Source organism: Nicotiana sylvestris, chromosome 6, assembly GCF_000393655.2.
Source record: "Nicotiana sylvestris chromosome 6, ASM39365v2, whole genome shotgun sequence".
NCBI classification, from domain to species: Eukaryota; Viridiplantae; Streptophyta; class Magnoliopsida; order Solanales; family Solanaceae; genus Nicotiana; species Nicotiana sylvestris.
The window spans coordinates 82,596,830-82,668,918 of NC_091062.1; the positions used below are offsets into that span (position 1 = coordinate 82,596,830).

General features: G+C 37.9%; 2 protein-coding genes and 1 long non-coding RNA gene across 5 annotated transcripts in view; all 3 read left to right on the plus strand.

Annotated features, from left to right (window-relative positions):
• LOC104241736 (uncharacterized) overlaps positions 1 to 6,632 on the plus strand; it is an 18,926-nt gene extending 12,294 nt beyond the window's left edge. The window contains exons 5-8 of one of the 2 annotated variants that reach the window (XM_070150300.1): positions 4,898 to 4,962; positions 5,069 to 5,158; positions 5,401 to 5,493; positions 5,590 to 6,632. In XM_070150300.1, the coding sequence (XP_070006401.1) occupies positions 4,898 to 4,962; positions 5,069 to 5,158; positions 5,401 to 5,493; positions 5,590 to 5,991 (650 nt within the window). In that variant the 3' untranslated portion in view covers positions 5,992 to 6,632. The remainder of the gene's footprint in view (positions 1 to 4,897; positions 4,963 to 5,068; positions 5,159 to 5,400; positions 5,494 to 5,589) is intronic. The other variant, XM_070150301.1, reaches the window with a different exon arrangement.
• An 8,997-nt stretch (positions 6,633 to 15,629) lies between these two features.
• Positions 15,630 to 24,245, plus strand: LOC104239308 (type IV inositol polyphosphate 5-phosphatase 9-like). 2 transcript variants are annotated; one of them, XM_009793917.2, is made up of 7 exons: positions 15,630 to 16,094; positions 16,177 to 16,284; positions 16,517 to 16,811; positions 17,047 to 17,231; positions 17,792 to 17,900; positions 18,022 to 18,173; positions 18,256 to 18,482. In XM_009793917.2, the coding sequence occupies exons 1-7, from the start codon at positions 16,039 to 16,041 to the stop codon at positions 18,389 to 18,391; spliced, it is 1,041 nt and encodes a 346-aa protein (XP_009792219.1). In that variant the 5' UTR covers positions 15,630 to 16,038; the 3' UTR covers positions 18,392 to 18,482. The 2 variants fall into 2 exon arrangements, with proteins under 2 accessions (XP_009792219.1, XP_070006400.1); XM_070150299.1 differs by lacking the exons at positions 15,630 to 16,094; positions 16,177 to 16,284; positions 17,792 to 17,900; positions 18,022 to 18,173; positions 18,256 to 18,482 and adding an exon at positions 21,840 to 24,245 and having other exon boundaries at positions 16,726 to 16,811; positions 17,103 to 17,231.
• A 16,795-nt stretch (positions 24,246 to 41,040) lies between these two features.
• On the plus strand, positions 41,041 to 50,639 carry LOC104241833 (uncharacterized). The gene is made up of 3 exons (XR_714826.2): positions 41,041 to 43,050; positions 48,773 to 50,299; positions 50,410 to 50,639. It is a non-coding gene; the product is annotated as an uncharacterized lncRNA (long non-coding RNA).
• Positions 50,640 to 72,089: the final 21,450 nt, after the last annotated feature.

The window sequence follows — 72,089 nt, forward strand, 5'->3', positions numbered from 1 at the left end:
TCTCCACCTTGGCAAAATTCCACATTTTCAATTCTCTCTCAATAACAAATTTTGGTTGTGTCTTCATCTTCAATCTTCAGTGTTCAACAATGTTGATCAAATCCAAACAATGTTGAAACTTGACCGCAGTCACCACCTTTGTCAGCATATCAGCAGGATTCTCTGTAGTATGAATTTTCTTCACCGTGACTCCACCTTCTTCTATGATTTCTCGTACGAAATGATACCGAACATCAATGTGCTTCGTCCTTGCATGATAAACTTGGTTCTTCGCTAATTGAATAGCACTTTGACTATCACAAAAAATTGTGATACCTTTTTGTTCAACACCAAGCTCCTTTAGCAATCCTTGAAGCCAAATTGCCTCTTTCACAGCATCTGTAATAGCCATGTACTCTGCCTCTGTTGTAGACAAAGCAACTGTTGACTGCAAAGTAGACTTCCAACTAACTGGTGCCTTTGCAAAAGTAAACACATAACCAGTAGTTGATCTTCGTTTGTCCATATCACCCGCAAAATCTGAGTCACAATATCCAACTACAAACTGATTGTCTTCCTGCTCAAAAACTAACCCGACATCTACAGTATTATGAATATACCGTAGAATCCACTTCACAGCTTGCCAATGCTCCTTCCCTGGATTGTGCATATATCTGCTAATAACTCCAACAGCTTGTGAAATGTCAGGCCTTGTGCAAACCATTGCATACATCAAGCTACCAACAGCATTTGCGTATGGTACCTTTGACATATACTCTCGTTCAGCTTCATCCATTGGCGACATAGTAGTACTTAGCTTAAAATGGGAAGCAAGTGGAGTACTAACTGGCTTAGTCTTGTCATCTATGCCAAAACGTTGAAGTACTCTCTTCAAATATTCCTTTTGAGATAAACAGAGTTTCTTTGAACGTCTATCTCTAATTATCTCCATGCCAAGAATTTTCTTTGCCTCACCCAAATCCTTCATCTCGAACTCCTTCTTCAGTTGAATCTTCAACTTATCAATTTCTTCCGAATTCTTGGAAGCTATCAACATATCATCAACATATAGGAGAAGATATACAAAGGAACCATCTTTAAGCTTGTGCAAATACACACAATGATCGTATTTGCTTCTCTTGTACCCTTGCCGCAACATAAACTCGTCAAATCGCTTGTACCATTGTCTAGAAGATTGTTTCAATCCGTACAATGATTTTTCAAGTTTGCACACCATATTTTCTTTTCCAGCAACTTTGAATCCTTCTGGCTGAGTCATGTAGATTTCCTCCTCCAAGTTTCCATGTAAAAACGCAGTTTTTACATCCATCTGAACTAGTTCCAAATCCAATTGTGCTACCAAAGCCAACATAATTCTAATGGAGGAATGTTTTACAACTGGAGAAAACACTTCATTGTAATCAATTCCCTCCTTTTGAGCATATCCTTTGGCCACCAATCTTGCTTTGTAGCGAACATCTACTTGGTTAGGAAATCCTTCCTTCTTTGCAAATACCCATTTGCACCCAATTGCTTTCTTTCCCTTCGGGAGATTGGCCAATCTCCATGTATGATTCTGATGAAGGGACTGTATCTCATCATTCATGGCAATCCTCCACTTATCTTCTTCTGAACTTTGAACAGCGTCTTTATAAGTAGTAGGAACATCATCAGCTACAATTGAGGTTGCACAAGCAACCGTCTCTATGAGACGAACAGGTTTCGTTATTGTTCTTTTTGGCCTGCTGGTTGCTATTGATTCAAGTTGTTGTTGAGATTCCTGAGTTGGAATCTCCTCTACTGGCTCTCCTTCCAGAGGGTAATCTTCATTTGTTTCCTCCTCTGCTTCTTGTGTAGGAAAAATAAATTTTCCCTCAAACTCCACCTGCTTAGAAGCACCTTCATTTTGTTTGGTATCTTCTGTTACCTTATTTACCATAGCAAATTCATCAAAGGTAACATCTCTGCTGAATATTACTTTCTTTGTCATAGGACACCATAAGCGATATCCTTTGACTCCAGAAGTAATTCCCATAAAAATAGCCTTCTTTGCCCTTGGATCCAATTTTGACTCCGTCACATGATAATATGCAGTTGAGCCAAACACGTGCAAAGAGTTATAATCTACAGCAGGTTTTCCGTACCATTTTTCAAATGGTGTTTTGCCATCAATAGCAGCAGATGGTAGACGATTAATGAGGTGGCATGCATATGTAATTGCCTCAGCCCAAAATTCTTTGCCCAAGCCAGCATTGGACAACATACACCGTACCTTCTCCAGCAAGGTCCGGTTCATACGTTCTGCCACTCCATTCTGTTGTGGTGTATGTCTAACAGTGAAGTGTCGGACGATGCCATCATTTTCACAGACCTTATTGAAATGATCATTTTTGTATTCACCTCCATTGTCTGTGCGAATACACTTGATTCTCCTGCCTGTCTGATTCTCCACCATCGTCTTCCATTTGAGAAAAATTCCCAACACTTCATCTTTGCTCTTCATTGTATACACCCATACTCTTCGGGAAAAATCATCAACAAAGGTTACAAAATAGTGCTTCCCACCCAATGAAGGTGTTTTGGAAGGACCCCAAACATCAGAGTGTACATAATCCAAAATGCCTTTAGTATTATGGATCGCTGTACCAAATTTAACCCTTGTCTGTTTCCCTTTAACACAATGCTCACAAAACTCCAAGTTGCAAGCCTTTACTCCTTTTAACAATCCTTGATCTGATAGAGTTTTCAAGGATTTTCCTCCAGCATGTCCCAAGCGCATGTGCCATAGCTTGGTTGCTTCTGCCTCTTTGTCGTCACTGGATGTTACTGTCGCTGTCCCAATAATTGTACTGCCACGATAGCGGTACATATTATTATTCTTCCGATTAGCCTTCATTACCACTAGTGCACCGGAGCATACTCTCATCACTCCATTTTCTGCAATGATTTTGAACCCTTTTGATTCTAGGGCTCCCACAGAGATGAGATTCTTCTTCAAATCCGGTACATATCGAACATCTATCAATGTTCTGATCATTCCATCATGGTTCCTTAATCGTATTGAACCAATGCCATATGAGGTAAGAGGGCTGTTATCCGCTGTGTGGATGACTCCATATTCTCCTTCTTGAAATTCCACGAACCAGTCCCTGTTGGGACACATATGATAGCTACAAGCCGAGTCCATCAACCATATGTCTGATGATGTTGATGACTCTGTTGTAACTAATGAGAAGTCTGAATCATCACAATCAGCTACATTTGAATCCATAATAGCCTTTCCATTGTTATGTTTGGCCTTATTCTTCAACTTCGGACAGTCTTTCTTCCAGTGCCCTTTTTCTCGACAAAAGGCACATTCATCTTTGCTGGGTCTGGATCTTGACTTGGATCTTCCCTTCTTTGTCCTCGTTTGATTTTGAGGACGACCCCTCACAAACAGTGCTTCTCCTTCTCCGCCCTTCTGTTTTTCTCGCTTTCTTTGTTCATAGCTGTACAAAGCTGAACAAACTTCTCTGAGAGAAATTTCGTCATTTCCATGGAGTAGAGTAGTTTCAAGGTGCTCGTACTCATCAGGAAGTGACGCCAACAACATTAAGGCCAAGTCACCATCATCATAAGTTGTATCCATATTTTGCAAATCTGTGACCAACTTATTGAAACTGGTGATATGTTCATTCATCGTGGTACCAGGAACATAGGTGAAGTGAAACAGTCTCTTCTTCATGTACAATTTATTTTGACTGTTTTTCTTCAAAAATTTATCCTCCAGTGCTTTCCATAATTTACTTGCAGAAGTTTCCTTTGTGTATGGATATTTCTGCTCTCTAACAAGGTAGGATCGAATGGTACCGCAAGCAACACGGTTGATAATTCTCCAATCTTCTTCTCCAATAACATCTGGTTTCTTTTCTTCAATGGCCAGATCTAGCCCTTGTTGAAAAAGGACATCTAGAACCTCGCCTTGCCACATCCCAAAATGTCCGGACCCGTCAAATATTTCGACCGCAAATTTCGCATTTGACACAATTCTTGTCATAAGCGAAGATGCCAATGATGACGTATTGTTGACACTTGATGTAGATTCTTCTTGTTTATTGTCTCCCATCTTTGACACAAATATTATTTAATAGCTGACGACACAAATCAAGATTATTTCCTTTCTGGTGTGGAAGATCAGACTAAGCTGCAACCACAGAGCATACTCAGACAGAACCTTGACTCAGTTACCAAGATAAATCTTTTCTGATGTGGAAGATCAGACTATGCTGCAACCACAGAGCATACTTAGACAGTACCTTGGCTCTGATACCAATTGTTGCGGAAGCCAAATGTATATAGTGTGAATAAGTCACAACTACTATACCAAAATTATGACAGCCACCAAATAATAAATAAGACAATAAAGCAACAATAAAGGGAACACCAGAATTTACGAGGTTCGGCTAATTTTGCCTACTCCTCGGACACAACCAATATTTTATTTCACTCCAAAATACAAGTGAAATAATACTAAAGAGAGAAGATACAAATGCCTTAAACAGATGAGAAGGCAAATGAGAGATGTGTTTCAATCCTAAACATTAGGCCTTCTTTTATAGGGGAAAAATCCCCCCAAACTTAACTCCCAACCAATGTGGGACTTTGGCATTTTGCCAAACTTCAACATCGTGTTCTTATACAGTCACTCATTAGCTAGAGGACTATATATGAACTCTTGCCATGGCTTGGTTTGTTCTTTGCTGCAACTTATAGTTGCTTTAGTTGAACCTTGGCTTTCTTACTCTTGTTTTCATGAGTAGTTAGTTTCCCATTTATTGACACATTTTGGTGGTAGTGACTAATATTCTCTACCTACTTGGATAGTTGTGAATCATTTGAAGCCTTTCCTTTCAAATTAAGCTTCTTCTTTGAGCAGGACATGGAGGAAGTGATGGATTGCATGCATTTGTTCCTTCTTTGGATTATGCTGTAAATGACATGGTATATAATTTTACTTTTGCATAGATAAAGACATTAAAGAAGCTGCAACAGTTACTACTAACTTTTAAGTGTTATGTATTCACCAAATTTATTCCATTTGTCGTAGAAAAACTTTCTCTCAAAGGTTTTAGATGAAAATCCAGGACTTCCGTGCTTTTGCTTTGGACATTCAACTGGTGCAGCAATTGTCCTTAAGGTAATTTTTAAATCACAATGATAATTAGCTATTCTTGAGTCGAGGATCTATCGGAAACAGCCTCTCTACCCCCTCGGGGTAGGGGTAAGGTCTGCGTACACACTACCCTCCCCAGACCCTACTAGTGGGATTTCACTGGGTCGTTGTTGTTGTTGTTGTAATGGTAATTAGCTACTATATTACTCCATCTTCTAACATGCTATTGAAGATTCTTTTTGACCTATTATTGATACTACTTGTAGGCAGCACTTGACGTGAAGGTGAGAGCTAATATAGCTGGTATTATATTGACTTCTCCTGCTATAGGAATTCAACCAACTCATCCAATTATCACAGTAAATGTCATCTTATATCAATTTTCTTTGTCATTAAACTCTATTTCCACTAAGCAGAAAAAGATTTTAAAAGACCTGTTTTTTTCTTATTTTTAGGTTCTGGCTCCAGTGGTCTCTTTCCTGATGCCAAGATTCCAATTGAGCGCGGCAAATCAAACAGGTATAACAGTATCTAGGGATCCATCAGCATTATTAGCCAAGTATTCAGATCCACTAGTATTCACTGGATCCATTAGAGCAAGAACTGGTTACGAGATCCTTCGAATCACTGCCTACTTGCAACAGAATATGAGCAAGTTGACAGTACCATTCCTAGTTCTTCATGGCACCGATGATGCAGTAACTGATCCAGAAGGCTCTAAGAAACTCTATCAAGAGGCTTCTTCAACTGACAAAAGTATCAAGCTATGTGAAGGATTGCTGCATGACTTGCTATTCGAACCTGAAAAAGAAGAAGTTGTGAAGGATATAATTGAATGGTTGAACCAAAGATTGTGAAGATGTTGAAGACTCAAAGGAATAGCTTGATCAAACGAGGTAGAGGGACAACTTGAGTTCGAGGAGATTGGCTGCGCCAAGTTTGAGATTTCCCTCAATGAGAGCCTATATATTAAGTGAGGGAAGAGAATTGAACTTGCTAAATAAGTTCGAGCACATTGAACATGGAGAAGCTTAATTGCACTGTTAATTAATGTAATGTCATCTAATCAGTGGCGACATTGCTCAAGATGTTGCTTATGGTAGTTTAATATTTTGACAACCACTCAAATTGCACAACCAAATAGGACTTTCGTAAGAATGGTTATAACATCATCCATTAAAAGGTGTTTTTGGTAATACCTTAGTAAGTTTTGGTTGAATAACCAAAGTAACGTCTACCTAGGCAACTTTTAACATTGTATATATCTTTTCTGCTAATGATAAATTAAAAAATTTCATGGAAAGATTATCTCTTGGTTAATATATTTATTTCTTACAATGTCTTCACCGAGATAGGCTTTCTGTGCAGTATGCATCAATTGATTGATGAGATAAAAAGATGCATGTATCTTCATACACGATTTTCATACAATCATCTATAGTGTTTGATAGTGTGTATTTCTGGAGATGCCAGAAATGTCAATCAGACATTTGGTTTGAAGGTTGGGCTCAAACCTGTACTGGGGAAATGGATTGGCGCATGACTTCTGATCAGTATCTCTCAGCATGGTGCAGTTGCAGATTGAGGAAGGCATTAGGCGGAGCTCACATTTTGCACAGACATCCGATGGCCAATAGGTTATGGCCTCAGTTAAGATAAATTTTTTGACAAGTACGTTCAAGGAACTGTGAATGCATTCACTGCTAAATGATGTTTTGATACATACATTATAGTCCCTCTGTTCCAATTTATGTGAACTGTTTGACTGGACACGGAGTTTAAGAAAAAATGAAGATTTTTGTAATTTGTGGTGCTAAACAAGTCAAAAAGCGGCCCAGAGTATTTATGTGGTTATAAAAGCTTCTCATTAAGGGTAGAATTGAAAGTTTAAGTTAAATTATTTTCAAATTTAGAAAGGGATCATTCTTTTTGGAAGGACCAAAAGAAAATAGGTTCACGTAAACTGAAATAGATGGGTTATGATTTTTTGAACAAGTATGAATATAGTACATAGCTTATTATCATGTGTTTTGACAGACTGCACGTTTTAAACGTATAGCTTGTCAATATTTTTCAACTTTTTTTCGGAGAAGATTGAAGAGAAGTTTCTAGGAGCAGATAATGAAGGAATCGACATGAGACCCATATTTTTACACCAACCATAAATTAGTGTCATCATAATGCTTGTAACTTAGTGATATCGGCAAAAGTGTCTCACATAATAAGCGTAAATTCAATTCAATGTCTTTCATTTGAAACCATTTCCCAATGACCTTATGTATTTAATTTTATTTAAAAAAAAAAAAAAAGAAACATAGGTGAGGATCCTGGAGATGTACATATTTTATTGGGCGTCTGGACATAAGAATTATAAAATTACAAAAAAAAAAAAATTAACAAAAATTTCAAGTGAAAATAGTATTTGAAAATTAGAGTTGTGTTTGCACAAAACATAATTTTAGGTTGTTTTTGAAGTTTTGCGAGTGATCTGAGTGAACAAATTTTGAAAAATAATTTTTTAGAGTTTTTCAAATTTTCGAAAAATTTCAAAATGCATCTTGAAGTGAAAATTAAAAATTTTATGATCAAACAGTAATTTTGGAAAAAGTGAAAAAAAAATCGGAAAAAAATAAAAAATTTCTTGTGTCCAAACGGGCTCTAATATCGGTACAATTTGGAAAACTACTTTTAATGTTTAGTTATAGTTGCCACTTGCAAGCAACCAAGTAAACAAAAAAGTTGAGTCATGGGGAATGGGGGGCTTGCTAGTGCCGAGTCGTATGCACGCAAGCGTATCTGTGCAACTTGCAGTGCAAAATCTCATACGCACACTGCCAGCTACAAGTTGTGTTAATAATTGCATTTCTTTATTTTTATCTCTTTTCTTTTCTTATTCTATTTTTGAAGTGACAAAGGCACTAATCATTCGTTTTTTAGGACACTTAAAAGAAATAGACAAGAGAGATGATATGCCTGCACTGCCAGAGGACAGCGTATAGATTTCCCCACTTGGGATGTCAACCAATTAAATTAACTCCAATTTCCAAAGAGCTCTGCTCACATCACGCCTCTTAATTACCCAACTTTTCTCTCTAATGTGTTTGCATTGCTTGTTATCCTCACTTAGAATTTACGTCAAATAAAATAAAATTAACTTATTATGGTTAAGAGATCAAATAATGTGCAAATGTATGCTAGTCAACCATTTGTTATGTTATAAAAATTTATTCATAAATACATATCATACATCTAATAATTAAATCAGAAAAACTCCATGTGTGAGTACGTTTTTAATTACCTTGTCGACACCGTGCATTTACTCGTATATCAAGCCTTCACTTCCCCTCGTCTTCTTCCTTTTCTTTTGTGCTTCTTTTTAATGAAGGGAATTGTCATAAACTAGAACAACTTCTTTCCCCTATAAATCACGAGTTCACAATCCACGCCAAAAGTTCTTATCAAACGCCCATCCTGCTAAAGACTTTTGTTTATATTTTCGTTTATTTTTAAAATGTTTTGTTTGGGGCCCATCACTAAATAGGATATATATGATATCCTAGCAAATATTAGTAGTAAAATACCAGTACCGTTGTTGTCTATCAAATCGTAATTCTTTATTTGAATACCCACTAGCCAAGAGGTGCACAAATTATGCCACCCCAGGACGATGTGGATTCTTTGAGTCGATTAAACCCATAGTCTTTAAATAGAATAAAATAAAATAAAAAGAAAGTTGAAGACAATGTTGTAAATATAAAAAAACACTTTCACAATCAAGTCATATTGTAGGCCTGCATTGAACTTCTACTTAATTAATGATTATGACAAAAATAAAATCTCTCGAATGTCTTCTGCTAACTAATCCAAAAGGCATCTACTTAACAGCATCATTGGTGGAACTTTGTATGCCAACTATCAAATTAATCTATGTTGTCAGGTTAGTACTGTTTTTATGTGGACAGAGATTAAGGAAACAACATATGTTGTCCTTTTAATAATGTATTTCTATGATCAAACTATGTCCTGTTGAAGTTTGGCAAAATGCCAAAGTCCCACATTGGTTGGGAGTTAAGTTTGGAGGGGATTTTTCCCCTATAAAAGAAGGCCTAATGTTTAGGATTGAGACACACCTCTCATTTGCCTTCTCATCTGTTTAAGGCATTTGTATCTTCTCTCTTTAGTATTATTTCACTTGTATTTTTGGAGTGAAATAAAATATTGGTTGTGTCCGAGGAGTAGGCAAAATTAGCCGAACCTCGTAAATTCTGGTGTTCCCTTTATTGTTGCTTTATTGTCTTATTTATTATTTGGTGGCTGTCATAATTTTTGGTATAGTAGTTGTGACTTATTCACACTATATACATTTGGCTTCCGCAACAATTGGTATCAGAGCCAAGGTACTGTCTTAGTATGCTCTCTGTGGTTGCAGCATAGTCTGATCTTCCACATCAGAAAAGATTTATCTTGGTAACTGAGTCAAGGTTCTGTCTGAGTATGCTCTGTAGTTGCAGCTTAGTCTGATCTTCTACATCAGAAAGGAAATAATCTTGATTTGTGTCGTCAGCTATTAAATAATATTTGTGTCAAATATGGGGGACAATAAACAAGAAGAATCTACATCAAGTGTCAACAATACGCCATCATTGGCATCTTCGCTTATGACAAGAATTGTGTCAAATGCGAAATTTGCGGTCGAAATATTTGACGGGTCCGGACATTTTGGGATGTGGCAAGGCGAGGTTCTAGATGTCCTTTTTCAACAAGGGCTAGATCTGGCCATTGAAGAAAAGAAACCAGATGTTATTGGAGAAGAAGATTGGAGAATTATCAACCGTGTTGCTTGCGGTACCATTCGATCCTACCTTGTTAGAGAGCAGAAATATCCATACACAAAGGAAACTTCTGCAAGTAAATTATGGAAAGCACTGGAGGATAAATTTTTGAAGAAAAACAGTCAAAATAAATTGTACATGAAGAAGAGACTGTTTCACTTCACCTATGTTCCTGGTACCACGATGAATGAACATATCACCAGTTTCAATAAGTTGGTCACAGATTTGCAAAATATGGATACAACTTATGATGATGGTGACTTGGCCTTAATGTTGTTGGCGTCACTTCCTGATGAGTACGAGCACCTTGAAACTACTCTACTCCATGGAAATGACGAAATTTCTCTCAGAGAAGTTTGTTCAGCTTTGTACAGCTATGAACAAAGAAAGCGAGAAAAACAGAAGGGCGGAGAAGGAGAAACACTGTTTGTGAGGGGTCGTCCTCAAAATCAAACGAGGACAAAGAAGGGAAGATCCAAGTCAAGATCCAGACCCAGCAAAGATGAATGTGCCTTTTGTCGAGAAAAAGGGCACTGGAAGAAAGACTGTCCGAAGTTGAAGAATAAGGCCAAACATAACAATGGAAAGGCTATTATGGATTCAAATGTAGCTGATTGTGATGATTCAGACTTCTCATTAGTTACAACAGAGTCATCAACATCATCAGACATATGGTTGATGGACTCGGCTTGTAGCTATCATATGTGTCCCAACAGGGACTGGTTCGTGGAATTTCAAGAAGGAGAATATGGAGTCATCCACACAGCGGATAACAGCCCTCTTACCTCATATGGCATTGGTTCAATACGATTAAGGAACCATGATGGAATGATCAGAACATTGATAGATGTTCGATATGTACCGGATTTGAAGAAGAATCTCATCTCTGTGGGAGCCCTAGAATCAAAAGGGTTCAAAATCATTGCAGAAAATGGAGTGATGAGAGTATGCTCCGGTGCACTAGTGGTAATGAAGGCTAATCGGAAGAATAATAATATGTACCGCTATCGTGGCAGTACAGTTATTGGGACAGCGACAGTAACATCCAGTGACGACAAAGAGGCAGAAGCAACCAAGCTATGGCACATGCGCTTGGGACATGCTGGAGGAAAATCCTTGAAAACTCTATCAGATCAAGGATTGTTAAAAGGAGTAAAGGCTTGCAACTTGGAGTTTTGTGAGCATTGTGTTAAAGGGAAACAGACAAGGGTTAAATTTGGTACAGCGATCCATAATACTAAAGGCATTTTGGATTATGTACACTCTGATGTTTGGGGTCCTTCCAAAACACCTTCATTGGGTGGGAAGCACTATTTTGTAACCTTTGTTGATGATTTTTCCCGAAGAGTATGGGTGTATACAATGAAGAGCAAAGATGAAGTGTTGGGAATTTTTCTCAAATGGAAGATGATGGTGGAGAATCAGACAGGCAGGAGAATCAAGTGTATTCGCACAGACAATGGAGGTGAATACAAAAATGATCATTTCAATAAGGTCTGTGAAAATGATGGCATCATCCGACACTTCACTGTTAGACATACACCACAACAGAATGGAGTGGCAGAACGTATGAACCGGACCTTGCTGGAGAAGGTACGGTGTATGTTGTCCAATGCTGGCTTGGGCAAAGAATTTTGGGCTGAGGCAATTACATATGCATGCCACCTCATTAATCGTCTACCATCTGCTGCTATTGATGGCAAAACACCATTTGAAAAATGGTACGGAAAACCTGCTGTAGATTATAACTCTTTGCACGTGTTTGGCTCAACTGCATATTATCATGTGACGGAGTCAAAATTGGATCCAAGGGCAAAGAAGGCTATTTTTATGGGAATTACTTCTGGAGTCAAAGGATATCGCTTATGGTGTCCTATGACAAAGAAAGTAATGTTCAGCAGAGATGTTACCTTTGATGAATTTGCTATGGTAAATAAGGTAACAAAAGATACCAAACAAAATGAAGGTGCTTCTAAGCAGGTGGAGTTTGAGGGAAAATTTATTTTTCCTACACAAGAAGCAGAGGAGGAAACAAATGAAGATTACCCTCTGGAAGGAGAGCCAGTAGAGGAGATTCCAACTCAGGAATCTCAACAACAACTTGAATCAATAGCAACCAGCAGGCCAAAAAGAACAATAACGAAACCTGTTCGTCTCATAGAGACGGTTGCTTGTGCAACCTCAATTGTAGCTGATGATGTTCCTACTACTTACAAAGACGCTGTCCAAAGTTCAGAAGAAGATAAGTGGAGGATTGCCATGAATGATGAAATACAGTCCCTTCATCAGAATCATACATGGAGATTGGCCAATCTCCCGAAGGGAAAGAAAGCAATTGGGTGCAAATGGGTATTTGCAAAGAAAGAAGGATTTCCTAACCAATTAGATGTTCGCTACAAAGCAAGATTGGTGGCCAAAGGATATGCTCAAAAGGAGGGAATTGATTACAATGAAGTGTTTTCTCCAGTTGTAAAACATTCCTCCATTAGAATTATGTTGGCTTTGGTAGCACAATTGGATTTGGAACTAGTTCAAATGGATGTAAAAACTGCGTTTTTACATGGAAACTTGGAGGAGGAAATCTACATGACTCAGCCAGAAGGATTCAAAGTTGCTGGAAAAGAAAATATGGTGTGCAAACTTGAAAAATCGTTGTACGGATTGAAACAATCTTCTAGACAATGGTACAAGCGATTTGACGAGTTTATGTTGCGGCAAGGGTACAAGAGAAGCAAATACGATCATTGTGTGTATTTGCACAAGCTTAAAGATGGTTCCTTTGTATATCTTCTCCTATATGTTGATGATATGTTGATAGCTTCCAAGAATTTGGAAGAAATTGATAAGTTGAAGATTCAACTGAAGAAGGAGTTCGAGATGAAGGATTTGGGTGAGGCAAAGAAAATTCTTGGCATGGAGATAATTAGAGATAGACGTTCAAAGAAACTCTGTTTATCTCAAAAGGAATATTTGAAGAGAGTACTTCAACGTTTTGGCATAGATGACAAGACTAAGCCAGTTAGTACTCCACTTGCTTCCCATTTTAAGCTAAGTACTACTATGTCGCCAATGGATGAAGCTGAACGAGAGTATATGTCAAAGGTACCATACACAAATGTTGTTGGTAGCTTGATGTATGCAATGGTTTGCACAAGGCCTGACATTTCACAAGCTGTTGGAGTTATTAGCAGATATATGCACAATCCAGGGAAGGAGCATTGGCAAGCTGTGAAGTGGATTCTACGGTATATTCATAATACTGTAGATGTCGGGTTAGTTTTTGAGCAGGAAGACAATCAGTCTGTAGTTGGATATTGTGACTCAGATTTTGCGGGTGATATGGACAAACGAAGATCAACTACTGGTTATGTGTTTACTTTTGCAAAGGCACCAGTTAGTTGGAAGTCTACTTTGCAGTCAACAGTTGCTTTGTCTACAACAGAGGCAGAGTACATGGCTATTACAGATGCTGTGAAAGAGGCAATTTGGCTTCAAGGATTGCTAAAGGAGCTTGGTGTTGAACAAAAAGGTATCACAATTTTTTGTGATAGTCAAAGTGCTATTCAATTAGCGAAGAACCAAGTTTATCATGCAAGGACGAAGCACATTGATGTTCGGTATCATTTCGTACGAGAAGTCATAGAAAAAGGTGGAGTCACGGTGAAGAAAATTCATACTACAGAGAATCCTGCTGATATGCTGACAAAGGTGGTGACTGCGGTCAAGTTTCAACATTGTTTGGATTTGATCAACATTGTTGAACACTGAAGATTGAAGATGAAGACACAACCAAAATTTGTTATTGAGAGAGAATTGAAAATGTGGAATTTTGCCAAGGTGGAGATTTGTTGAAGTTTGGCAAAATGCCAAAGTCCCACATTGGTTGGGAGTTAAGTTTGGAGGGGATTTTTCCCCTATAAAAGAAGGCCTAATGTTTAGGATTGAGACACACCTCTCATTTGCCTTCTCATCTGTTTAAGGCATTTGTATCTTCTCTCTTTAGTATTATTTCACTTGTATTTTTGGAGTGAAATAAAATATTGGTTGTGTCCGAGGAGTAGGCAAAATTAGCTGAACCTCGTAAATTCTGGTGTTCCCTTTATTGTTGCTTTATTGTCTTATTTATTATTTGGTGGCTGTCATAATTTTTGGTATAGTAGTTGTGACTTATTCACACTATATACATTTGGCTTCCGCAACATGTCCTGTATTCATGGTAGTCGTAGATACCAGTGAGTTTTTCTTCCTTAATTACTACAACAAAGGAAATAGGATTAAAAAATGTGTCCTCCAAGATCATAGTTACTAATCGTGATTGGCTAAGAATAAATGCAATTATTATTATTATCATTACTACTACTACTATTATTATTATTATTATTATTATTATTTTCTTTGGTTAAGCAATAACCGGTGGCCTTCTTTGCTCAGAAAAGAACGGTTTACTGTTATTTCATCATTGTTGAGGGTGATAATGGATGTTTGGTGTAGCCAAAGCCAATCAGAATAAAACGACCTGATTAATTTTTGTTTGTGTTATATTATTAATAAAATAAGTGAAAGGGCACCACTTGGTTGACTGAATTATGCATTAGTTCAATCTCTTAGTACGTCTATGGAACTGACCAATTGGACACTCAGTTTTCTCCGTCCATCCAATCACATGCATGGACTAAATGACCCTACATGAAGAAAATGACATTTTGGTCTCAAGAAACAATTCAGTAGTCAAAAGATTGTAATTCGAATGATAATGTTACGAGGTGAAATATCTGTCTCATAACAGTCATTGTTGTCTTGTCTAATTGTCTCCTCTACTCCCACATTAACCCAAAAGAGAAAAAAGGAAAGAAAAAAAAACATTAGTGTTAAGTGTTCTATTGTGCACTAATTTCAAATGTCATGCATACCAAATGATTAACGGCTAGTTAGTCGGAACTTGTGTCTCTACTGAGATCAGTTTGATTTCATGGAAAACTTTTAACCATGAGATAATTCAATACATAGATGACAATACTTCCTCATGCAGATCAACAACTTTGTGATGGATAAACATCACGAAGATTGGAAGAAATCACCTAGTGTTTTTTGTTTCTATTGAGATTTAAACCATCCACTTTATTGACCACTAGACCACACCTTAGAGTGCATGTCTGTTTCCTATTTCAATAACCCAAGCAAGAAAAGAGCTTCTTACTAAACAATTCGATTCTTCATTAAAGTATACGTTTCGCAAAGATTAGACAACAGAAATACAAGAGACAGAGTATTTAATTGCGGAAAAACTTACTTTGTTTATGGTAAATGCAAAAGCTATTTTCAAACATAAAAAATCACAATAAATTTTCTAATTTCTCGAAATTGTTGTATCTTTCCCCAGAAAAAGGTCCAAAATGACTCATATAAGCTATCATCATCTTACTGAAGACAAATTCTTTAGTTATAAGATAACAAAAAATGTTTTTCAACTCAACTAAGAAACCAAGTCCTTATAACCAAAGGTGGCAACCTTGCCAGCCATCCTTGAATGTTACAAATTAAAGTCGTTATGTGATCAAATAAAAGAGAGTATCTCATTGGTTTTCCATAAGAAATATTAGTTTAAAGTTAAACAGAACATCCTAATCCAACTTGCATCATCACTCACATCACCTCCCTTATTATCTTGGCCTTCCAATTATGGATTAATCAAATACTTTTTTATTTTCTGTTTCATTTTAACTGTTGTTTTAACAATTCCTTTCTTTTTATTGGCATCTGAGACCCACTCATAGCATCATTTACCCTCTCAACATTCCAAAGAAGACCTAACAACTCTTCATCTTCCTCCTTTGCAAATCAAATCCTCAGCCTCCTTTCCCTTTATATGGATATACTTTCCTTTAACTTATTAGCTTCCATTACCACTGCTCTCTCTCTCTCCCTCTCTCTCTTCTCTCTCCCCATGCACTCTGCCTACATGATGAAGTAAATTCTGGTTTTCTTTAGTCTATTGTTATGTCCTCTGTTCAAGGTCATGCAGCTAAGTTTGCAGCAAACACCATCCTATAGAGCAGATCGGACGATGAGATCATGCTAGCTGACTCTGATACAACATCGGACCTCTCGGCCGACATACAAAATTTTTCGTACGTCTATTTAACAATTAACATTTAAATTCGTCTTCAAATTCCAGTATCTCATATTTATTGTTTTTTCCTTCTCAATAAGATTATTTATTAGCTCATGGAATGTTGGAGGCATTGCACCACCCAACGACTTAAATATGGAGGGCTTGCTTGATACTCGAAACAACTTGGCTGATATTTATGTTCTCGGGTAACCATTACTTTCACTATACAGCATTCTACTAATAGGTAATTGAACCAAACCACCTAATGACTGCATTTTGCATTTGCGGCTGCCCTTGAGAGTATGCAGCAGCATGCAAATGCATTGCCATCTGATATCAGGTTGGCTTGGTCAAGGTAGTACTTTGATATTTGTAGTAGCTAATGGTCAAAATTCTAGTTCGAGAATGTACATGCCATGAGCAAATAACTTTTATCAGGTTTCAAGAAATTGTACCTCTGAATGCTGGAAGTGTTATAGTGCCAGAGAACACAATTTTATGCATGCAATGGAATTCTCTTATTAGAACAGCTCTGAACAAGATAGAGGAAGAAGAAAATCAAAAGGTTTACCCACTAAACAAAGAGAGTTCCTCACATTTTGAATGCATAATTAGCAAGCAAATGGTGGGAGTTTTTATTACCATATGGGCGAGGTCTCCACTCCTTCCATATATCAGGCATACAAGTGTCTCCTCTGTAGGCTGTGGTATATTTGGCTACCTCGGAAACAAGGTAAAGAATTGATGTAAATTTCTATTTCTTGATCATATACAAAATATAATAATTACTGATAAATTATAAGAAGCAAGATATAAAATTTGAGTTATTTGCACACGCTGCGCCCCCGCCACCAGGGTGTAACTCCATAATCAGAGAATATATGGAGTATAAATGTACCAAACAGGATAGAAACACAATCATATGCATCTAGCTTTCAATTTACTAATTTCCAGTAATTGATATACAGGGTTCAGTGTCGGTTAGATTTTGCTTGCATGAAACAAGCTTCTGCTTTGTGTGTAGTCACTTAGCTTCCGGAGGAAAAGAAGGAGATGAGAGACAGAGAAATGCAGATGCCTCCCAAATACTATCACGCACAAGATTTCCTTGTGACTCATTTCAGCATTTGCCAAGAAAAATTCTACAGCACGAGTACGTTTACCTTTTCATAATATTATTAACAGTCGCATTTTTTTTTCTTTGGATTCTCATGGCCTCAGCATTTTCCTTTAGAGTTACAGTACCTTGAATCTTGATATAGCATCAGCAGCTAGTGTGCTGATAACACAGTTAAACGTTTGATTATGCTTCGTAGAGGCAAGAAGCAGACGCTATTATCCTGCCCAAGACCCATAGACAGTTGATTAGGTGAGAAAAAGAACATAAAAGATAAGGGGGAAAGAGATTGTGTTAAATGCACATGTCAGCATTTGCGCAAATAGTTTTACACTTGTCTTTCTTAGCACAATAAAGAAGACTTCACTTCGTATAAACTGATTATTACTCCTATATATCAACTTGTGAATATCTTGCAAAGTCTTCTAACAACCATAAGCTGGTTAACATCATACTGTAGATGATTTGGCTAGCTGACGTGTTATAGGTACAACAAAGAAGACTTCACTTTGGACATATTGATTACTATTATATACCAACTTGTGAATATATTGAAATTATCTTCTAACAACCATAAGCTGGTTAATCTCATACAGTAGGGTGATTTGGCTAGGAGACCTGAATTATAGGATTTACTTGCCTGAAGCCATAACAAGATCTTTAGTCAACGACAGGCAGTGGAGCATCTTATTACAAAAGGATCAGGTACTGTAAGCAAAAAAATAACAATTATAAAGTTCCAGAAAGCATTCAAATATACAGTAAGTTTGTACTCCTAGTATCACCATTATTTGGAAGTTCACATTGAAAACTTGGAAATATGAAGCTGAAGGCCGAGCTAAGAGAAGGCTGTATTTTCAAAGGTTGGCAAGAGGAAGAAATTGAGTTTGCACCAACATACAAATATTATCCAGATTCCGATGATTATTATGGCTGCAGTCAGAACGGGAAAAGGGGAAAGAGTCGAGCCCCAGCTTGGTAAGTTGCCTAAGAACATAAGAATTATTTGACCTAAAAGCAAATGGAACAAGCATATTTAATAAAGAAAAATATTCTATAGGTGTGACAGGATTATATGGTTTGGCAAGGGACTGAAGCAAAGCCAGTATAATAGAGGTGAGTTTAGATTGTCAGACCACAGACCAGTACGGGCAACTTTCACGGCAGAGGTCAAGGTTCTATCACCATTATATTAGAGGACTTAGAAGGCCTTGCCAAACAGTTTTGAAAACTTTTTGAAGCAGTTCTAAATTTCTAATAATGGCAATAGTGACAGATTACTGTGTATGGCATATATCCCATAACACCAGCAGCATTCAAACAAAAACACCAGAAGAACACAGTAATGGGGAAAAGGAACGGTGAGAAAAGAAATTAAGAGCCTAGAATTTGGGTCCTAAATAATGAGGTAAAATTTGGACACCTACTAACGTTTTGTTCGATAAAATGCACCAATCAAACAAAGAAACTATAAGATGCATGTAAATTGTACCTTAACAAAAAGAAAAGTACAAATGTTTTCACTTGGACACAGAGTTGGCATATTCCACTTTCGGTGCACAATAGCAGATGGAAAGAACAAACTACTGGTAGTTGTTCTGTTGTTGTAAACAACAGAGAAGCTCATCAATTCACCCGACCCTTACCCAACTAGCACGCTGTAAGCAGTAGCGGAGCGAGGATTTGTCAAAATTTAAAGAAGTAAATACACAAATAGGTCAAGGGAATTCAATACATAATATATATACATACAAAAATTTACTTATCTAAACAGTGTATTTTTTCGTGAAGCCACCCCTTGGAGCTATGTAGCTCCGCCACTGGCTGAAAGGTAGTCATATAGAACGACAGCCAACATTTAGATTAGTCAAAGTACAGGTCATTGTATAAAGCAAAATGTTAGCACAAAAGTAAATGCAAAGAAAATAACACCCAAGTAGCATCTGTTGAACTGAACAAACTTGCATTTAGTTCTTGTGCTCAAATAACTCTTTTGCCCTTTAGTTTAGATTATTATAGTCACTTGTCAGTACTAGCAGATAATATCAGCTCAAGGCATAGTACGAACTCATTTTAATTTGAGTATAAAGGCAGTGGAGATCCAATGCTATGCATATTCTGTCAGTAGGTATTTACAGTAAAGTTTACTGTTTATTAACAGTTGATATTCTTTTGACCATCCAATTGCCTACCAATACAAATATAGCCAACAATCAGTCAATCAGTATACAACATCCCAGAAAGAAACAAACAAAATTTAACTGTTGAAGATACTGAAAAAACTATTTGAGATCACAACGAACACCTAGAAAAGAACCAACGAAAGACAGCAGAGCTTATCGAAGATGAGGAAGTAACTCGTTAACCATTAGGTGCCTTTGATGTTGAACATTGACGAGTAGTGCTTTTAAAGAACTTGGAGAATCAAAGTCATGAACACAGTCAGATTAGGTAACTTTTTTTTCTTTTTGATAACCATATTGTCCGGGCCAGTTTGCGCGCACCTCGACTAATTTTTCGAGGTATCTGCCACCTCCCACGACTAATTCCACGGGGTACCTGCCACCTCCCACCACCAACACAAGTACCTGATAACTCTATCCACCAAGGCTTGGATAGATGAGAAGTTTCACCCACTTTATTGATCACTAGGCCACAGCCTTAATAACTTATCTTCACAGAGTATCTTGGATATACCAAAATTTCACTTTCTTGCATTTCTATAACCCTCATAAGAACACCTACAATTTACAGAGACCTTATTACTCTATGTATAATTAAGGACCTTACATCACCAAGCCACCTTAAAGTATAGCAAATATAACACTAAAAAGTATTTAAAGAAAAAGCCTCAATAGTTTAAGCATGCATGGACCATACATTTGGTGTCCTTTAAACTTGCAATTAAACAAAACATAAAAAAGTCCTCACTTCTTTTACTCTTGGCAAGAATAAACCCTGACAATATGTAATAAGAATAGAAGTGAAAGTGTGAACCAAGACATCCTACATCAAAAACAAGTTCAATAGTAAAGTATGCCAGAGTGGAATCACGAGCATACTTGGTGTATAACCTTCATAGCATCTTTCCATTATACTTTGCTAGACACCGAACACTTTAAAAGTAGGTGAGAAACTAGCTAATTCTGTCATCAGAACACTTACAAAACTCATGATTTACAATGATATCTATCCCATATTGTCCGTCTTCAGGGCCCTTTTAAACGAGGCTCCTCGAAAATGCACCTAATCATCCTGAATCCCATATCAATGGCTCCTACTTCTTCCTATCATTAGCCTCTTTCTACATAAAGCAACAATATGCATTAAATCAGGCCGATAAGGTCCATTATATATGTAATCCGTTCAACATTCATTAACACGCTGATTAACTAGAGTTACCAAATTAGTATTTTGCTTCTCGTATTTCTCCATCATAAGGAGATAAAAGCGAATTGCATTGATTTCTTTCACCAAACCTTTATCATGAATCAACAACTGTTAATATCCTCGACAATTTTCTTAATTAGCCCTAACATTGTCTTTACCAATAATAGTGGCACTATTATATCCAAGCAACTTCCCACATAAGTATTTGAAACATTTGAAGAATAATCAGATGTCAATCCATAGTTGTAGAGAGAGAGAGAGAGAAATTATGACATCCAAATCTGTTTGTTTCAAATTTCTGATTAAAATGTCAAAGAATTGCAGACTTAAAAGTACACGTTCGTTAATATCAAAATTCAAAACAAATAGAACATATCACGAACCTGATGTGTGATCGTCTTCATTTAACTCTTTTTTCTTCTTCTGCATCCGCCTTCGTAGTTCGCACTGTGCCAGAAGAAATGAGCTAGCCTTTTCCCTCTCCAGTTTCGCCTTTCAAACCATGATTCTAGTAGTAGTACATCAACATTTTAGAGTGTACTACTGTTATGCTAAACTAGAGCGACACAGAAAGAAATTCTAAATTCAAAAGTTAGGAATGGCAGGCGGTAAACCCGCCCCGCCCAGCATACCATTTAAACCCGCATTCACCCACCCCGCACCCGCAAATTTTTTATTTATTTATAACAGTGGCACAGTAGTCATTCGGACGATTCTAACAATTAGCATCCCATTCTCGTGGGGTTTCAAGTTTCAATTTTAGACCATAAATATGAAAGATCTTTGTTTCTAATTTGAAGAAATAAGAAAATTCCACTTTAGCAAGCACGTTGCAAAAAAATTTTTGGTCAAATATTGTAAGATTTTTTCAATAGTAAGACAATAACTACTCACACTTGCACAATAAAAATATCAACATACAACTTGGATGTATACTCACACTTAGATAAGAATTAAGTCTGAAATATCAGTATTTAACACCTCTCTATTCACTTGACAAATATGTTGTAACGAATGGAAATGAAGAAAATAGGCCCTAGTTTAGAATAATTACACTTGAGTCCCAAAAATAGTTATTGTGTTGATGTTTTACCCCAAAGTTAGCTTTTTGCACTTTTTCCCCTGTTCTTTAAATACCTGTTATGATTATTTTCAAAGACATGTTGAATGAAAATTGAGTCTTTTCCTTTCTCTGCATTTCATTTCCTTTCTTTTTAGTTCTTGTTTTCCATTTTCATGACGATTCCAACATAGGAATCGTTACAATTGGTATCAGAGCCTACGATTCTCGGCTGTTCACCTATGTTAATGGAAGATAGACAGAAAACTATGAATTTTGGCGGAGCTCAAAATCAATTAGAGCAACAGATCCAAGCTTTTATGGATAGATCGAAGAAAAAAATTCAGCATTTAGAAGAACGATATCATCATCTATCCAGGACCTTCCATAGTTCATCAAATCAGCATGAGGTTCAAAGTCCGGAGAGTGAGCAGCGGGTTTCCGATGACCCGTACGCAAATCATCAGTATTCCGATACAAAATACAGATTGTTATCGAGAATCCTCTAGGGTTGAGCATTACTATGAAAATCCTTTTGCATACACTTATTCTCATCCGTATTACAGTCCAGACCTGAGTTCCAATCCCCATGGCATTGAGTATTACCATGGTGACTCGTGCCCGTACTCTCCTCAGGTTCCATATGCTTATCAGGTTGACATTACAAATCCGGGTTTCTATTATGTTCAGTTTGGGATGGTTCGGTGGTGTCCATGACTGCCGCTGGGCTACAGAACTTGCTCAAGTCTGGTTATGGGTATTTGAGAACAAAATACAGGAAATTGATTACCCATGTGTTGAGACTCCATTTATTTTGAATGAATTTGAAGCTGGAAACATTGAGGACGAAGGAGCCGTTTTGTCGGGGATTCAATCCGATTCAAGTATGGGGAACTGGGTCGAAAACCTGACCATGGGAATCGAAGGTGAAAATGCAGACGAGGTGTTTGACAACTGTACTCAAATAGCTAGGCAGCTTTTTCAAGAGATTTTAATTCCTGAAGGTGAGGTAGATGTGTTCGATGGAAGTCCTAGGAGAAATGATATTAACTTGACTACTGAATTTGCCAATAAGGAGTCGATTCTACTTTCGTTTTGTTGCGAAGACCATCTAGAGCCTTCTGAGATAGGGAAATTTAAGAGAAATGATGAACTCCTTGAAGATACCTTTTTAGGAGATAATTTTGGAGTTGTTCCACCAGATTCTAATGAAGGGTCCACTGTTTTTTATGGAATTGACGATTACCTTGTAGATGACAATGATTTTGCTTTTGAAGATAATGAGGTTGTAGTAAAAGACGATGAATGTCCTCAACATGGGGAAGCTGGATTAAATTGGCTTCAATTAGTAAGTAATATTGGTGGCCCTGTAAGTTTGCTTATGGCTGTTTTGGAACCAAATCGCTATGAGGAACTCACCAGTGGACTTGGTCTGGATTTGGAATCGAAGCCTATTGTGGATAGCAACAAAGGGTTGGCATACATTGGTGTTATTGACCGGGGTGTTATTGAGAGGTTTGAGAAAGAAGCTACTGAGATGAACAAGAGGCCATTCTGGTATGCCTTGGTGCTTAACAAGCTCAAGGCAGAGCGAGAACGTGGTATTACTACTGATATTGCTCTGTGGACAATCGAGACCACTAAATACTACTGTACTGTGATTGATACCCCTCAAGACAGGAACTTGATCAAGAACATAATTGTTGGTACCTCCGGAGCCGACTGTGTCGTCCTTATCATTGACTCCACCAATGGTGGTTTTGAGGGTGGTATTTCCAAGGATGGTCATACATGTGAGCGTACATTGCTTGCTTTTACACTTGGTGTCAAGGAAAGTATCTGCTGCTGCTGCAACAAGATAGATGCTACCACCCCTAACTACTTGAAGCCTAAAGGTATTTACAGGGTGCAGGGTGAACTTGGAAAAATTGTTCATTATCTTGGTGTCCAGCTTCCAAATGGAGTTTTATTTGTTGTTTTTCATAAAACTAGAGCTCCAAAAGTGACAGACCATTTTGAAGAGATGAGGAACATAAAGGCAACTCAGGGTATTGACCAATACATCAAGTGGATTCATCATAACTTTGGCATAAATGCTTGGATTTTGCTGGATACTGGGCAGGGAACGAATGTGAAGAAAATGTCATCTGATTTTCTTGGCATGGTGGTGCAAAGTCTTCTTTGGAAACCTGAAAATGAAGGCATTACAAACCTTCTATCCCCAGGAGGATCAATTGAAATTCTACATGTTTTAGATGCTCTAAAACTTGGTCTTCCTTTTATGTATTCAAAATACTTGATCGTGACCTTGCAGCAGGTCCGTAGTTGAGGGGTCATGTGACCCCGTTAGCCTCGGCAAAAATTTTGTATATACATATTATATATATATGTGTACTTATATACCCCCTTAAATATTTTAATGGTGCCCCCAAAGTGATGGATGGAAGAAGTGGTTGCTTTGGGCACTTAAATTCTCTCCTATGCTGTGGTGACGCAGGTTCGAAACCCCCCAAAGCTTTCCTCAGTCTTTTCTCCTTTTTTTATTTTAGTTCTTTGAATACAATGTAAATTTTATTTAATAGCAAATTACTTTATTTTTACTTTAATCTTCTTTTTTTAATATTCAATTATAATTTAGTACTAATACAAAATAGTCAAACTTAATTAATTTTATTCTTTTTTGTAAATTCCTTCCTTAGAATTGAAAGTCTCAAATTGCAACTTATCGCTCCACAAATAGAAAAATACAAATCTTCTGCCACAATCTTCTTTAACAATCACTTTGAATTGGCAATAGAAACTAAGAGTTTGAGACTCTTCTTCAATTCTTTTAGTAATAACATACTCTTAATCTTAATTTCTCTAGTAAGTCTTTTATAATTTTACGTTTGAATGCCCTATTGCGAAGAATTCTCTCTCTCCCCCCGTTTAGTGCTTTCTTTTTCTTTAGAACTTCTTTTTGTTAATACTTGGATGATAAGTCATCATAATCATTAAGTTTCAAAGAGTTGCACGCCGAATTTTATTGCTGGCGATTAGCATATACAGTGGTGCCCCCGTCATGCTCGAATCCTGGGTCCGCCTCTGCCTTGCAGTACTTAATATCTCACTTGGAATTTCATCAACCTCTCGTTAATAGAAGCATTATTAGTGTCTTCTATGCCCTTGACATTCAATCACAGTCTCGTGAAGATATTTCGCTCGCTTATGACAAAATGGAGGTTTCTTCTGCAACAGTTACTTTGGTTGAGATAGAGGAGAAAGATTTATTCCACACACACAATGTTGCATGTATTAAGTTGAATTGGTGCAAAAATCTGATGGAAAGTCGGAATTTGTTGGCTAATGTTTTGAGTTCACGGTTATGGAAAAGAAACATACTTGTAGTAAGTCTTGCACTAGAACGGCTTGTTGTTTCTGGTGTGGAAGTGTGTCAGCTCGAAGTCCACCAGCAGGAGCAGTATGTTGCTGTTGTTCGTGATGGATTGAAGGCGTGGGAGATGTTAGAATATACTATAAGCCATGCGTATTGTTATAGTATTCTTTATGAACAATTATTTATTTACTTGTTTAAATTCAATAAAGTTTCATTTTAAATAGATCATGTGTTGGTTTGTGCGTCCATTGCTTACATAGTAGATGATTTAGTGTATAGAGTTTAGCTTATACACGGAAGATTAAATCATCGGTTCTTGTAAGACATAAAAGTTAATGTTCACAATCTAATGATGGAATTGGACAAATCATCGGAATGATTGTAGCACAAGATTAAATATAATTTATCTTAATTATGGGAATGGTTTAATTCCAACTTCTTGTGCTAGTACATTTTGTATGTATTGAACGGATCAAGTAGAGATGAGTATTTTATACTGACTTTATAAAATAATTTCTCTAGTCCATTTAATGTACTTATACTCTTAATCCTGATATAATTATTATTAGTTGTGTATGTCACTTGTTGTTTTGATTTATTAAAAGGCGAGATTCTTTCGCGAGTCAATAAGCCTGGTAAATTGGATAACAATGATATACATTGGCGAAGTAATAATTAGTTGATGGAATCCATGTCTCAATTTTGAGATTGATGATACTCCTTTATGAAAGCTTATAAGTTTTCATGTGTAAACCCGGCCGGTGGATTTTGTATCCGACACATGAAATAAGTTAAGTGTAAGTCTAAAGGAAGTAATCAATAAATTAAATAGTCAGTAATTTAATTTGATTGATTAGTATCTGAATCTTAACATGGGGAGTTAAATAAGGTTTTATGGAAGAATTTCGAAATTGAACTAAGGAGTGCAATTACGAATTTTTAGTGGAATAATTCGTAATTTATTATGATGGAAATTAGTTTCAGAATTTCGAAATTAACATCATAATAGGAAGCCTTGTTAATTAAATTCGGTGGTCCCTACTGTGCCTAAATAATAGAAAATAGTGGAAACTGTTACTTAGTGGGAAAGAAAACGTGGAAACCGTCCCTTAGTGGGAGAAGGAAACCTAACAGGTTTTGAAAACCGTCCCTTAGTGGAGAAGGAAACCTAACAGGTTTTGAAAACGGTTTTGACCTAAAAAACGCAGCTATATATATGGATATAAGGGCTGGACGTTTTTTACATGATTCTGACTGAGGTTTCTACTAGAATTTTGACCACACAAAATTCTTTTTTTCGGTTATTGTTTGGGTAACACAGTAGAAGACTGTGGAAATCTGCTAGTGTGTTTTCAACTGAGGAACTGGAAAACGACCTAGATTTGTTGTGTTTACGCTTCAAGAGGTAATCCTAAAATCTCCATACATGCTAGTTGTTTAGATTACACGTGAATAAGATTCTGTTATTGCTTCCGCTGTGGTATATATTCCATCAATTGGTATCAGAGCTTACTCACGTCTAATTAAATAATTAGGATAAACCATAAGGATTAATATCATGTTCTATATGCAAGTTTTGAATTACATGCAAAGTTTGTTTTTCTGAAAACCTGCACTGTTTTTTTGGTGTGATTATCTGTTATGGGTTGTGTTGATTATTCTGGAAACTTGATGTATCCTTTTAATATTGGTGATGTTGAGCTAGAATAATCTGAAAATTGAATTTTATCATGTAAAACGGAAAAACACGTTCTGCTGAATTAGGGCAGAAAATCGGAGGTCAAAAAGTTGACGGACTCCGATTGACCTGAAACTTGGCAGGTCCATGCGAAACGGCCCAGTGAGCAATACTGAAGTCGTTTTTTGGGCGTTCGGGGTCATTTAGATGGTGTTTTTGCTGTTTTTCTAAAATTCTGAAATTTTTTTTAGTTGTTTTTAATTCCAGAAATTGTGGGGATGAATTCCCTTGGTCCCCGGGCTTAAAAAAATCAGTGATATAATGTTTTTACACGTTGATGTAGGTCTTCTTCCATATCGGATAAAAATATTATGAATAATCACTATGTTATACTAGTCATTGATTATTTGTATTTACTCTCCATCTGAGTATGCATGTTGGTTCAATGGGACTAATATATGTTGAATGTTGATATTCACTTGGCTTAAATTAACAGTTTACTCTCCATCTGAGTATGACATGTTTAAGTTTATGGAGTGAAAATCTGTCATTATATATGTATATTGCAAGAATAGCTTCTTTCCCATCGAAATTTGTTGTTCAAGGTGCATAGATTGTATATATATAATGTGTTTTGAATTTTAATGTTCATAATACAAACTGATTTGATCTATTTAAATATTTAATGTCTCCCAGATTAACAATGACTGCTTTTAATCCCCTTACTGCCATTCTTACCCAAAACAAACTTGAGGGTCCAAATTATGTTGATTGGAAACGAAATTTGGATATTGTTCTAATTGCTGAAGAGTACAAATTTGTGCTCGATGAGGTGTGTCCAGAAAAACCTGGAGATGATGCCACAGATGATGAACAGAAGGCTTACCAGAAATGGATTAAGGCTGATGAGATGGCGCGGTGTTACATTTTGGCATCCATGTCGAATGTTCTGCAACATCAGCATCAGTCGATGGAGTCTGCTTATGACATTCTGGAAAATCTCAAAGAAATGTTCGGAGATCAGAATCGTGCGGCTAAGCAGACTGCCATGAAAGCCCTTCTGAATACCAAAATGGTTGAAGGTTCATCGGTCAGGGACCATGTTCTGAAGATGATGAGTCTTCTGAATGAACTGGAGGTCCTTGGAGCTAACATTGATAAGGACACGCAGGTTGAAATGATCCTGCAGACTTTGCCTGACAGTTTTCAGCAATTTCGCCTGAATTATAACATGAACAAAATGGATTTGTCCCTTGCGAAATTGTTGAATGAGCTGCAGTCGGCAGAGACTATTATCAAGTCCCAAGCTCCTCCCGTGGCATTGAATTTTGAGGCAGGTTCTTCTTCTAAGCCGAGAGGCGGGCAGAAAAAGAAAAAGGCTCAAAAACCCTCTGTTGGTGGCGCGACTGCTGGTGTGAAAAAGGCTAAGGGCAAGTGTTATCACTGCAAGCAGCCCGGGCATCATAAGAAGCAGTGTCCAACTTATCTGGCCAAGCTGAAAAATAAACCAGGTGATTTACATCTACTTGTCGTTGAAACATTTTTAGCGGCTGTTTCTACCATGTCATGGTGTGTAGATTCGGGAGCCACTAATCATATCTGCACTTATTTGCAGGGGTTTCAGGTAACGCGGCGGCTAAGTAAAGGAGAAATCAATGTTTATCAAGCAGACGGTTCAGCAGCCCCAGCTTTAGCATTAGGAAATATTAGTATTTCGTTTGGTAGTGGTAGAGTTTTAGCTTTAAAAGACACATTATATGTACCTTCCGTTAGAAGGAATTTAATTTCGGTTTCTAGCGCTATGAGAGATGGTTATGATTTTAATTGTCATGACGTTGATAAATGTGTTATTACTCATAATAAGCGTTATCTCTCTTCGGCTACATTGATTAATGGTCTTTTTGTTGTTGACTCTATTCCTAAACCGTTACCACCTAAAGAACTGAATAATGTTGATTTACCAAGCAAGAGAAAACGTTCTTCTGAATTGAGTGAAACATATTTATGGCACTTGCGTTTGGGTCATATAAATCTGAACAGAATTTCCAGGTTGGTCAAGGATGGACCTTTAAGTTCATTGAAAGTGGAGGCACTACCAACTTGTGAATCTTGTTTAGAAGGGAAAATGACAAAACGAAATTTCCCCTCAAAAGGAAATCGGGCAAGTGATAAATTAGAATTAATTCATTCTGATTTGTGTGGTCCAATGAATGTCCAAGCAAGAGGTGGTTTTGAGTATTTTGTGACTTTCACAGATGATTACTCAAAATATGGATATATTTATTTGTTGCGTCGAAAGTCTGAATGTTTTGAAAAGTTCAAAGAATTCAAGACTGAGACTGAAAAGCGACATAATAAACATATCAAGACACTACGATCTGATCGTGGTGGGGAGTACCTCTCTACAGACTTTATTGGTTATTTATCAGAATGTGGAATTACATCTCAATTATCTGCACCTGGAACTCCACAACAAAATGGTGTAGCTGAAAGAAGAAATAGGACTCTTATGGAAATGGTTAGATCAATGATGAGTTATTCCGATTTGCCTTCGTCTTTTTGGGGACATGCCTTAGAAACGGCGAATTATGTTCTGAACTTAGTTCCTTCAAAGTCAGTACCCTTGACCCCTACAGAATTGTGGACTGGGCGCAAGCCTAGTCTGCGGCATATTCGAGTTTGGGGTTGTCCGGCACATGTGCTAAAGGGGAAAACGGATAAATTGGAGGCAAGAACGGATGTATGCGTGTTTATAGGTTATCCAAAAGGGACGAAAGGTGGTTTATTCTATTGTCCTAAAGAGAAAAAGGTAATTGTTAGCACAAATGCCAAGTTTCTAGAAGAGGACTATTTGATGAACCATGTTCCTAGAAGTAAACTCGTTTTACAGGAACTCAACAAAGGAATGGAAACTCAGTCATCTGAAAATCAAAACGACCATATCCAAACCCCGGAAGTCGATTTTGACATACCATTGCACTTTAGTAGTGGGAGAAATGTCAATAGACTTAATGTACCACAAGAACAAGTGCCCGCAGTCATACTACCACAAAGTAGTGGGAGTCATGTTGAGCAGACTGCACAACAGGAAGAAGTCGTTGATATCCCTGTGGATAGCATGGAGACTCAGGTTCCTGATGATGTTGTGGTTCAACCACAAAATCAACGTGATGTAGTTGCAACTGATGTAGTGCGTAGTTGTAGTGGGAGAGAAATAAGACAGCCAGTTCGTTACACGCTCTTGGGAGAATCATATGATAGGATCCCTGAGGAGCCTACCTCCGAACCTGTCAATTACGACCAAGCACTACATGATAAGGATGCCGATAAGTGGGTTGCTGCTATGAAATCAGAGATGGAGTCTATGTACTCTAATCAGGTTTGGGATCTTGTAGAACCAACTGATGGGGTTAAACCCATTGGATGCAAATGGATCTATAAGAAAAAGAGAGGTGTAGACGGAAAAGTACAAACTTTTAAAGCAAGGCTTGTAGCGAAAGGGTTTACTCAGAAAGAAGGGATTGACTATGAGGAAACCTTCTCGCCGGTAGCCATGCTTAAGTCTATAAGGATTCTCTTATCCATTGCTGCTCATTATGATTATGAGATTTGGCAAATGGATGTCAAGACAGCTTTCCTTAATGGAAGTCTTGATGAGTGCATCTATATGATGCAACCAGACGGTTTTATGGAAAGTGGCAAAGAGCACATGTTGTGTAAGCTTAAAAGGTCCATTTATGGACTAAAACAGGCATCTAGGGCATGGAACACTTGTTTTGATAAGGCGATTAAAACTTTTGGTTTTGATCAGTGTCTTAACGAATCTTGTGTATACAAAAAGTGGGATGGGGACAAAGTGGCATTTTTGATCTTATATGTAGATGACATACTGCTCATAGGAAATAATGTGGGCATGTTGAATTCAGTTAAGCAGTGGTTGTCCACACATTTTGATATGAAAGATTTGGGAGAAGCGGCTCATATCCTTGGGATCAAACTCTTGCGAGATCGCAAGAAAAGGATATTAGGCTTGTCCCAAGGTCTTTATATTGATACAATACTCTCCAGGTTTAGCATGCATGATTCCAAGAAAGGATTCCTTCCTTTCAGACATGGAATTTCTCTATCTAAAGATCAGTCTCCTAAGACTGATGAAGAGATAGAAAAGATGAAGGCGGTCCCTTATGCATCAGCTGTGGGGAGCCTCATGTATGCTATGTTATGCACTAGGCCTGATATCTGCTTTGCCGTTGGCGTTGTTAGCAGATTTCAGTCTAATCCTGGGAAAGAGCATTGGACGGCGGTTAAACATATAATCAAGTACCTGAAAAGGACTAGGGATTACATGTTGATCTACCAATCGGATGACCTGGTACCTATTGGGTATACTGATTCGGATTTCCAATCAGACAGAGATTCTAGAAAGTCTACCTCAGGTAATGTGTTTACTCTTGGAGGTGGAGCCATAAGTTGGAGGAGTATCAAGCAAACTTGTGTTGCTGATTCCACCATGGAAGCCGAATATGTGGCAGCCTCTGAGGCAGCCAAAGAGGCAGTTTGGCTCGGTAACTTCCTGAGAGCGTTGGGTGTGGTTCATTCGATTCAAGCACCAATTACGCTTTACTGTGATAATAGTGGTGCGGTTGCAAATTCAAAGGAGCCACGAAGCCATAAGAGGGCAAAGCACATTGAGCGTAAATATCATTTAATTCGTGATATAGTGCAGAGAGGGGATGTAGTGGTCACCAAGATTGCGTCAGAGAACAACTTGGCAGATCCGTTTACTAAGAGCTTACCACAGAAGACTTTTGATAAGCATGTAGAAGGAATGGGTGTCAAAATTGTAGACGCATGGTTATTAGTCTAAGTGGGAGATTGTTAGAATATACTATAAGCCATGCGTATTGTTATAGTATTCTTTATGAACAATTATTTATTTACTTGTTTAAATTCAATAAAGTTTCATTTTAAATAGATCATGTGTTGGTTTGTGCGTCCATTGCTTACATAGTAGATGATTTAGTGTATAGAGTTTAGCTTATACACGGAAGATTAAATCATCGGTTCTTGTAAGACATAAAAGTTAATGTTCACAATCTAATGATGGAATTGGACAAATCATCGGAATGATTGTAGCACAAGATTAAATATAATTTATCTTAATTATGGGAATGGTTTAATTCCAACTTCTTGTGCTAGTACATTTTGTATGTATTGAACGGATCAAGTAGAGATGAGTATTTTATACTGACTTTATAAAATAATTTCTCTAGTCCATTTAATGTACTTATACTCTTAATCCTGATATAATTATTATTAGCTGTGTATGTCACTTGTTGTTTTGATTTATTAAAAGGCGAGATTCTTTCGCGAGTCAATAAGCCTGGTAAATTGGATAACAATGATATACATTGGCGAAGTAATAATTAGTTGATGGAATCCATGTCTCAATTTTGAGATTGATGATACTCCTTTATGAAAGCTTATAAGTTTTCATGTGTAAACCCGGCCGGTGGATTTTGTATCCGACACATGAAATAAGTTAAGTGTAAGTCTAAAGGAAGTAATCAATAAATTAAATAGTCAGTAATTTAATTTGATTGATTAGTATCTGAATCTTAACATGGGGAGTTAAATAAGGTTTTATGGAAGAATTTCGAAATTGAACTAAGGAGTGCAATTACGAATTTTTAGTGGAATAATTCGTAATTTATTATGATGGAAATTAGTTTCAGAATTTCGAAATTAACATCATAATAGGAAGCCTTGTTAATTAAATTCTGTGGTCCCTACTGTGCCTAAATAATAGAAAATAGTGGAAACTGTTACTTAGTGGGAAAGAAAACGTGGAAACCGTCCCTTAGTGGGAGAAGGAAACCTAACAGGTTTTGAAAACCGTCCCTTAGTGGGAGAAGGAAACCTAACAGGTTTTGAAAACGGTTTTGACCTAAAAACGCAGCTATATATATGGATATAAGGGCTGGACGTTTTTTACATGATTCTGACTGAGGTTTCTACTAGAATTTTGACCACACAAAATTCTTTTTTTCGGTTATTGTTTGGGTAACACAGTAGAAGACTGTGGAAATCTGCTAGTGTGTTTTCAACTGAGGAACTGGAAAACGACCTAGATTTGTTGTGTTTACGCTTCAAGAGGTAATCCTAAAATCTCCATACATGCTAGTTGTTTAGATTACACGTGAATAAGATTCTGTTATTGCTTCCGCTGTGGTATATATTCCATCAGGAGATACTGAAGGAAATGCCTCATCAGATAAACCTTGTGTTGACTGTGACCGAGCTACCATTATTATTCAAATTTGGACTTACTTGTGGATCATAGCATTTTGGAGGTGTCTATTGGGATATGTACAACAAAGAAGGATCTACTTTGGAAGTACTACCGGTTAACTTCAAGTTTTGTGAAGTCATTGAAGGCTCATAAACCTGCCAAGTTGGAATGCATCAAAGACCTTTATGGAGTGATTTCCTTTTATTATGCTTTCAGGGTCCTATCAGATAAGTTATTTGCCTATTTGAGCCTTTTCAAAGCAACTGGGAGACTGATGAATTAAATGAGTTAAGTAGTACTCAATTAGCTTATGCATCCACAACTAGAAGAAACACTTTGTGTAGTAGTATTATTCCCAACCTTGAGGATAATGTACTTTTTCAGTGAAAGTTGATCTTCCTCGCGAAGAAGGCATCATAATCCAAATGTGTTTGGTTTTACAAGCAATTCATGAAGTTGGTCTGTATATTGTTGGAGACATTTTCAGGATGCTTATGCCTCAAGAGCCAGGAAGTTACTACAAAGCCAAGAGAGGCAACTAGCCAGTGCAGGGACAAAGGTTTTTATAGGGGGATGGAATGTAACGAATGGAAATGAAGAAAATAGGCCCTAGTTTAGAATAATTACACTTGAGTCCCAAAAATAGTTGTTGCGTTGATGTTTTACCCCAAAGTTAGCTTTTTGCACTTTTTCCCCTGTTCTTTAAATACATGTTATGATTATTTTCAAAGACAAAATTGAGTCTTTTCCTTTCTCTGCATTTCATTTCCTTCTTTTTTAGTCGTTACGTATGTATACCAAGATTCATTGGACCAGGTTTCTAAAATTTGATGCAACTGTTTAGCCAAATTACGAAGGAAGATCTTTCCGCTATCACGTGTTCTTCTTATTTTATTATATTTCTATTCCCACTACTTGTAAGTAGTATTATTATTAAAATAAATAAATAGGAGCAGCACATATATTCATTTAATACTTGTGTGAACATTAATACACTAAGTCAAGAATCAAAAATATAATTTGAAAGAAAAAACTATCGATAAAAAGAAGTGAAACCACGAAATCAGGAAAAAGTAAAGCATCAACTAGGCTGAACATTAAGCAAAACTAAATCCCCACCCGCACCCGCCCCGCAACCATAAAATCTCAAACCCGCACCGCCCTGCTAACGTTCAAACCCGCCCCGCCCCGCCCCATTGTCATCCCAATTCAAAACAATATCTAAACTAATGCGACACCAAAAGAAATCCTAAATTCAAAAACTAACTTGAAATTAATAAATTAAGTGCCAGTTTGGATATAAAATTTGATGGAAGATTTTTCCAAAAAAAATTCACTTTTTTCGAAATCAGCATTTCGTAAAACTTTCAATTTTCACTTGAAGATTCATTTTGGAAATTTTCAAAAATTTGAAAAACTGCAAAAAACTGTTTTTCAAAATTTTCACTCAAATCACAAAACTTCAAAAACAACCCAAACTAAAATTTATGTCCAAACACAACTCTAAATTTCAAATGTCATTTTCACTTGAAAAAATATTTCACCATTTTTTCGAATTTTACAATTCTTATGTCCAAACGCCTACTAAAGAATGCAAAGAAAAAAAACTTAAGGAAAATGAAGCATAAATGTCGTGATGCCGCCCAAAGATACCATTATGCAAGCTAACGGTAAACCTCGTGTTGGTATTATTTTAAATTTTATAATGCAAAGTCAAAGATTTCTTTGTAGTACCTTTTTCTTCTTTTACTTCTTTGTCTTCTGTTAAAGACAAAGTGTCCCTCATTGGTTGTGAAAAGTCTTTATCTTCACTTTAAAATGAATTACTCTTTGTTGAACTTGTAAAGAGCTAGTAAAAAGGAGTGGTCTCGCGCACATGAGAAGTTGGTATTGAAGCAAAACGGGTCGATTTCCCCGTGCGCGCGAGATATATGTGAGGCCTAATACAAATCTAGTTTTGCTAAAATTATTTCTTCAATTTTTGAGCTTAGCAGAAAAATGTCCAAATACATGCTTACCAGAATATGTCCAAATTCTTTCTCTTTGAATTGGATTTTGTAACGTTCAATTTATTATTTTGTAACAGCCATGATTTAATTCTTGTAACAACCATGATTTAATTCTTGTAACAGTTGTAGTTAATTGCGCAATAGCTCCATTTAGTTTCTGTAACAGCTACAGATTAATTTCTTCATTTGTAACTGTTTAACAGCTTTGCCTATAAAAGGTAGTCTTCTTTGTGAATAATCTGACATAGAAAAAACATCTTCATACTTTTATCTACTTCATCCGAATTCTGAGCAATAGTTTTGTGCAAATTCTAAACTTCCAGCCACGAGTGCACGTGTTTGGAGGTACTGTGGACCTTGGAGAGTGATCGGTCTTAACGATTTGCACCCAGTCGGGCCGAAATTGCTTCCAAGGCGACACAGTATTTTTGATAAGTTGTTCTTGTTTCCTTCTTGTTCTTAGTCAATATTATCTACTCATTTTTCTTACAAGTTGAAAGCGATTTTACATACAATATTGATTAATGGCTATCACTTTGAATAAAACACTTCTTGATCTGTCAAAGCTTGAGCCTTTAGATGACAACAATTATAAGAGTTGGTCCCAGAAATTTTTAATTTTCTTTGAACAATTAGAAGTTGATTACGTTTTGTTTAATGATCCTCCTGCTGATATTGTTGCTGATAGTTCTAATTTTGTTAATATTTGTTGTTGCTGATGATGCTGCTAAGAAGAAATTTGAAAAGGATAATAAAACTGTTCGAGGGCATCTTCTTAACCATATGACTAACCCTCTCTTTGATTTGTTTATAAACTATAAATTTGCCAAAGTCATATGGGACAGTTTGGACAAGAAATACGGTGCAGATGATGCCGAGAAAAAGATGTTACTGGAAAGTGGATCAAGTTTCAGATGGTTGACGATAAGACAATCATGGAGTAGGTTCACGAGTATAAGAACTTGACTGCTGATGTTTTGAACGAGGGCATGGAGATGTGTGAGATTCTTTAGGCTAATGTTCTGCTTGAAAAGTTTCCACCTTCCTAGAGTGATTACAGGAATCAACTGAAACACAAGAAGAAAAACTTAACTCTTCATAAACTGATCAGTCACATGAGGACTGAGGAAGAAAATCGTCTTAAAGATGAGGAGTCTGAACGGCGTGAAGATAAGATGTAATCTCTCTCTCTCTCTCTCTCTCTCTCTCTCTCTCTCTCTTAATTCTTCTAAAGCTAACCTTGTGGAATCTTCTAGTACTTTTGTGAAAGACAGGTTTAAAGGAAAATAGAAGAAAGGCCAGAAGAAAGGACGTGTGAAGAAGCAAAATTACTTCAATAAGCCATAGGGCCATATTCAAAAGTCGAAAGAACCTTGCTATGTCTGCGGCAAAATTGGTCACAAGGCTTTTTAGTGCAACCAGAGACAAGGACAAAGCTCAAAGAATGGAGAAAAAGCTCCAGTCCAAGCTAACCTTACTAAGGGTGGTGATGTTATTGCTGTTGTGGTTGTTGAGGCGAACATGGTGGCTAACAAGACTGACTGGATATTAGACGCAGGCGCTTCAAGGCATCTTTGCACCAACAAGGAGTTGTTTCACGACTTTGAGGAATCTGTTGATGGCGAGTGTGTCTACATGGGTAACTCCACTATAACTGGAGTTATGGGTAAAGGAAAAATTCTCCTTAAGTTAACTTCTGGAAAAACCTTAGCCTTGAACAATATTCTGTATGTACCTTCCCTTCGTAGAAACTTAGTTTCTGGTGTGTTTCTCAACAAAGCAGGTCTTAAACATGTTTTTGAATCTGATAAAGTTGTTATTTCTCGTCGGGGAGACTTTGTTAGGAAGGGTTACTTAGTGGGGGTTTGTTTGTATTTAACATCGCTCAAGAGATTAATAATGATGCTAGTACTTTAAATTCTGCTTATATTGCTGAGTCTATTGATTTGTGGCACGGTAGACTAGGTCATGTTAATATTGCTTCTATTAAATGACTTAGAAAAATGAAATTAATTCCTGCAGTTAATGTTGATAATTTTTCTAAGTGTCCTATTTGTGTAGAAGCAAAACATACCAAAATGCCTTTTAAGAATGTAACTAGTATAAAGACAGAATTGCTTGAACTAGTGTATTCAGACTTAGCAGATTTCAAGAACACTGTTAGTAAGGGTGGAAAGAAATACTACATCACCTTTTTAGATAACTTCTCTAAATACACTAAGATATATCTTCTTAAGTCAAAAAATGAGGTTGAAAGCATGTTTTTGAAATACAGGGCAGAAGTAGATAATCAATTAGATAGAAAAATCAAGAGACTTAGGTCTGACAGGGGTAGTGAATATAGTACTAATACTCTAGAAGCCTTTTGTGAGAAAAATAGTATTATACATGAGGTTAGTGCTCCCTATACTCCCCGAATGAAAAAATAGAACCCTTAAGGAAATGATGAATTTTATGCTTTTGAGTTTGGATTTATCTAATAATATGTGGGGGGGGGAGGGGGGAGGAAGCTGTTTTATCTGCATGTTATGTTCTTAATAAGGTCCCTCATAAGAAGTTAGATAAAACTCCATATGAGTTATGGAAAGGGTTTGCCCCTAACTTGAAAATTCTGAAGGTGTGGGGGTGTTTGGCTAAGGTTGGTTTACCTAATTTTAAATAAGTAACTGTTGGACCCAAAACTTTTGATGCTATTTTTATTGGTTATGCTCAAAATAGTGATGCGTATAGATTTATGTCTTTGAATGATAATTCTATTTGTGAATCAAGAGATGCAAAATTTTTTGAGCATGTTTTTCTATTGAAAAATAATGTGCCTAGTGATGTGCCTAATAATGCTTCTACATCTACGTCTGTTAATTCTCATATTGTGCCTTCTTCTAGTGTTACTACTAATGAGCATGAAAATGAACTTAGAAGAAGTAAGAGGCGAGAATTGAAGCTAGCTTTGGTCCTGACTTTATTACTACTTTCTTGACTGAAAATATTGATCTTGATGTGTTGAGTGATGAATTAGTGTCAATCTATTTAATATAAGAAGACCCTAAGACATACAGGGAAGCAATGAGGTCAATAGATGCTAGTTTTTGGAAAGAGGCCATCAAAAGTGAATTAGACTCTATAGTTTCTAATCACACTTGGCGTTTGTCTGATTTGCCTAAAGGTTGTAAACCCATAAGTAGCAAGTGGATATTTAAGAAGAAATTGAGACCTGATTGTACAATTGAGAAACATAAGGCTAGACTTGTTATTAGGCATTTTAACCAAAAGAAAGACATTGATTATTTTGACACTTATTTTCCTGTGACAAAGATAGCGACTATTAGAACTCTTGTTGCTTTAGCCGCTACTCATAATTTAGTGATACATCAAATGGATGTTAAAACGGCTTTCCTAAATGGTTATTTAGAGGAAGAGATCTATATGTCTCAACCTGAGGGATTTGTGATCCAAGGACAAGAGAATAAAATATGCAAATTGAGAAAGTCTTTGTATGGTCTAAAGTAGGCACCTAAGCAATGGTACGAAAAGTTTAATAGCACATTAATGGGTAATGGTTTGTTGTTAATGCATCTGATACTTATGTTTATTCCAAGATGATAGGATCAGATTGCGTTATTATATGTCTGTATGTGGATGACATGTTAATCTTTGGCCCTAATATGAATGTTGTTAATGAGACTAAGAATTTTTTGTCTTCTAAATTTGAAATGAAAGATCTTAGAGAAGCATATGTGATTTTAGGGATTAAAATCAAAAGAACTTCTAATGGTTTTTCATTGTCTCAGTCTCATTATATTGAGAAAATGTTTAAAAGGTTTAATTGTTTTGATGTAGCACCTGTGAGAACTCCTTATGATCATAACATACACTTGAAAAAGAATAAGAAATCTAGTATTTCTCAAACTGAGTATGCTAAGATAATTGGTAGTGTAATATTTCTGATGAATTATACACGACCTGATATTGCTTATGCTATTAGTAAATTGAGTAGATATACTCCCAATCCTAGTAGTGAACATTAGAATGCTCTTCATCATTTGCTAAGGTATTTGAGAGGTACTATGGATTGGTGTTTGCATTTTAAGAAATTTTCTGATGTTTTAGAAGGATTTTGTGATGCAAACTGGGTTAGTGGCAATGATGTTGTTAGTTCCACTAGTGACTATGTATTTACTTTGGGTGCATGTGCTATTTCTTGGAAGTCTTCAAAACAGACTTGTATAGCACGATCTACTATGAAGTCTGAATTCATTGCTCTTGAGTTAGCAGGGTAAGAAGCCGAGTGGTTGAGAAACTTATTGGCAGATGTGCCTTTATGGGGAAGACAAGCTTCACCAGTTTCTCTACATTATGACTCACAGGCAGCAATTGGAATTGCCAAAAATAGTGTGTACAATAAAAAAAAAGACATATTAGCATTAGGCATGGTGTGGTAAAAAAGTTGTTGAAACATGGTGTTATTTCTTTGGAATATGTAAGATCCGAAAGAAATTTGGCGGATCTTTTAACCAAGGTTTGACAAGGAGAGTTATCCTTGAAACGTCGAGGGGAAGGGGCTAAAGCCCATGGATTGAGGAAGTATGATGGATACCCGTTTGTGTGGCAACGAAGCCATATGAGACCTCAATATGCACACCATTTCGTATTCCTATGGTGTATGGTAGTGCTTTATATGGTTGAGCTTATTTTGCTCTTAATGATTCCATAGCCTTAAGGTGGTCTATATGTAGATAGACTTGATGAAATTACCTACGTGAGTGTACCTGTACGGTCGTCTTTTATGAAAGGCTTGGGATGTCTTTCTAGAGCACTCATGAGATCCAAGGTATGTGCATGACCATAAAAGTACTTTGTTAGCATCATGGAGTTTGCTTAGAATTAAGGATATATAATGTATTGTGGGGGTCTCAACTAATGTCCATTCAGTTCAAGAGTACTTAACTTTCTGAATGTTAGTTGTTATCTCATTTCACTAAGTGTCAATTCAAATCGAAAGATATTGACACTTAAGTACATATTCCTTCTTTTGCCAATAATTGTTCTTATTCTATTATTGTCTTTGATTAGTGGAGGATTGTTGGTATTATGTTATATTTTATAATGCAAAGTCAAAGATTTCTTTGTAGTCCTTTTTTCTTCTTTACTTTTTTCTCTTTTGTGAATGACAAAGTGTCCCTCATTATAATGAATTACTCTTTGTTGGGCCTGTAAAGATCTAGTAAAAGGGAGTGGTCTCGCGCACATCAGAAATTGGTCCTGAAGGCAAAACGGGTCGATTTGCCCCCTCCCCCCCATATACATGAGGCCTAATCCAAATCTAGTTTTGCTAAAATTATTTCTTCAATTTTTGAGCTTACCAGAAAAATGTCCAAATACATGCTTACCAAAATATGTCCAAATTCTTTCTCTTTGAATTAGATTTTGTAACGTCCAATTTATTATTTTGTAACAGCCTATGTACCATTACAAGTAGTGCAGAAGTATAGTATGAGTACGTAAATCAGTACGTACCCAGTAAGTATCTAGTCTAACCTCGAAGAAGTAGTAACGAGGGGTCGACAACGATACTTACTAGTGGTCCAATATTTAATATACATGAAAATAGACAAGCATGAAACACAACAAGTAGAGATGAAGTAAATAATGTAACTAACATGATCCTTCAACAAAATAATTGTTGACGGCCAATTTTGACCCTCATTTTAGAAACTAATTTACTTACACTTATTAATTTTTAATAAATATGTTAAAGATATTTTCTAAACAATAATATCTATTTTTATAAAATTAAGTAATTAATGGCGTTAATTAATAATTTAGTAACTATAATTATAAATACATTATCTTTACTATTTACTATTTTTGAAATTATTAAAATAATTTTCATGTGCATCACATAAGCTTATAATTAATTTAACAAGTTGTTTCTCAATTTTTTGGCAACATAGTCTATTATTTCAAAATAAATCTGAAATTAGTGTGGTAAATAGGAAAATAAAGATTGAGTTTTAGGGGAAAAGCTGTCCCTGACCTAATTTCTCTCCGTACAAGTGCAACTGCTGGAACAGTAATGCAGTCAAGTGTCTGTGGCTACTGATCCATCGTCCGGTGGTGGAAACCCACCAGACCACCTCCAAACGATACCCCTTTAGAACCAACATCAACTCCAGCAAAGCAATATCCGAAAGATCTCCGCGACAGCTACAGATGTGCAATATGGGACAGTTTTCAATGTAGCAAACAACCAACTGGCTGTTCAAGATGTAACCTCCCTCGATTCTGGATATAATCGAATCATTGCAAACACAGGAAACTCCTTTCTAGAACCACATCACTCCCCCAACCACAATCTGCAAGACCCACAAGTGTCCCAAGTAGTCGCGCATGGAGCTCAAGATCAATACCAATTGATTGGAACAGATACAAGGAGTGTTTCTGGATTGCCCAAGGGACATTGCGATGGCAAAAATACCACAACAATTCAAAATACTAACTTAAAAGACTCTCAGATAATAGTTGTTCGAGGAAATGCTTCAAAAGACTATGCATAAATTGGAAGGGACATCTGTTCGTCAGTCCTCCCAAAGTGAAGTTGAAGGCAGTAATGAAGGATTTCTACACAGAAATAATGCAAACAATAATGATCATGCCCCCAGTGTTAACTTTTTCTACCAATTGAAAGAAATTGACGCACAAGGATAATCAGTTATCTATACACCAACCCAACACCAAATAACCAATGCCAAAAATGCCTTACCAAAATTATCAAGCAATTTTGACAAACCTGCTACTCCGATAACCAATATCCTACCCCCAGTAAGAGCCAAATTCCAACTAGCACCAGTAACAAAATACAACCAAATTACTCAAACCCAAGAATAAAACCATCAACCAATACACATCCCCCTTCACCCCGTGCAGTTAAACAATCCCATGTCACCAAACTGAGAGCTAGACACGAAGGTGAACTGGAACTAATAGCCTTCACTCCTCCCATAATTACTACTAAATAGGGCCAACCTGTTGTTATTTTCACTAGGGAAGACTATATGGTCAATCTTGCAGCTAGATGTAAATATACAATGGTTGAAAAGTTTTCAAGCACAATGCCTAGGATGGAAAATATTAGAAGAAGCTTTACGGCTCGGACTGAACTAAAAGGAGTCAAAATTGCTCACTTCAATGCCAAGACTGTCTACATTGACCTTGACAACGAATATGATCATGTTACTGTTTGGACCAGGCAGACCATGTACATTTAGGGCCAAAGCTTGGAGTCCTAACTTTAAGCCGACTGAGGATTCCCCTATAGTTCCCACATGGACTGTCATACCTGAGTTACCTTGGCATTTCTACTATATGAAAATTCTCACTGGTCTTCTTTCTCCAGTTGGAAAAGCTTTACACCTTGATTTAGCATCATTCCAAAAAACTAGAGGAAGTGTTGCAAAAGTCAAAATCCAAATTGATCTCACAAAAACAAGACCTCGCCATGTTCGGTTGGGATTTGACGAGAATCAGGACGTGAATGGCGATGGATAATAACTTGAAATTTAATATGAAAACATACCAGACTACTGCATATACTGTAAGCACTTGGATCACACAATATATGCATGCCCAATAAGGGCTAAAGATGAAGAAACCAAGAAGAAAAAAGAAAATATTGGAGCAGAATCTCTCATTGAACACCAAAGCAACCACAACAATGAGGTACCATCAACATCCAATAACAACTAGATAACTCAACAACCACAAGGGAATCAAAAATCAAAACAAGGCAAGGATACCAAAACAGGAGAAAACAGGCAACCAAAAAAAACCAAAAAAACAGGGGTCTACTCCTCAACAGATGACTGGCAGACTCAAAAGGAAAAACATTTCAGAGGGCAAAATAATAAGAAGCAACAATAAAATTACAACCAGGAACAATCACCTGAGCAACAAAAGATGCATGCCACTAACAATTAGACCATAAAAACCAACCGAAACAGGAACACTACTCAACAATTTCAAGCAGGGCTTACAGACCAATAACAGCCCACAGGTATGCCTTCTGAATCCCTAAAATCTCCTCTAGGTGACCTGGAGAGAGGTTCTGAACATGTTCCTCAGAACCTTGTATCCCAATCCCCTATCCCCACTTTTCTGAACTCTTCTACTGAAGTTTATGGAGGAAAGGAGATTGGTCGGGGAAAACACATAGGTATTAGTACTGGGGATCCTAAAAGGGTAGGGCTTCCTCATATTTTGCATGAGTGTGCGTAAGCACCCGTGAATGACCTTAGGAATGACCTTCATACCACTGCTACCACTAATCAAACAGTTGAAGATTTGATAGAGGACTACATGAAAATCAATAGTGCAGCCTCAGACCAACCTAGTGATTTGTCATTGAAGATCAGGGGGATAGGTCTTACAAAATCTGATGTCTCCATTCAGAATCATAGCTAAAATGGGAAAGCTTCTCTTGAAAAGAAAGAAGTACAAATTACGGCAATAGATGTTCCAACTCATACTTCAACTAGAATGGAAAAAAGGAATCTACGGTTGAATGAGTATAAAGGAAATTTGGCACGAAGGAAGAGTTGGAAAGTCATCCTACTGGCCAGGCATTGGCCATTGTTGAAGGTGATCTGGTGAAGCTTTCTATTGGTGATCAATGTGGGAGTTTTTAGGTACTTGATAATATAATGAGATCTCCTAAACAAACAACGGTAGGGAAGATACCACAAGGCAATGGAATAATCACCTCTGGGTTTACAAGTAATCATAGTCTAGGTGATATTTATAATTTGCAGTTCAAAGAAATACAAGAAGCTATGAAGAAAAAGGAGATGAATACTAGATTATTGAAAGAGGATACAATGAAGTCAGAGTTGACCACCTTTGCTAGCAAAACGACACATGGGCAAAGTAATAATGCCATACAAATAGTTACTCCTGTGATTAAGGATCCTGGACTGTTGGCTGGGAAAACATTCAGTGTAACAAGTGGCATTTTGGCTAAAGGAATCCTTGTTAATAATAGGGGTTAAAGGGAGTTAGGAATGATAGCTAAAAATCATGAACTAAACCCATTGGTTATACAAATGGTAGATGAAGGGCAGTCTGAAGAGGAAGATTTGGGGGGGGGGGGGGTAAAGAAGGAATCTACAGCTGCTAACTTTCAACAAGCAATGAGAGATGGTGATATATCTCCCAAAAGTGGGACTATGAAGAAATTTACTGGCAAAGCCAGAAGGAGACAAAAGAAAGACATTAAAGACAGTGCACCTCAAAGGGTGCAACCAAAAAGGAGTGTCATCCCCCTTTTCAAGTAATCTTATGGATAATGCTCTAGTGTAGAATGTTAGGTCGATAAACACACAAAAAACTTTCAATAGGTTATTTACCCTGCATAGAAATACAATTTCTACTTGATAGGATTGATGGAACCATGGCAAGACATCAACAAGCTAGAGGAGTATAGAAGGAAACTAGGGTTTCACCATGCTTATTCTAATATAAATAGCAAGATATGGACTTTTGTTGACGAAGATATAGATGTAGACATTGTGATGGACATGGAACAACAATTGACATTGAAGTTTTTTCATATAAATCTGAGCAAGGAATTATATGTGACACTGGTTTATGCAAAATGTGATGTTGTGGAGAGAATCGAACTTTGGGATTCCATGTACCATTTAGCTTCAGATATGGAAGCCCCTTGGCTTGTAGGGGGATTTCAATGTGATATTATCAAAGGGGGAGAAATATGGAGGTCGTCATGTTTATTTGAGTGAAGTTGAAAACTTTGCACATTGTGTGGACACATGTGCACTGTATGACCTTGGCTTTAAAGGAAGTTTGTATACTTGGTGGAATGGTAGGTCTAATATAGATTGTATATTCAGGAGGCTTGATAGGTTTTGTGCTAACCAACAATTCCTAGATCTATTCCCAGCACTGGAAGTGGAGCACTTGATCAAATATGGTTCTGACCATGCCCCTCTAACTCTCTCTTGTAATATTGACACAGTACAAGTGAAGAAACCTTTCAAGTTTCTGAATTTCTAGACCAAACATGAATCTTTTCTGAAGGTGGTGAAGGACAATTGGGAAGCATCTATAATGGGGAATCCATTTGTGGTGTTTCAAAGTAAGATGAAGAAGGTGAAGACATCAATTGAAACTTGGAGCAAGGAGACATTTGGAGACATCTTCAAACAAATTTCAGCATTGGAGGATGTTATAAAGGTGCATGAAATGGAGTTTGAATTGCATCGAACAGCTCAAAATTGAGCTAAATTGCACAAGGTAGAAGTTGATCTTACTAGGTACTATCACCTTGAAGAAAAGTTCTGGAGACAAAAGGTTGAAATGCAGTGGTTTAAGGATGGTGATAGAAATACTAAGTTCTTTCATGCTCATGTCAGAGGCAAGAGAAAAAGACTGCAGGTATCCATAATTTTGGACAAAAATGACAACTGGATAGAATCATAGGAGGTAATGGCAAGGGGAGCTGTAGATTTTTTCCAAGCTCAGTTCACGGAAGAAAGAATTCCTACCAACTTTGATATTATTCATCATGTTCCAAGAATGATTTCGGCTAATCAAAATGCAAGATTATGGGAACACCTACCATGGAAGAGGTTAAGGCAGCAATGTATGGTTTGAATGGTGATAGTGCCAGCGGTCCAGATGGATTTACATGCCAATTCATAGCTGGGAGGTTATCTGTGATGACTTACTTAATATGGTTAGGGATTTCTTTGGTGGTGCAGAACTTCCAAAGTTCATCACTCACACAAACCTTGTGTTGATTCCAAAAAGAAAAATGTTGCTACATTTTCAGATATGAGGCCAATTAGTTTAAGCAACTTCTCCAACAAGATCATTTCCAGAGTGAACCATGAGAGATTAATAGAGATTCTGCCTTCATTAATCTCTCCTAATCAGGCTAGCTTCGTTAGGGGTTGGAGTATAGTGGAAAACATCTTACTTAGTCAAGAGATCATAATTGATATAAGATTGAGAGGGAAGCCTTCTAATGTAGTCATCAAATTGGACATGGCAAAGGCTTATGATAGAGTCTCGTGGTTGTTTTTGACAAAGGTGCTTAGGCAAATGGGCTTTGGAGAAGTGTTCATTGACATGATATTCATATTAGTGTCCAATAACTGGTACTCGGTTCTTTTGAATGGGCAGGCCAATGGTTTCTTCAAGTTTTTCAGGGGAGTTAAACAACGAGATCCTCTTTATTCATTATAGCAGCTGGTGCTTGGGAGAGCATTAGATGCTTTGTTTGATAATCCAGACTTTATAGGTTTTGGTATGCCAAAGTGGAGTAATAACATAAATTACCTCTCCCATGCAGATGATACTATCATTTTCTACTCATCTCACTTTGGGGAAGTACAACATATAATGAATGTATTGGAAGAGTATGAGGCAGCTTCAGGATAGAAAATCAATAAAGAAAGTCTTCCTTTTACATGCATGAAGGTGCACCTACAGATGAAGTAAACACTATCCATCTGATTATAAAGTTTGAAAGGCACCCTTTTCCCTTTACATATTTAGGATGTCCTATATTCTATAGTAGGAGACATAAAGATTTTTATAAGAACATCTTATTCAAAGTACAGGAGAGGCTATCATCATGGAAAGGAAAGTTATTATTAATTAGAGGTAGGGCAGTATTGATCTCTCATGTATTAGAAAGCATGCCAATATACCTATTGTCGGCTGTGAATCCACCAACATATGTGATTAACCAATTGCATAAGATGTTTGCTAGATTTTACTGGAGCAATTCAGGTAATGGTAGGACAAGACACTGGGCTTCATGAAAAAATTTATGTCTACCTAAAACAAAGGGAGGACTTAGTTTCAAATCCTCACATGAGGTGTATAAGGCATTGTTTGCCAAGCTTTGGTGGAATTATAGAACCAAAGACTCATTATGGTCTACTTTTATTAGAAATAAATACTGCAAGAAGATCAATAAAATGCTTGTACCGTGGAGCGTAGGATCCCATGTGTGGAAGAAAATGCTACAATTGAGGGACGAGGTTGAGCATCAAGTGTGGTGCCAATTGAAGAATGGAAACTCCTATTTTTGGTACAAAAAGTGGATTGGACTTGGAGCCCTTTACCATATTACAGGCCCTGACCATTAGTGTGATGAATCTGTAAGGTATGTTCATGATGTGGTGGACAGAGGGGTATAGAATGAAGTGCTACTGATGGAGTTGCTACCAGAGAAGTTAGCTGTTCATATTCGGGAGTCAATCACTCCACCCACAGATTACTCTATGAAAGATAAGCCTTGGTGGAAGCTGGAAACAAAAGGCAAATTTATTGTGAAATTTTCATGGCAATATATAAGGAAGAGAAGAGAAGAAAGCAAATTGTACAATTTTTTTTGGGCAAAGGGCCTACCTTTTAAGATAAGTTTTTTTATGTGGAGACTGTGAAAGGCAAAGTTACCATTAGATGACTGGTTCCAAAGGCTCGGGTACTTTACAACATCAAGGTGTCGGTGTTGTACAAATCCTAAAGAAGAGATAATGCCTCATATATTTCTAAAATTTCCAGCTGCAAGATTTGTTTGGAACTTCTTTGGTGCACCCGCAGGAATCAAAATAGAAGGAAAACAACTGGTACAATTGATAAATGAATGGTGGAGCAAACCTGTTAATGCAAGTCTTAAACCAGTGTATCAAGCTATACCAAGCTTGATTATTTGGCACTTGCGGAAGAAAAAAATTCTGGAAGGCATGGAAAGAATGTGTCTGTTAATAAGTTAATATTCCAGATTTCATCCTCAATTCAAATGATTCTGGATGACCGAAGAACCAAAAGAGATGCTGGTATAATATGGGGTCTCCCCCTCCAGTGGGATCAGAAAAGGTTGTATTAAAGTTTCGATCGGTTAATAACATGGTAATTGCCCTTGCCAGTACCGGAAGTGATAATAAAGGTGAGAAGACCAGGCTTTAAAGGCGTGACCACAAACTGAAAAGATCTACATGATAAGTTAGCACATCATATTCCCAAATTGAGATATACTAAGGTACTGTGGCAACTACCTACTGTGGGTTGGATTAAATGCAATAGAGATGGAGCATGTGGGGTAACAATGGAGTATCTTCATATGGGTTTTGTATAAGGGATGACATAGGAGATCTTATTTCTGCTCAGGAAAATGCAATTGAAGATGCAACAGATAATATAGCGGAGGCGCATGCTATCCTTGAGGCTTCAATGTACATCATACAAATGCAAACCCTCCATGTATATTCGAAATTGACTCTTTTACTCATTAAAAGAGTACTAGATGAATTTTGGGTACCCTCTTGGAACATAGCTAATCAAGTTGATGAAATCAAAGTATTAATGTCTAGAGGTGTATTTTAGGTAGTGCATGTATTGAGGGAAGGTAACAAGCTAGCTGATCATCTAGCTAACTTGACTCTGGAGCAGTAGAGCACATACAAATACACTCCTTTAGAGAATTAGACACACAAGGGAGGAAGATCTTAAACAATGACAAGCTCCAAATACTATACCTTAGGATTAAAACTGCCAAAGAATCTGTTAATGACTTGAAAAGATGATTCTTATGGGAGGATTTCTCACTGTAGAGAGGAGGAGAAGTAGGTTATTAGGAGGAAAGGGGCAACCAAATAGGGAAGGAAAGCACAATATACTTCCAATTCAAATCCTTAGGGAGGAGAGAAGGAAGATTTTTTCCACTAACACGTTTGCTGTCTTTGCAGGTACTGTGGAGGATTATTGGCTCAATGTTATGGCCAAATCTATTAGGGTGGTATTAGTATCCTTGATACTCATTCCCGGTAGATGCAACCACAAAATAAGTCAATTCAAAAATACACCCAACAACACAAAGAGAAGGGTGCACATAAGTATCACAAACTGGAGAAACATATATGTCCAGTATGATGGCAATGAGAGCAGATTGTTCAACCTTGTCAAGTCACAAACTTCTATTCGATGAAGAGGATTGCAAGAACAAATACTACAGATAGAAGATTTACTTACAAAAATTGAAACCTATAACATGGCTGAGTATAATCTATACACTAAAACAATGCTGCTACCAAGGACTAAAATGATACCAAGAAAAGTTTGGAGGTATGGAGAAGTACATGACATCAGGAGCCTACTGCGACACAACACTCATCCCAGGATGTTGAAGCTCCAGACCTGGAATACAACAGGATCTGGTGTTGCTGCTGCACATGTTTGGTACAACCAATGGCAGACCAAGATACAACATATAATTATCATATGGCCTATTATGCATACAAGCACATTTACTGGAAATATTAGGCTTCACTGCAGACAAGTTACGAGTAGTCCCTTTGCTGCCGGGATGCCTGTCCAAGCACAGAATTGGACGAAGTTGACTGGAAATTCACGATGCACTAGGTATTTTGGAGGGGGATGGGCTATATGTTTTGGCCAAATCTATTAGGGTGGTATTAGTATCTTTGATACTCATTTCCTATAGGTGCAACCACTACTTAGGCCAATCCATTAATACTCTCAATAAGGCAAAGAGAAGGCTACACATTAGCCTTAGCAACCTGACTCACTCCCAGGTATATTGTGAAGAATCCTTCGCGTGTAAATTGCCTCAAAGGCAGCCCGTGTCAACCTCAAATCTCATTTGTAGACATCATATGGAGTTTTATGATGATCAATACATTAAGTGCAAGTTCTCAGAATCACACGCAAAGAAAACCAGTTTTCCAAAATGATTTTGCAAGCTATGCTCAACTGGGCCGTGAGGTGAACCTGCTGGCCTGCTCTAGAGATAAGACTGCCACCATCTATGGGCCTTCCCCTCTAGCTGAAATATGGTGAAGTCCACCCCATTGGGCTCCATTATTCCTATATTATGCAGTCTCTCCCTTTAATGGTCAATGAAATCATGTGGGTCCTCTGACTGCTCACCGCAAAAGACAAAAGGATGAAGCCTAGTCCACCTGTCAACCCACTTCAGCTCCTCAACGGTCGTGGTCGGTCTAGTCTCTGCCCTATCCGCTGCAACCAGCTGAACCCTGCTTGCAGGAAGTGTACCTGAGGTTTGATATACATCAGCAACGTGCCTTGCACATGAGCAATAGGGGTCTGTGCTCCCCCTCCCACTTGATATATGGCCTAATCTGCTGGAAATAGTCCAACTTGAGTCATAGAATCCATGAACTGCAGCATGTAGCCCATGACATCCTGAAAGCCCAGTGCGATCATAAAGTCTGCTAGGGCTGGCTCGGCTGCAGGTACCAGATAAGTGTGAATTTTAACCACTTATTAGTACCTTCTTGCTTTAGTTTTAGTCCGAAAGTATAGATTTTTGTTCCCTAAACTAATAAAATTGTGTAAATTTCAGGCATGTTGGAGGAATGGAGCTTAACGAAGAAATCTAACTCAAAAAGGATTATTCCAACTCAAAAAGGCAAGAAGGAGAATTGGAGGCAAAAGTGCGGTCCGCAGAAGTAATTTTGCTACCGTAAAAGTACATATGCGGCTGCAGAAGGAAACTTGAATCCTCAGAGGAGTTTGAAGAAGCGTGGCCCGCACACCAAATTGTGCGGCAGCAAAAGCCAGTCACACTGAAAAGATTTAAAAAGTTTAGAGAAGGTGTGAAAAGACCAACTGTGAAGCCTCGTTAAAGTGCGGTCCACTGTCAAAAAGTGCGGCTGCAGAAGCTGAAGTGCAATCGTAAATGGAATTGTGGGGCCGGAGAATTCCTCTCGAGTCATGAGAAGAAGAAAAGTGCGGACCGCATATGGAATTTTGCGGCCGCAGAACCTTCCGAAGGGTATTTTGTTCAGCGAAATTCTGGGCGCTATAAATAGATGGGAAATACTTTTTTTAGGACAAGTTTTGTATTGTAAGCAGCTATATCGGTTATATTTTACATTTTTGGGAACATGGTTACAAATATTGAAGAACAATTATTAATTTTATCAATTAATTGTAGTTTATGGCTTTAATTACTTCTTCTACTTTGTTTCTTTTTCTTTCTAGCATGAGTAGCTAGATTTTATCTAGGGTTGTAACCCAACCCTAGTGTGTAAATCTTATGAGTTATTAATTTTAATGCTTGTTTATGATTTGGTATTTATTATTAAGCCTTGTTTATACCTTATTTCTAGAATTAATGGTTGCAAACATTGATACATGCCTATTTGACTTAGTTCTAACTTGAGAAAGAGGAACGTAGTCTAGAAAAACTTGGCTGACAAGGAATTGAGATAATTAAGGTTTTGGCTAGTTTGATTAAAGGGGTTGAACTAGAGATATGGAAAACCCGACTTGGACTCATATCAATTGTTTGGATTGCTACCAAATTGGAGTAGAGAAAGTCAATTTGGCATAATCATTCTATAACTGAGAGGTATTGAGTGGGTACTTGAGAATTGAGAGTTATAATATACCTCAATCCACAAAACAAGCATTACCTTGATATACACATTAGGTTTGCACCTAGGTAAAGGTCATATCCCTAGGGTTTTCCCCAATTGATTAAAAACACCAAAAACTATTTTTTTTCTTTCTAGTTACTTTTAATTAGTTTAAATCTCTTAATGTTAATTTGGAAAACAATCACCCTTTGTTTGGAAGTATAATTTAGTTGTTTCACGTGCTCTCTTCAAAAATCTGACTTAACACCCTTCATAAACTCCCTGAGTAATTCGACCCCGACTTTAGTTGCATATTATAATTGTAGTGACCACTTCCACTTACCATTGAGTGTGGATTGGACGTGGATCAATTTCTGGCACTATTGTGGGGGAGTTATTTGTTATGCCCCAAATCTGGGTAGGGCACCCAGTGCCATATTTGGTTCGAGCGCACCACTCTATAACTATGAACTCTAGAAGGCTAACCCTCAAATTAGGCCGACAAGGCCTACCTTCAAGCTGACAATACCAATCAAGGCCAACGAGGCCAACATGAATGTTTATAACTAGTAATATCAAACTAACATGTAGATAGGGCTGGCAAGGCCACAATATTGATATAAAAAATATACAAGACTCATCTACAAGCCTCTAGAGATAAATGAACTGTATCATGGTCGGAACAAGGCCTCGGCCTACCCATCATACCTGTATATATAAAATGGACTCCAAGGTCCAAACCGGGTAACTTCGAGGAAATGGAGCTTAAACCAAGTTGATGTTTGACAATGTCTACTAGGAAGGTCTATCCAGCTATCTATCAAGACCTGCAGGCATGAAATGCACCGTCCCCAGCAAAAGGGCCATCGGTACGAATAATGTACTGAGTATGTAAGGCATGAAAATTAGTATATAAAAGATATGAAAGAAACATGGAGTAAATGACTCAACTTGTAAGTCTTCATAGCTCTATGAATCATGAAACATTTATAATGTCATGCATATGTATCACGACTCAAACCGATGGGCCGCGACAGGCACCCAGTACCTTACTCAACCAAGTACCAACGTAAAGTATCTTTCGCATCATACTATCATAGGTAAATGAGCCGAAAAGGTTGTCATGAGATAACTAGAATAAAACATAAGGGAATACTCGACATAGGATGACTCAACATGATATATCGACTTATACATATGACATACGGGCGTCTAAGGCCGACATGATCCTCTATATACTCAAAACATAGGCCGACAAGGCCATACAAGTATCCATATACATGACATCTGTCTACAAGCCTCTAAGAGTACATAAATATCATAAAAGTCGGGACAGGGCCTCGCCATATTAATCAATACATGTCTAAATCATACTGACCAAATAGGCAACTCCGGAGCAAGTGGAGTGCACCAACACCTTCCGCTCAGCTGATAGCCTACTAAGATGACTCTCAACCTATCGATTGGGATCAGCAGGCATGAAATGGAGCGTCCTCGGGCAAAAAGGACGTCAGTACAAATAAAGTACTGAGTATGTAAGGCATGAAAGTAGTATATATAAGGCATGAAAGAAACATGTTGTAAAGAACTCAACCTGTAATTTTGAATAGCTCTATGAATCATGCAAATTTATAATGTCATGCATGTGCATATAAATGTCGTACCATGCTTAGGTATATGCGTACCTAACGTCATCAAGCCTCTGAGGGCATCCCATCATACCATCTTAGCCACTATGGGCAAAAACATCAACATATACCAGCTGATCAGGTGGTAGTGCGTATATAGTGCCATAACCTTTCCCAATACCCCATATACATATAATATACGTGTATAAAATGCCATCTAGCCATGGGTCAATGTACATGTATAAATGAATGCAATGCATAATGAAGTAAGTCGATAAGATCTCTTGGAATGTCATAAGATCAATATGCCTTCGGATAAACTTTAGCAACTTACGTATTCTTCTAAGACCTATGAATAGAAGATATAATAATATGACACATGAGTAATCAAGAACATAGGCACCCCTAGTACTTCTATAAATAGAGTCTTTTTTGAATGTTGTACGTTTGCTCATTTCTTTTTATCATATGGATCATACCAAAAAAAAGAAGGGATAGTCTTAACATACCTTAATTCCGTTGAGTCCTTAATACCTTCCAAGAAATTCTTCAAATAACTCAAATCCAATCTACCATAGCATAAGGAGATTCAAAATCAATGTTGAGTAAAGGCTAAGTCCGCAACATAAACTAGTAGCTCGTGTATGCAAATTTGGGCAGTATCTCCCCTGTAACAAGGTCCTCATCCAATACTAGATACCAACAACAGCAACCAGAGCAATACAATAAGAACCACATAAACAACAAGCTCATGACAACTAGCGCGCCAAACCTATAACAATGAAATACATGTACAACTTAGATGGTGCTAGTATATCACGTATCTCAAACGATAACTCGATTCTAAAATAAATCGGGTAACATTTTCGTTGATTTTACTGCTCCCTCGAGCCTACTATAGGCGAGATACAAACACAATACAATCATCAACTCAAAAACAAACCAACTACAACTTGGGACCTTCAACACAATAAAAACCCCAAATATACCATAACACACCCAATCAACAAGTTATTGATTAGCTTAAAATTGCAATGATGAGTGACCAGCCTACTACCCTACCACATGTGGTGTTTCTCCACTCCCTTCATTCTTCCAAACTCCATAAATCAACAACACAATAGACCAACACGAGTGGACTACAAAACAGTCAACTAAAAGTCAAATAACTCAAACTCATGGCTTCCGATCATCGTCCTGTGAGTTCTAAATATTAGGAAATGAATTTATCAACCTTTCTTGATATTTCAAAGCTTAAATACCGAAAATAGGAATTTAAATATTAAATACCTTCCAAAACTCAAACTACCAAGAAAAAGATAGGCGATATAGCGATACTTATGTTGTAGGGATCATTTTAATGTTATCGCTACTTGATTTCATGTCTGGGATGATAATCTTATTTGAATCCCTTATAGAGAGCTAATGGGTAAGGTTAGGGATGTTATTTAGTAGTGCTCTCTGGAAAAATGGAGAAAGAGACGAGATAAGGTATGTAAATATCCTTTTTTTAAAAAGTCAAAAAGTATCATTGGCCCTTCTTCATTCGCTTATATATTTTTATCAGGACGTCGTATGAATGAATGGTTAAGAGATTTGGAAACTAGATTCCAAGAAATTCAATTTGGTATATAATATGCCCCAAAAATATCTCATATGAAATACGAAATGTATTTCTCAAAAAGCTTCATTACAATGCAAATCCTTAGTCGGTTTTTCCGCAACTTAAATCCGATTTTTCCCAAACTTTATATTTTATATCCAAATATCATATATAGTCATATCGTGACTTTAAACTCATTTAAATAATGATTAAAATTCTCATATTCATCTTAACTTACTTAAGACTTCAGTAAACCTTTCTTATCCTTGTAGAAAGATTTCGTCCTTTTTGAGCTTACATTAGATAATCCTATAATGACAATGATGTCTGAAGTACGGGGTGTAACAACATGTTCCCTTAGAAATATTCGTCCCCAAATGTTAACTCTTAAAGTCTTGCTAAAATAGGGTTTAACATCGTTAAATCACTTTATATACTTTCAAAGAGGATCTCATTTTCAAGCTTACATCAATTGACTTACGACGTACTTTTACGTACAAAAACATGGGATGCAACATCATTCCCCCTTTGGAACATTCATCCTCAAATGTTGACTGATGCACTTCTCATTCTCATAACCTATATATGGATCTTATGAATACTTTAATATTGTCCTTTGACATCTAGGCAACTATTCTATGAATAAATACAAAGGCTAGGGCATTCCCCCTTTAGGCCTCTTTATCACACCACGACTCGTAGTTGGAATTCTTCCAATATAATAATTATTTCTGCATCTATCATGTAGTCTGTACGACTTTGTCCTTGTATGTGCACATATGCGACTCTTCTCTCCTTTTTCCTTAAGCTTTTACCCAATATCTTGGCATCACTTTGTAAACATATACAGAACTATGACAAGATGTCCCTCGGGGTATATATAGGTATGTTGAAGTTCTTCGCTTGGTACTTTGTTGAATGTACCACTATTGCTATATTTTATTTTCTAGAATTGGTTATATGTCCTTATGATTTTAGAGAATCTAGGTAGGTTGTACTGTACTATAACACTTATTTCAGCTTATTATTACCGAGGTGTGCTACACCACTCTAGGTTACTCTCTCACTACTTATACCATAACATGCTGGCGCAACCCTGCCATATTAGGAACACATAATCGACCTCAATATCTGAGGACTCCATCTCCTGTAATCTCAAATGGTGTCTTCTCCTTTTGAAGGGTTGTATCTCTATAATGAGCTAGCACAGGAACTTCATACTGGCATTCCTTCACTTCAGTTACTAAGAGGATGTTGCCATGTCCTGAATAGTATCTCTGGTACCACCTGAATCTAGTAATCGAATTCCAGAATTAGCTAGCTGATAAATCTCATAAGCTATCTCACTCTTCTTTGGTTGTAAATATGATAGGCTACCCATAGATCTACGCTGAGGGCGTCGACTACTACATCCGCCTTCCCTGGATGGTATAAGATATCAACATCATAGTCTTTCACTAGCTCCAACCATCGCCTCTGACGTAACACATTGTCACTAAGGCTCACGTCTCATCGGGGAACATCCAAAGTGATTTTCTTGATCCACCTAGGGGTGATGCTATACTTCAATAACCGTACTTCATATCATCCTAATGTGATTCATCTTGTGGGGGTATTCTAACACCTTGCCATCCATGAAATCCCTTTTCTTTAAATCATTACTCAATCAAAGGCCTAAAAGTCATCCTCTTATCTATCGCCATTACAACCTTATTCTACTACCAGGGTTGCATTTCATCTCTTCTAATTGCTCCTACTCTTAGACTCCTCTGAGTTTGTTATGACTGTACCGAGCTTTCTATAACTTATGGAAACCATCAGATCTCTTGTTTTGATGGGCTTAATCTCGAGGCCTTACCTGTTCTCGTCACCTTGTCACTCACCTTTTCATACTTTTACTCTTATCTACCTAAAACCTTGTCGCTCTTTCATACTTTAGCTTGCGACCTACACAAATCTATTTATACTACTCGCAATATTCCTTTAAATTGCTAGCACCATGGATTTCCTTTCGTGCCTTCTCAGTTGTCTATAAATGTAAGCAATGACTTTTGTTGGTTGTTTTGCCACTTGTTGCATGAAAACTTGGCTCATCGTAGTGCCCACATCTGTTGGAATTCCATGCAACCTATATGATCTTGAATATCACCTTTTGATTTTTTTCTTCTTCCCGTTCGTTAGCCACGATAGGTGCCACTTTCTTATTGCGTGCATACAATGTTGTAGTGGGAAAGGTGTTAGGCATTCCCGAGTTCCATGGTTCTAGCACGGTCGCTCAACTGTTATATTTGGCCTATTATCTGATTTTAAAATAATTTTTGAACCTATGTGCATTTTTACTTTAAACCGCTTTTAATTCATTTTAGGAAGATTTCAACGTTACACAAAACACATCTTTGGATTACGCCACACGAAATGCACCCGCGATCTGCGATATATTTATTTAACGTTGTTAGGATTTGGATTTTGGTCACATGAAATGGACACCCGAGTTTAGAAAAGTAATATTATTAAAATAACGCACCTAAAGCAACTACGCGTTTTTAACTTTGCGAGGGCCATGAAAATTTGTTAAATGGCACGCCTTGAATTCTAAGGATTTTAAAAGAAATAATTAAATGACGCCTTGTAGTACTTCCCCATTCTACTACACAATAAGCTCCTTTCTTTTAAACTAATAAACTCAATAACTTGAATCTTCCCATGGATACTTTATGCATAAGCACACTTAAAAATAGTAGGCTTTTAATTAATTACAAGTTCCAATGACATATGATGCACTACTACTTAATAGACATTTGAACTAACAAGGCTATAAGAATAAAGAAACACTCAGTTCTTAGTAAATTATTGAAGACACATGCTGCCAACTGGACATTTCACCCTTGGATTTTACTTAATACATCACAAACAAACCAAACAAGTGCCTTGAGATCCAAATGTACTCAACAGGCCATCTGTTCTTACCCCTTTAAAAATAATTTGATTCCATCTTTACTAACAAAATTCCATATACACTACACTTTTAAGGAAAAACTTTCAATTACCATAACTTTAATGAACACCCACAACCCTCAGTAGTGATAATGATCAAGACGAAACCGCGTGGTAAAGTTCTTCCAAACAATCCATACATCCAAGTTCATTATGCATAATTTAAATTACAGAGTTCAAGTGAACGATTCTCAATCTATCACAATCCTAAGTTAAACGCATTAATAGAAACTTATACATTTCGAGCTAAACCTGACTAACTAATACAATACATCACATTTAACAAACAAAATTGAAACGATATTACAAAAATCGACCTAAACTGAGTTTATGCTTTAAGACGACTTCTCATTTTATTCTGCAAATCCATTACATAAACCAACTGAGGTTCAAGAGTGTGTACCTGATGAAATCACAGGAAATACCAAAGAAAATGAAGGCTCAGCAGTCAGCAGAAACAGGAAAAACAACCCAGTTTTAACCAAAAAAAAAGCTATTAACCCCAGATAATTCAATGGAACAGTAGATGGGCAGAAAAATTTGATCAGCACTTTTAGAACTCAATCCAAACCATTCTTCGATACCAAAGAGAAATCAGAAACTGTTTCGAAATGTCAAAAACCTCCAGATTCAAAGGAAGATCAATAGAACAGTAGTTCCTTTGTAGTATACTGTATTTTCTGGGAATTTTTAACTCTCTCAAAATCTCTTCAGTATTTCTTTTAGTATTTTTTAGAAAATGTTCTTCATTTCCAGTATTTTCAGAATCTTTCTTGTGTTCTTAAAACCTCTCAAGTTCAGCCTTTAAATAGGCATTCATTTTAGTGTATTCTCCATTATCAATTTACCTTTTCATTTTTAACTATCCACTAGCTTAGTGCTTTCTTAATTTAAACAGTTATTGCAATCCCAACCCTACCACTATTAGAAGCTTCCTAAAGTTAGGTAGATAATCCCTAAAGCTACCCCCTTTCAGACCTCTGTTAATCACTCAAACCTATCAAACATGCTAATTTATCCCAATTGAATTTCTGCAATCTTATGGAATGCAGAAAACAGAACCAACCACTTAAATGGTTTTCAATGCAATGTACTATACAATTGATTAATAACACAAATAATCACCTATTTTAAACTGCCCAGATTGGAAGACCAACAGAATCAATCAGAGAACAATTTTTGAAATTTTGAAAAATAAAATATATGTTAAACTAATTGGACAAATTATTCTAAAGGCAACTGGGAGTTTGATATTTTATTTGATTTTTAATCAGAAAAAAAAACCAATTAAAAAAAATAAAAAATAAAAAATCAAAGAAAGGAGTAGAAGATGAGAATAATAAAAGGAAATAGCAAAAATAAAATCAAGAAACCTACCTCTAAATGCTTGAACACTGTCTCGAATTAGGCCTTCAATTTTCTTCGAATTTGTGGCCGGAATAGACCTTAATCGAGTGTTCTCGACTGAGAACACACAACTAAGGTCGATTTCAACCTCAAACCTCCATACCTAATGTTTCGGAGTTTGGGGATTTAGGGTTTGTTTCTTTGATTCAAGATTCGAAGGGATTGAGGGGGATTTGAAGGGAACGGGTTATGGATTATTAAAGAAGAGATCAAGGGGGTCCTGGGGTGTATTTTTGGGAATGATTGAGCCACCGGAACTGTCGTGAGGCGATTTCCGTTGGGCGGAAGGCGGCGGAGTGAGGCGGTGATTTGTTGGTCTCTGAAGAGAGACGAGAGAGAGGAGGGGGGTTCTGAGTTTGGGGGTAGGGGGCTAATGGTTTGGATATATTAAATCAATGATTCAATTAAGGTCGTTGGATGATTGAAATCCAACGGCTCTGATTGTATTGTTGATTGAAACGGGGTCATTTTGGTTAAGTGGGGCTGTACTGGTTCAGGGGCGGGGCGGGCTTGGGTCATGGGCGAGGTTAGGGACCGTTCGATCAAGTGAAATCGACGGTCCTGATCAAACTATACCAAACGACGTCGTTTGATATGGCCTGGGATGGACCGGATTTTGACACGGGTTTTGGGCTGGATAGGCAGGTTTGGCTGGGTAATTGTTTGGGCTTCTTAAATTAAATTGGATTTGGCCCAATTCCGATTTCCTTCTCTTTAATTCTTTTCCTTTTCTTTTCTTCCTTTTTTTTCGAAAAATTAAAACTAAAATCCTAAATTAAATTATAAAACCAAATCATCCTATCAGAAATACTAATTAACTCTAAATAATAATTATCACAATATTATTTTACCAAATCAAGAAATTTCGATATTAAACACTAAAAATTCAAAATACGTTATTTTTTTGAATTTTTTATTTTTGTAATACAACAATTTACTTAATTAATATACAAAAATATAAAATTAAATCCTAAATGCAGATACTATATTTTTGTATTTTTAGTGCATTAAACATGTACACAAACATATGCAAACAATCAAGAAAATAGCATAATAATTCCTAAAAATAACACATAATTAAAGAAAAGACCTAATTTTGGGAATTCTTTTGGAGTAATTCGTATGGGGCAAAAATCACGTGCTCACAGGATCTATCCCAACTTTTATGATATTGTGTAATCTTAGAGTATTGTAGACATATGTCATGTATATGGATACTTGTATGGCCCTGTCGGCGTATGTTTTGAGTTTACGAATGAACATGTTGGCCTTATAGGCCCGTATATCACATATGTAAGTTTCTATATCAGGTTGGGTCATTCTATATCAGGTATTCTCTTATGTTTATTCTACTTATCTCACGAAAGCCTCTCCGACTCATTTACCTATGATAGTATGATACGAAAGATACGTTACGTTGGCATTCGGTTGAGTAAGGTACCGGGTACCCGTCGTGGCCCATCGGTTTAGGTCGTGACATAACTATTTGAAGGGCTTTGTGGATACATGTTGGGGGAGCAAGCAAATAAATGTTTCAAAGGATGCTTTGAGGCTAAGGCTTTTTCCCTTCTCTCTATGGGATAAAGCTTTAGATTGGTTGGAACGCTTGCCTAATTAATCAATCCATACTTGGGATGAATTTACGGTAAAGTTTATTGCTAAGTTTTTCTCTCCCGAGCACATGGTTACTCTTAGGGATGAAATATTGGCTTTCAAGCAAGAGGCCAATGAACCTTTGCATGAAATTTGGGACTGGTATCAAATAATGGTGAAGGAGTGCCCGAATAATGATATGACTGACAACATGATCTAACAAACTTTCTACCGTGGTATTAATACTACGAACCAATATGTGGTCAATCAATTGGCCGGAGGAAAATTTATGAAAACACCTTATGCAGAGGCATGTGAGATTCTTGATGAGATAGCGGAAACATCTTCGGCTTGGGAATCCCGAGCCAATGTTCCACAAGGTGATCCCAACATGATTCATATTCATAAAGAGTTGCAAGAGCATGGGCAAGCTATTGCCGAATTGAAAACAACTATGACTCAACTTGCCAAGGCCCAACTTAATCAAGTTCAAGCTCCTAATAAAGTTTATGCTATGGAAGGGGTAAGTGTATTGGTCAACAAGAAGAGGACCACGGGTCCACAATTTTAAACCCGAGTGGAGAGTTATGCACAAGATTATGGTAGTTAGAAGATTCTTATCATGAGAAAGAGGAAGAGGTAAAATTTATGAACAATTACCAAGGTTAAAGGAAAAATTTCCAAGGCTCCAATCAAAAACAATGGCGACCACTATTGATACCTAATTTTGTCCTCATATTTTTCAAAATATATACATGCCTTCAAAATAGCATTTTATGCATCATTATTTAGTTTACAAATAGTATTTCCTATAATTTTCCATATTTTTTGGAGCTCTTAAATTAATTTTCTTGCATTTAAATTATATAAATATTTATTAATTATCCATTTAATTATTTTGTGATGACTTAGTTACCTAAATTATTATTTTGCACCTATAATATATGTCCTAAATATTTTTATTTCATTTCATGCAATTACATTAGCATTTTTAAGTTATTTATCTATTTTTGCAATAATAGTCTATATTCACATACAAAGGCTCTCTATTCATGTTATTTATGTCAAAATAGTATTTTTATATTTTTTATAACACAAAGCTATTATTTCAAGTATCTCAGTGCGTAAATAATATTTTTCATTTATTTATTAAGTATTTTTATAAATTATTTTGATAAATTTTGGGTATTTAAATAACACCCCAATTTTTAAATAATTTTCGGACCAGCATTGGCCCAAGCCCAAAACCAACCACCCTTTTATTTAGAACCCAACCGGTAACCCTTTTTACACGACTCGCCCTGCTCCCCTTTCTCATCTTAGCCGTTGATCTCAAGAGATCAACGGTCCCTAACAAACTAACATCTTTTAATTACCCTAGACCTAAAACACTAACCCATTTCCCTTTAACTTGCCGCCCCTAAACTCTCTCAATCTCTCCACTCTCTTCTCCTACGAACCCTAGCTGCTGCATCTCAATCTCTTCGAATTCGACCCTAAGATGGAATCAATCACTGATTCCCTTACCTTATTGGTCTCCTTTCGCTACTGGTTATCCGTTTGTGGTGTTACCTAGGTGCTTGCCTAAACATGGCAAGCGATATCTTCCAAAATTGAACCAAGGTGGTTCGAATCTTTGATTCTGAGCGCTATTTTGTCTATATATGTTCAATACTACACTGTGTGAGTCCGATTTTGTTTAGATTCTGCTGATTTACACTTTCCCTAAAAAACTAGTGTGTATAGATTTTTCTCTTAAATTGATTTCAAATGGATTTGCATATTTCTTTTCCTTGTTTGTTGTTTAAATTATTCTGTTTCCATATATGTTTGCTCGCTTTTTGACTATATAAACCCCTTCCTTTTCCCCTTTTGGGACAGACTTTCAAATCGATTTTTAAATAAAATTTGGGGTTTTTGCTATTCTATTGCTTGGTATTCTGTATTGGTCGAATGAAAGCCAAGGCCATTAGCATCTTGTTAATTAACTTGTTCTTGGTGCGAGCATTTCCCGAGGTTCTTTTGAAGCTCTTGGGAACTTTGACGCATCGAGGTTTCTGGGTTCTTGTGGTTCTTTTGTTCTTTATTGTTGTATGATTAACTGGTAAGTTACTTGACTCTTGCAGTTCCATCCCTATGCGTCTTTGCTTTGCATGTGTTCTCACCTCTGAAATTCCTTGCTTATTATATTTTCTGGATTATTTTTGTGCACGATCTTGTTAATTTACCTTGTTCTAAGTCTGTTAGCATCTAATTTCCCCCCAATGCTACTAGTTTTGAGTTTGACTAAGCCTAACTTGGATAGTTTGATCCTCTTAAACGTATGGGTGCCTAGATGTGATTTTGTCACTCAGCGTGATCCCCTAACCCATTAGTGATTGACTGAGACCTTGCCAGTTATCTCAATTTGTTCTCTTTACCCTGCTTGAACCATTTTGTTTATGACATAACTTAGGTCTTCTCTAGTTGATTAGACTATTTTATCAACCCTACAATACCTATATGTGCTTGCTATCTCACATTGTCTTGAATCTCTACAATGTCTGTCTTGCATGTACAATATATTGTAAGTTGTGTTAAAACCATTTTCTATCAATGATCTTGCTTCTATGCTAATATGTTTCCAGTCTAGACTTTGTTCACTTGATACCCTGTTTCTCCTGGTATTACAATGTGTGTCGCCATCATGTCTAAATACTAATTAGCATGACCCTAGGATGCATGCTTAGCTTAATCTGAACCTCTTAGGCCTCACTTAATTTAGTGTCATGAATGATAATCTATGTATACCTTGCAAGCCTGTTTCTTCTCAAATTTCTTTCAATGTGAGGCTATCTATGTGTTACTTTGCTATCCTGCTGAACCTACTTGTCACGACCCAAGTTCGCCCTCCGTGAACGGTCGTGACAGTACCTAGTCTCTACGACTAGGTAAGCCTAACAATTGCGGAAAAAGAACTAAAATGCGGAAAAACTACTAAAAACTGAAGATAAACAAATATAGAAATGTTTAAGATGCTGCTCGGCATATACCAATACAAGATCTCAAAAACTGAACAATTCCCAAAATCCGGAATCTCATGAAATCACAAGTTATGAATACTACATTGTGCTCTAACTCCAGAATGTCTAAATCAAGATAAATACAGAAGGGCTAAAACTATAAGAGAGAGTGGAAAGGGACTCCTCGGTCTGCGGACGCGGCATATATACCTTGAAATCTCTGGAGGATCACCTCGCTTCAAGGGTAGTAGGACTGAGCCGAAGTACCTGGATCTACACATGAAAAACATGCGCAGAAAGGGCATGAGTACACCATAGCGGTACTCAATAAGTGTCAAGCCTAACCTCGGTCGAGTAGTGACGAGGAAGGTCATGGCCCTAATGATTATAGCTGAAAAACGAGGTAAGACAATATAGAATACGACAATATAATTAAATGCTAATAGTATGAAGTAACACATGATAATAAGAATAACAACAACTATAACAGAGACAAAATAATCACAGAAGGAATGCAACTAAACATAAATATAACAATCGGGGATCTCTCAGTATCCTGAGGATCTCTTAGTATCCTCAATAGGTGTGCTGGGGATCTCTCAGTATCCCGAGGATCTGTTAGTATCCTCAATATACGTGCTGGGGATCTCTCGGTATCCCGAGGATCTTTTAGTATCCTCAATATATGTTCTGGGGATCTCTCGCTATCCTGAGGATCTCTTAGTATGCTCAATATACATGTTAGGGATCTCTCTGTATCCCGCACTACAGTCCAAATCAATATATATGCAGGGGATCTCTCGGAATACAAATCCGTAGTCCCAAAGTAAACAGGCAGGGGAATCTCCCGAAATACCGTCCCGTGGTTCCAAAGTAAAAACACAACAGTAACACGAAGAATACTCCAACACGAAGAATGCTCAATTCAATTCAAATGTCATACCAAGGTAAAACAGGATTTCTAACCTCGCACACTGCACATAATCCAAATAAGGTAGTTTGAGCAAGTAAAGAAATTAAGTCAATTAGACATGCTTCCCTAAGCTAACAACAGGCTTAAATTGCAAGTAGTCTAAACAGGAAAGGAAATACAATTATAGTTACTTGATGAAAACATGATTTTCAAGAATTAGCACAAGTACGCACTCATCACCTCACATACAAGACATTTCAAATATCAATAATACCAAATTCTAAGGGGAGTTCCCCCACACAAGGTTAGGCAAGCCACTCACCTCGAACCGGCTCAAAAATTAACTCAAAACCACATTCTTGCCACGAGTACACGACTCCAAATGACCCAAATCTATTCAAATCAATTGCATAATGTAACTATAACTTTAAGTAACTGATTCCACTAATTAATTCAAAGCTAATACGCGAAATTAGGAAAAATGACCAAAACGCCCCTCGGGCTCATGTCTCGGAGTCGGGTAAAATTTACTAATTTAGAATCCTCATACTCTCACGAGTTCATTTATACCAAAATTATTCCAATCCGACATCAAATTCTAGATCAAAACCCCAAAATTTGGCCTAAGAACTTTTCCCAATTTTTCTCCAAACTTTCACCCAAAATTCGAATTCAAAGGATGAATTTAAGCATAGATTCATGGAAATTAATCAAAACCGAGTAATAATTACTTACCCAAAATACCCTAGTGAAAATCTCTCTCAAAATTGCCAATCCCGAGCTCCCAAATTAATTTTTCCATGTTTTGAGACTAAACCCTCATTTTTTCCCTTTATTGACTAGTGAAACCGCATCTGCGGCCCTGGGATCGCACATGCGGTCCCGCTTCTACGTAGACCAAGTCGCACCTGCGACTTCCAATTAAACCCAAATTTCCACTTCTGCGACTGCCTTTCCGTACCTGCGGTCTCGCAGGTGGGTTCCATTTCTCGCACCTACAACTTCTTGAGCCTTGACCAAATTTCGCTTCTGCAGTCACCTAGCCGTTTCTGCGGTGCCACACCTACGGTCCCACACACGCAGGTGCGGTTATGACAGGTTCAACAATCAGATTTTCGCCTAAGTCCAAAATCAATTTCCGTTAAGCACCCGAAACTCACCTGAGGCCCTCGGGACCTCAACTAGACCTGCCAACCAATCCTAAAACATCATACGAACTTGTTCCAACCTTTGTAACGCTCAAAACAACATCAAAACACCAATTTAACATCGGATTCAAGCCTAAGAACTCCAAAAACTGTCAAATTACGCTTTCGATCAAAAAGTCTATCAACCCTCGTCCGAATAACCTGAAATTTTGCACACACGTCACATTCAACACTACGGAGCTACTCCAACTTACGGAATTCCATTCCGGCCATTAGATAAAAATCTCACTATCAAACTGGAAACTTCAAAAAGTTAACTTTCGGCATTTCAAGCCTAAATAAGCTACGGACCTCCAAAACACAATCTGAACACGCCTCTAAGCCCGAAATCACCCAACGGAGCTAACAGAACCGATAGAATTCCATTCTGAGGCCGTCTTTACACTGCTCCGACTACAATCCAAATTCTAAAGCTTAAACTCTCATTTAGGGACTAAGTGTCCCAAAACTCTCCGAAACTCCAAATAAATCCTTCCGGCAACTCACAATAGCAGAAACAAACACGGGGAATGCAGTTAATAGGGGATCGAAGCATTAATTCTGAAAATGCCCGGCCGGGTCGTTACATCCTCCTACACTTAAACATATGTTCGTCCTCGAACGAGCATAGAGACATACCTGAAGTAGTGAAAAGATGAAGGTAACAGCTGTGCATATCATGCTCGGTCTCCCAGGTCGTCTCCTCGACCGACTGACCCCACTGTTGAACCTTCACTGATGCAATGTTCTTTTACTTCAACTTTCAAACCTATCTGTCCAATATTGCCATTGGCTCCTCAACATAAGATAGATCCTTGTCCAACTAGACTGAACTGCAATCCATCACGTGTGACGGATCACTATGATACTTCCGAAGCATTGAAACATAAAATACCGGATGAACACCTTCCAAGCTGAGAGGTAAGGCAAGCTCATAAGCAACCTCCCCAACACGCCACAATATCTCAAAAGGACCAATAAACCTTGGACTCAACTTCCCTTTCTTCCCAAATCTCATAACGCCCTTCATAGGCGAAACCTAAAGCAAAACCCGCTCCCCAACCATATAGGAAACATCACGAACCTTCTGGTTCGCGTAACTCTTCTATCTGGACTGGGATGTACGGAGTCTATCCTGAATCACCTTAACCTTCTCCAACGCATCCTGAACCAAGTCTGTGCCCAATAATCTAGCTTTACCCGGCTCAAACCAATCCACCGGGGATCTACACTGCCTACCATATAAAGCCTCGTACGGTGCCATCTGAATGCTGGACTGATAGCTGTTGTTGTAGGCAAACTCTGTCAATGGAAAGAATTGATCACAAGACCCTCCAAACTCAATCACACGCACACAGAGCATATCCTCAAGAATCTAAATAGTGCGCTCAGACTGTCCGTCCGTCTGAGGGTGAAATGTTGTACTCAACTCCACCCGAGTTCCCAACTCATGCTGTACATCCCTCCAGAACCGTGATGTGAAATGAGTACCTCTATCTTAAATGATGGAAACTGGAATACCATGTAGATGAACAATCTCCTGGATATAAATCTCCGCCAACCGCTCCGAAGAATAGGTAGTACACACAGGAATGAAGTGCGCGGACTTGATCAGTCGATCCACAATCAACCAAATGGCATCGAACTTCCTCAAACTCCGTGGGAGCCCAAGTACAAAGTCCATAGTGATCCGCTTCCACTTCCACTCTGGAATCTCTATATGTTGAAGCAACCCACCCGGTCTCTAGTGCTCGTACTTCACCTGCTAACAATTGAGACACCGAGCTACGAACCCAACTATATCTTTCTTCATCCGCCTCTACCAATAGTGTTGTCTCAAATCCTGGTACATCTTCGCGGCACCCAGATGAATGGAATACAGCAAACAATGGGTCTCCTCTAGAATCAAATCCCGAAACCCATCAACATTGGGTACACAAATCTAACCCTGCATCCCTAACACCCCGTCATCACCAATTGTCACATCTCTGGCATCGCTATGTATAACTTTGTCCTTGAGGACAAGCAAATGAGGGTTATCAAACTGACGCTCCCAGATACGATCAAACAAGGAAGACCAAGAAACCATGCAAGCGAGAACCCGACTGGGCTCCGAAAGATCCAATCTCACAAACTGGCTGGCTAAGGCCTGAACATCCATCGCCATGGGCCTCTCCGCTACTAGTAAATAAGCTAAACTCCCCAAACTCTCTGTCCGGCAGCTCAAAGCATCGGCCACCACATTGGCCTTGCCCGGGTGATACAAAATAGTGATATCATAATCCTTCAACAGCTTTAACCACCTTTTCTAATGCAAATTAAGGTCCTTTTGCTTGAATAAATATTGCAAACTCTGGTGATCAGTATAAATCTCACAAGGCACACTGTACAGATAATGATGCTAGATCTTCAAGGCGTGAACAATAGCAACTAACTCGAGATCATGGACAAGATAATTCTTCTCATGTACCATCAACTGCCTGGACTCATAGGCAATCACCCTACCGTCCTGCATCAATACCGCTCCAAGGCCAATCCTCGAAGCATCACAATAGATGGTATAAGACCCCGAACCTGTAGGCAATATCAAAATTGGGGTTGTAGTCAAAGCTGTCTTGAGCTTTTGAAAGCTCGCCTCACACTCTTCTATCCACTGGAATGGAGCATCCTTCTGGGTCAGCCTGGTCATAGGGGCTGCAATAGATGAAAACCCCTCAACAAATCGATGGTAATAACCCGCCAAGCCAAGAAAACTGCGGATCTCTATAGTTGAGGATGGTCTGGGCCAACTCTGCACTGCTTCCACATTCTTTGGATTCATCTGAATACCCTCACTCGATACCACGCGGCCTAAGTATGCCACAGAATCCAACCAAAACTCACATTTAGAGAACCTTGCATATAACTTCTTTTCCCTCAAAGTTTGAAGCACTGTCCTCAGGTGCTGCTCATGATCTTCCAGACTCTGGGAGTATACCAGAATATCATCAATAAAGACAATGATGAACGAGTCAAGATATGGCCGGAACACACTGTGTATCAAATGCATGAAGGTTGTTGGGGCATTGGTCAGCCCAAATAACATGACAAGGAACTCGTAATGAACATACCGAGTCCTGAAAGCAGTCTTCGAGATATCTGGCTCCCGAATCTTCAACTGATGGTAACCTGAACGCAAGTCAATCTTAGAAAACACTCGTGCACCCTATAGCTGGTCAAACAAATCATCAATACGGGCAAAGGATAACGGTTCTTCACTATAACTTTGTTCAACTGGCGATAACCAATGCACATACGCATAGAACCATCCTTTTTCTTCACAAACAAGATAGGAGCACCCCAAGGTGATACACTGGGCCGAATAAAACCCTTATCAAGAAATTCCTGTAACTGATCCTTCAACTCCTTCAACTCAGGAAAGGCCATACGATACGGAGGAATAGAAATGGGTTGAGTGCCCGGCAACAGATCAATGCCAAAATCAATATCTCTATCGGGCAGCATGTCTGGAAGATCAGCTGGAAACATATCAAAATATCCCGTACTACTGGGACTGAATCAACTGTAGGGGTATCAATACTGACATCTCTCACATAAGCTAGATACGCGTCACACCCCTTCTCAACCATACGTTGAGCCATAAGGAATGAAATAACTCTACTGGAAGTATTATCTAAGGTACCCCTCCACTCTACTCGCGATACACCTAGCATAGCCAGTGTCACGGTTTTGGCATGACATTCAAGAATAGCATAAGAGACAACCAGTCCATGCCTAACATAACATCAAAATCTACCATGCTGAGCAATAATAAATCGGCTTTGGTCTCAAAACCACTAAGAGCAACCACACACGATCGATAAACGTGGTCCATAATAAGGGAATCTCCCACAGGAGTAGAAACATAAACAGCGGAACTCAAAAAATCTCGAGATACACCCAAATGCGGGGCAAAATAAGAAGACACATAAGAATAGGTGAATCCTGGATCGAATAAAACTGATGCATCTCTATGATAAACTAGGATAATACCTGTGATGATAGAATTGGAGGCGATAGCCTTGGTACGGGCAGGAAGGGCATAATATCTGGCCTACCCCCCACCCTTCTAGGGCGACCTCTACCTCTCCGACCTCCAGCTCTAGCTAACTGAGCAGCTGGGTAGCAACTGGAGTTGTAACCATAGCATGATAACTCTGCGGGGCACGCTGTCGCTGAGAAGTTTGTAGAGGTGCACACCTCCCAAGTCAAGGGCAATCCCTCACTACATGGCGTGTGTCACCAGACTCAAAACAAGCTTTGGGAGGATGTGGTGGATGTGACTGGATCGGGCCAGGTCCACTGGACTGACCTCTGAAAGCATCATGCGTAGGAGGCGCACTAGATACTGGAGGTGCATAATAAGGCTCATGAGGCCTAGGAGGAGCTGGAATACCACTGGCTGCTGGAAGAGCTGAATGAACGGGGCAACTCATATAACCCCTACCATGACAAACTACAGTTGGAGCACGGGCACCAAAATAATGGCCCAACTCTCGAGGCCTCTTGGCCTCCCTCTCCTCTCTATCCCTAGTATGCATACCCTCTATCCTCCTATCAATGCTCACCACCTGCTGATAAGAAATATTCGTTTCCAAATCGTGAGCCATGCTAGACCTGATGCAGGGAATAAGCCCTTCAATAATCGGCGAACCCTCTCGCAAATAGTAGAAACCAAGGCTGAGGCATGTCTAGCTAAGCTAGTGTAACGGACAGCATACTTCGAGAAAGTCATGGTACCCTGGTGCAAATGCTCAAACTCCGCGTGTCATGCATCCCTGAGGCTTTGAGGAACATACTCTCTGAGGAACATATCTAAAAACTGAGTCCAAGTCAGGGAAGCTGCCTCATCTAGATTGTCTAACTCATAGGTATGCCACCACTCATAGGCGGCTCCTCGAAGCTGGAAGGTAGTGAAGGAAACCCCGCTCGATCCGGATATACACATGGTACGGAGGATACGGTAGCACTCATCTGGAAATCCCAGAGCATCATCTGATGCTAGGAAACTAAATACAGGAGGCTTGTACTTCTTGAACCTCTCAAGCCTCAACTGCTCATCCTCGGAAGCCGTTGCCTGTCCTCGGGCTGATTTGGGACTGCAGGCTGTATAGGAATAATCTCTAGGACCTGATCAACATGCATTCGCTGCTCAGGAGTGTGGGCGGTGGGAGTATGTGCTCCTCCCCCGGCTTGAGATGTAGCTTCAGCAAGGGGAAGCAACCCTGCCTGAGCCAGAGTGGTGTACATGCACATGAACTGTGCAAGGGTCTCCTGGAGAGCTGGAGTGGTAGTAGCAGTAGGCGTATTAGGTGCCTGGACTCTGGCTGGAACTGCTGGTGGCACCTCGGTGGCAGCTCGTGCAGGTACCATGGTTGCACCATGTGCTTGTCCTCGACCTCTACCCCGACCCCGACCTCTGACGGCTCCAGAGAGAGTGGAAAGGGACTTCTCAGTCTGCGGATGTGGCAGATATACCTTGAAGTCTCTGGAGGATCACCTCGCCTCAAGGGTAGTAGGACTGAGTCGAAGTACCTGGATATGCACATGAAAAACATGCGCAGAAAGGGCATGAGTACACCACAACGGTACTCAATAAGTGCCAAACCTAACTTCGGTCGGTAGTGATGAGGAAGGTCAGGGCCCTACTGATTATAGCTGAAAAACGAGGTAAGACAATATAGAATATGACAATATAATTAAATTCTAACAATATGAAGTAACACAGGATAATAAGAATAACAACAACTATAACAGAGACAAAATAATCACAGAAGTATTACAACTCAGCACAAAGATAACAACCAAGGATCTCTCAGTATCCTAAGGATCTCTTAGTATCCTCAATAGGTGTGTTGGGGATCTCTCGGTATCCCGAGGATCTCTTAGTATCCTCAATATACGTGTTGGGGATCTCTCGGTATCCTGAGGATCTTTTAGTATCCTCAATATATGTGCTGGGGATCTCTCATTATCCCGCACTACAGTCCAAATCAATATATGTGTAGGGGATCTCCCGGAATACAAATCCATAGTCCCAAAGTAAACAGTCAGGGGGATCTCCGGGGATACCGTCCCGTAGTCCCAAAGTAAACGCACAACAGTAACACGAAGAATACTCAATTCAATTCAAATTTCATACCAAGGTAAAATAGAATTTCTAACCTAGCACGCTGCACATAATTCAAATAAGGCAGTTTGAGCAAGTAAAGCAATTAAGTCAGTTAGACATGCTTCCCTAAGCTAACAGCAGGCTTAAATTGCAAGTAGTCTAAACAGGAAAGGAAACACAATTA

Excerpts from the sequence above, each read along its gene's own strand:
- LOC104239308 (XM_070150299.1), top strand. The coding sequence starts at position 22,235 with ATGGCATTGAGTATTACCATGGTGACTCGTGCCCGTACTCTCCTCAGG.